Raw genomic sequence first — 72,089 nt, forward strand, 5'->3', positions numbered from 1 at the left:
GAGAGAAAGTCTTTCCATATGCCTGGAGATGAGGCAGGAACCAGTCAAGAGGGCCTTTGTGGCTTGTTTATAGAGTCTGTACCTTATTCTGAAAGCTTTTGGCGGGGGGCTACTGAGTGATTTAATCAGGGTGTGGCATGATCAGATTTGTACTCTAGAAAGATCACTTTGATTGAATTATGATGAATTAACAGGATGGTGGACTGCAGGTAAGCAGACTGGTTGGGACACTATTGCAGAAACCTGCCAAGGATAACCTGGGCCAAGGTCATGGTGGGGATGAAGAGGAGGAGTGCCACCCTTAGACCCAGGCAGAGGGACTCCTGCCATAGCCCAGCACCTTAGAGGACCCCTTCAGGCCTTCCTCTGGCTATGCCTCCCTCCACTGGGTGAAGAGCCGTGGGGCCAAGGAAACGAACCTCTCAGGGGCCCATGCATCCCCCAGAATTTCCTTCTCCAAGACTTTCTGGAGATCTGTCCTCCTGAGAACAGATCGTGCTGTTGGTATGTACCCTCAGGTCTGAGCATGGGCAGAGGGGCCGCTGTTTGTAGGAGGTATGGATGGGAGGTGACCAGCAAGCTGGAGTGACTACCCCATGTGAGTCCAAGAGAGAAGATACCAGAGGCTGCAGGGGCTGCAGGCTGGCTCTTCTCATGCTGCCGTGTCCTGGCAGAGCCCTCAAGAAGTCAGAGAACTGTATATTAAAACCTGGCCTTCCACGCTGTTACAAAGTTATGTTTGTCAAGTTAGGAGACTAGAACATATTTCACTTAAATGGTTTTTAGCTTGATTTATAACTTTTAAATCTTTATACACCTGGTATATGGGTCTCCAATTATACTCTTACCCCAGGATCTATAAATGTTAGGGACAGGCCTGGAGAAGAAGGAATGGAATGAGGATTAGGAGGTGGACTGGCCAGTACCTGGAAGCCAGCTGGATGCCAAAAGGTGTCCCAGGTTTCCGATCCAAGGAGCCCTTTCTTTTCAGAGAAGCAGGTTTTGTGCACTGAAGAAAGAAGAGTGGGTCCACCATCGAATCATAGGACTAGCAGGAGAGAACAGAGTCAGGCAGGGCAGGAACATCAGAGGGTGTCTCCAAGACAGAGATGGAACCTGAGTAACGGGCAAGTGGGTGGTTGGGGCGAGGGTGACTGGAGTGACAGAGAGATAGACTCACAGTCGAGTCGCCCAGTGTGATACATGCTGTTGTGGATTCCAGATAGAAGACATGGAAATCAGCCTGCCAAACATTCACTACTTCAACATAGACATGTCCAAAATGGGACTGATCAACAAGGAAGAGGTAAGAGAACTTTCAAAATATTTAAAGCACATCTCTGCACCACCCCCTTAGGCCTCTTTATAAACTTGGGATGATAATATCCCTGACTAAAACTCTTAACAGCTGTTACTTTGGGGAATATTTATAGTTGCCACTGATTAGAGCCCTCCTAGACTCTGGGCCTTTCAATGCCTGAGGCTGGAGTGCACTAGAAGTGGATGAAGGATTACAGAGGGTTGCAGGTTGCAGAGGAAAAGACAAAGAAGGAACAGAGTGTGCCCAACGAAACAGCTCTGAGATCTACTTCTCTGAAAAGTGCCACACAAGGTCACAGCTTCATTATTCTTCCATCGTGAGGCAAGGAGGAGAAAAAAAAAGATTCTATTTTCATTTTCTTCCATCATCTCTACCTTTTGATTAAATAGTCAATTCAGTAGCATATAATACACACAAGAAAAGATGAAAGAGTATTTGTGTTTCTAATCGCAATTGTAGAAGGCAAGATGAGGAAATTCATTTTTTGAAAGGAAACCTTTGTCTTGGAAAAAGAGCACTTACCCTGACTCGTTTTTAGCCAGGGCAGAAGGTTAAACCACTCACTGTGTCTGACTCAACAGCCCAGAGTTCTGACTGGTAGCCTATTGTGATCAGTTCTTCGGAGATCAGAACTGTCCCTCCCTCTTGGACCACTTTCAAAATAATAGTATTTCTCAATTTGATCCATCCTCTCACAGGTTTCTAGAATTTGAAAAACAGCACTTTGGGTAACTTCTTTTAGTATGTGTAGGGGAGTGAGATAGGGAAGGGGCCATGTATAAGCATGGCTCTGCTCTCGTAGAATCACGTCCTTTGGTGGATAAAGGCTAATGAAGGGGTCTCCACAAGGTCCCACATTCTGGGCCTGCTGACCCAGGAGCCTCATGATCCCTCTGCCCAGGAACCTTGTTTTGGTTCTGCAAATGTTTCTGGACTCCACCAGGCTTTGCACCACCACTGGCTGCAGGTGGAGGCTGGTCGGGGGCGGGTGGTGGTGGTGTTGGGAACGAAAGGTTGTGCTTAGGTGCCTGGTATAGTCGTTCTAGGGTCCTGAGTTGCTGAGGAGAACAACCTGGTTCCCATGTGCTGCCCATTCAGCTGAAAGGAGAGGCAGCATTATTTACTTCAGAGGAAGGAAAGGATGGTGACTACCAGAATGCCATTAATTAGCATTAATTAATTAGAATATAAAGGCATTTTAAAGCCTTTTAAAGGGCAGGAGAGGGACCTGAAAGTAGTCCTGGCCATGTCGACTAGAGGCAAAACAAATCGGCCTTAAACAGAAAAAGGCTCAGGTGTCATGACTGCAGCAGTGCTTAGCTCAGAACGCCTGGCAGGAAGAGGAGGGTCTTCCTTAGGGCCCCTGATGCTTCAGGCCTACACTAATCCCAGCTCGAGCTGGTGGATTGAGGCCACAGTGTCCCTCCCTCTAAGAAGTCAGACTCACAGCTCCCTCCTGGAGTCCAGCTGGGGACCTGTAGGCAGGAAGGCTTGAATTCCTTTAGGTCAGGGCTCTCATAAAGGCACCTGAGTGGCTGAACAAGCTGTTCCTGTGTCTGTGTCTGCACTTTGTGGGTGGCTGGAGCTGCTCTTGGACTCTCACCGGCAGATGTGTACAAAGTGAATGTAACACATGAGAAGCAGGAAGTTGGACACATTGACAATAGCAGGGAAGTGACAAATGACAGAGTGGGAAGATGGAAGAACTCTAACACACAGCCGTCTGGAGCCATTTAACATTGAGCTAACAGCCCTGCGGGCCTCAGACGCTTCTAAGGGCATGGCGGTATTATAGCATAGGACAATGATTGATGTCCAAAGTGAGTCACCAGGGAAAGGTCAAATTTTGTTCACTACACTCTACTTAAAAAGCAGGGATATGTAATGCAATTTAGAAACATTTATATCTCAATGATTAAAATTTTTCAAAAACTCAAATTTTCTGGGAAATCAACTCATTTCTCAACTATTGCCAGAAAAATAAGGCATTACCATGCTTGCAGTAACTTTACTGTAGGGCACATGCATTTTTCTGTTTAACAAGTTGTTGTTTTTTCAATATTGATTCATTGAAGAAGAGAGCTATTTTAATGTTTCTGAAATTACCATGTGGGTTTTTCTATAGGTCTTGCTTCCATTAGACAATCCGTATGGCAGAATTACTGCCACAGTCAAGAGGAAGCTGTCTTCAAGGCTGTGACATTGTGGCCACCAATAGGAGTCTACTCTCATCTGAGGAATTCCTTAAAGACATTTTTGGTGCTGGAGATTATAGTGTGTAGCCATGCACATTTTCAACCTAGTGTATTCATTTATAGTGTTCACTTTCCTCCTGTATGAAATAATCTATTCCTTCTTCACCTAGCTCAGCAAGGCATTTTTTGGATTACCTTATTAGTAATTATAATATGCTTTTTGGCTATAGTTTATTTTAAAAATGCTGAGCAGTATTAGAACAGTCATAAATAAATATTTCTTTTTGGTTGTCTTGTGCCTTCCTGTCTTAGAGAAGCTTTAGAATCAATTCATTAATAAAATAATCATAATTAATGGGTGGGTCACATCAATTAATTTGTCACAAGTTTAAAAGCAAAATATTGTTTTCATCCTACTGATGTTTCTGGGTAATGCAGAAAATGTAATAAAATCATATTGAAAAATATCACCATTGTGACTTCAGTTAACTGACTATTTGAATTTTTTAGCTCAAGCATATGTACCATTGATAGTTTATTTCTACTCTGATAGCACTTTTGTGATTTAATGTGTTGATTTTATGACTTTTATAACACTTAGAGAATATTTAGTACATATTAGGGCACTGAAAAGAGTGTAAATTGCTTTTCTTTGAATAATGTATCCCTTATGTGCACAAAGAGCCACATTTAATAAATGTTGAGTCAATATACAGATGGATAAATATACATATAGAAACAAGACTAGAGCAAAGATGATTTCTGGATGATGGGATTATGAGTGATTTTTATTTTCCACCATGTACTTTCGTGAATCTTCTAAATATGAACATTCATTACTTTTATAATCGGAGAAATAAATATAACTGATGATTTAAGGATATATAGAGGTTTGAAGTGTGATTATATAAACTGATCAATTGAGTAACACTACCATTGTATATATACCATAAAGCTTCATAAATTACAATTTTAGAAACTTATGATGAAAACCTGTCCACATGAACATTCTAGATAACCTTCCATTTTTAAATGTTCATTTATTTTTTTAAATCTCCACTTTTTTAGAAATGCTTACATATAAGCCCTTAGTATGATTTGATAATGCTGCTTCATTCATCATTATAATATTGCTTCTTAAGGGAACATGGTGTAGTGGTTCATTGCACAAACTCATTGAAATCCTGGCTCCACCTCTCATTAGTTATATGAGTTTTTTCATCTGTAAAATGGAGGTGGAAATCTACCTCATAGGTCTTTCGAGGAGCAAATGGGTTAGTGTTTCTAAAGTGCTATGGTAGTATTTGTGCCTGACACCTAGGAATTTCTATGTGTTTGTCGAATGTAATAAATATCCTGCTTTCTTTTCATTTGTTATTAGACTCATGTAGAAAGTCATCATTGGCTTCTTTGGGACAGGTGGGATGGGAGGTCTTGAGAGCAGTGAGCCTCGCAGGGTGCTGGGGGTCACTCACAAGCTAGAGCTTTGGAAAGAACAGGAGAAAGAACAATGAAATATTTTGATAAAGAAAGTTTTGTGCTACATTGAATACTCACGTTACAAAATGTGCTTCTATATCATGTAACTTGCATGGCCTAATGACTGGTACATTTTATTCCTCTGCTAATTCGATAATTCTATTCCAAGAGGAAAGAGTCTAACATGACTTTTCCTAAAAACAACAAAAAACTTAATTAGGCCTTTCTTGTCAGGGGAGTGTGATAACCACTACACTGCAGAAACACAACGGCCTTTCTTACTTGATTTTCTCTGTTCATGTAAGTTTTAAAAACACTGTATTTGCTTCAGAGAAGAAACCCACGTTACAGCGGAATCCTTAGACAGAAATGCACTTTGCTTCTCCTGAGCTCTTAACACATTTACAGTAATGGACTGCAAATGAGTTATTGGATGTTATATCCCAGGTGTGTGGCAGGAAAGCCTGTATGTAGTCTGTGAAATTTTCAAGGCCCAGTTTGTTTTGTGAAGGATGTTTTCTTATGGTTAGAATTGTGAACTATGTGCTGAAAACCAGCTTTGTGTTTCACCTGCTCTTTTCAGAGCCGGCAGACGGGCAGGCAGACCTGAACTGTAAACACCTGTGAGGTCATTTGTGTTGAAACGCTTCGTGATTTTGCTACGAAGGCTATAGGGGTTCTGTTCCAATGTTCTGGGAAGCAGAGCTGCCTTCACAACCCTCTCTTCACAAGAGCCTAGCCCCATCTCAAGCACTCTCCTGGAGGAATAATGCAGGTGATTCCAAGCCCCTGTGCTTGGGGCAGTTTCCATGGTATTCAAAGGAGTAGGCTGTCATTTGGGGCTTGTGATTTTGGCAGCCAAGATTCTGGCTAAGGTTTGTTCCATATCCTCTAAATTTCATCTTATAACTTTCATAGCGACAGACTCAGAATATATATCCCATTCCGTTTCCTTTTTAGAGACAGACTTAAGTTCATATCATGCCTTATTTTTAGAAACTGATTTTTCTCCTTTTTTTCCTCCCTTGATATAGCAAAAGCCTTTTGAGACAGCATTTTACTTATTTGTCATTGAAACAGAATTTATCTTTTTCAATCACCGGCAGGTTTTAACCACAGACATTTGAAGTTTTTTCTCAGCTCTTTACACTTTGTCCAGAAAGAGATCTTCTTTTCCTTCTGACTTTGAGCTGTGTGGAGTTTGGCCATTGTAGTCTACGCTGTTAACTTCTGCTTCTTACCTGCCCTTCCGAGGAAGCCAGAGCTTGTGTCTAAGGACATGGATTTCAAGCCTCCTAACCAGACGTTCTTCCTGCATCCAAATACTTGGAACTTAATTTCTTTGTATTTTTCACAGTCTTTGTTAGCATTTCTCCAGAGCTCAGCTGCCACTCGTTCTTCCATTTGCACTGCTCCCTTTCAGAAACTCTTCAAGTTTTTTGGAGCCTATTGAGACTCTGTTGAGAATATGATGGCTACAGACCTTCTTCGCAGAAAAGTGCTCGTTCACGTCTCTACAGGTGCCTCAACCTCTACTAAGGAAGTAGGTTACACCCTATCCCTAAAGTATAAAGGATTCTAATAGAAATTTGCCACATGAGGAATATATTCAACTGATCTTAGAATGGTATACTGCTCACTTTTGCATGAGAAAGAGAAATAAGTGTATTTAGTTTGCTTAAGAAGTTTAGAGGGAGTCTATCCCAAGATTGAATTGGCAACTCAGTGACGGCATCAAGACTCAGGCTCATTCTGTCCTTTGCTCTGCGATTCTCAGTGTGTGGTAATGTTTTCCCTGCAGCCACAAAATGGAGATAAAGCTCCTGTCAAAGATGCTGTGGTGCATTACTCAGATGTCCCTTGGGGCCAAAGCATTCATTCCCCAGATGCCACAGGTGTTGGCCTCTGATGGCTCATAGTTGAGCCCTCTACAGGAATTGCCTTTGGCTGAGGGAAGCAGTCTCTCTCAAGTTTACACAGCTCCCTGGGAGCAGCTCACACCCAGTGTCTAGTCAATATGGGAGATATTAATACAAAGTCCTGACCCCTTTGCCTCAACTGGGACAGCTCTGCAGGGCCACTCTGGCTCCAGATCTCCTGACTGGCTGAGGCCTCTATTGCAACTGTTTAACTTTTCCTCTGCCCAAACCTATTTCCCTCACTCCACCCCCCTGACCCCCCAGTGAACCTCCTGCATGACAATCTCAGGGTCTCACTGTATTTTTCTTGGGGAAGCTGACTTGTGATAACAGGAGCAATTTGGGGAAGGAGTCTGTGCAACGGAATTCTGGAGCTGGGTCACCCACGGACTAGCTGGCAGTGAGCTCCTGGAGTGCCGTAGTTATGCAATTGTGAAAACTTTACCCAGAGGGAAATTGGGATGGGATACTGGAGAAAAGAAATACACTGGAAAGGGAAATATCTCTGATGCTTGAGAGGTTTTGGGGAAATAGTTATTAGTAAGACTATGGAATTTGGATGGGTGTTTCTGGGGACCATTAAAGCATCAAGAAAGACAATGGGAAGCTGAGGATGATTAATAACTAGTATAAAGCAAAGTGTGAAAGCCAGAGGGCCCCCCCTGGCAGCACATAAAGAGACTGTACATCCAGATGGCGGAAAAAGCTCAGGATAAAGCTCAGAATTTAATTATAAGAATTGCAGAGCTCCAAGGAAAATTGAATTCTCAGCCCTAACAGTTCTATCACACCAAGGTCAGGGTCCTGATTCATGCACTTGAGATCTTGAATCCTCAGCTTTCCCTGAACTCTCTGGGCCTGCAGAACTGGCCTCCTTCTCCCTGTTAAAAGCTAGCACTGCTCCTCTTGCTCGAAGACAATGCAGAGGCTTCTTCTCAAAGGAAACACATGCTCCCTTGGCATCTATCTCCACCTCCTGACCACCAGACCTAGAAAGAGGGTAAAGTCACATCATAAAACAGCCAGAGATATGCTGGGCTTGCTAAGGGAGGAGAGGGACCACAGGCCAAAACAGTAGCAAAGGCCCGACTAATAACATACAGGAGCTGGAAGATTATAAGTGGACGCTGGATAAAACCCATCAAATTTTTAAATCAAGAAGGAGGAAGAGAAGTAGTTTCCATTTCCATGGGATGAACATTTGCATACATTTATGATCTTGCCCCAAGACTACATTAACTCTTCTGGCCTTTGTATATAGGACCTGGACCACCTGGATATTCCACAGAACATCGCATTGGTCCATTGTATACATAATATCTTATGAATCAGACTGAATGATCAAGAAGTGACACTTGTACTCCAGAGAATAGTAGAGAAACCCATCAGGGGCTCATCACATTATTTAAGGTTTTAGGAGTCCAGTGGTCTAGGACAGGAATTGGCAAAGTCTGTCCTGCCACCCGTTTTTGTAAATAAAGTTTTATTGGGACAAACCATTCCCATTGCTTATGTATAATCTGTGGTTGCTTTCACATTATAATAGCAGAATTGGGTAGTTGCAACAGAAACTATTTGGTCCACAAAGCCTAAGATATATGATATCCAGCCCTTTACAGAAAAAGTTTGCTGATCCCTGGTCCGGGGTATTATAGTACATCCCTTCCAAAATAAAGGACAAATTAATGCATCTCAAACTTTCTATTACTAAGAAGAAAGCACACTGCCTCATAATTCTCTTCCAGTTTTGGAAGAATCATATTCCACACTTGAGAACTGCTCTAACCCACTTACTGGGTGACAAGGAAGGCTTCCAGCTTTGTGTGGGACCCAGAGCAGTAAAAGGCTTTACAGCAGGTCCAGACTGGGTACAAAAATTCCTTCTGCTTGAGCCATATGAATGAGCAGACTCTATGTTATTAGAGGTATCTCTGACTGAAAAAAATACTGTGTGGGGCTGCGAGTGAAAAAAAACACGGAAAAGTGTTTTTTAATTCTCTTAACATCAATAATCAACACAAAAGACTTCTGTGACCAAATGTGCAGGGATTTCTCCCCATCAACAAGCAATCCATCAATTCTGTAGCAGATATCAGCTGGGTGTCCTCTAATTCAGTTCTGTTCTGACACTATCTACCTGGAGATTGTGTCAGATTCCACAGGTTAAGGGCTCAGTCCCCAAGACTGCACCTCCCCCCCTTCAGATGCCAATCACAAGCTCCAGGTTGTTTTACCCATGCTTGTAAATTGGGGAACCCAAGACCCTCTCCTTTGGTTCAATTAATTTGCTAGAGCAGCTCCTAGAACTCACGGAAACTTACTTACCAGTTTATTATGAAGGATATTATAAAGGACACAGATGTATAAGGTGACATGTGGGAAATGATGCAGAGCTCCAGGAACCTCTGAGCCCTATTCAGCCATCCAGAAGCTCTCTGAGCTCCATCCTTTTGGGGTTTTATGGAGGCATCATTACACGGGCTTGATTGGTTACACGATTGACCATTGGTGATCAACTTAACCTTCAGCCTCTCTCCCCTCCCCGGAGGTTGGAGGTGAGCTGAAAGTCCCAACCCTCTAATCTTGCCTTGGTCCTTCTTGCCCCCATCCTGAAGCTATCTAGGAGATTCCTGCCATCAGTCAATCATTAGCAGACAAAACGACATCACTTTGGAGATTCTAAGGATTTTAGCAATTGTATGCCAGGAAACAAGTGGAAGACCAAATACATTTCTCACAATATCACAGGGATTTACACCAAAACCTAATAGGAAAATTACAATATAGAGTCCTGGGGTTCTGAAGCAAGGCTATGCTATCTGTAGTAGAGAATTATTCATCATTTGAAAAATAGCTCCTGGTGTTTTACTAGGTCTTGGTAAAGACAGATGTCTGATCACACAACATCAATAGATTTTGTGGCCAAAGCTGCCCAGTGTGAGTTGGGTTCTATCGAACCTGCCAAGTATCAGGGTCTGGCAGGCCCAGCAGCAATCCATTGAAAGATGGAAATGAGAGATACAGGATTAGGGACAAGTAGGGCTAGAGGGCACAAGACAGGCACATGAGCAGGTGGCCCAGACTCCCTTGTTGCCTATCAACGTTTCTCCAGCACTTCTCACACTTAAGGCCATAAGGGGAGGGCAGCTCTTATGACAATGGTGAAGGAACATCTTCCCAGTGAATATATCCTTAGGAAATACACCAAAGAGTCAGCCACTTTGTGTGTAATGTGTCCCTAGGCAAGGCTATATACAAACTCATGGGCAGTGGCAAATGGTTTGGTTGGTTTGTTAGGTATCTGCAATGAGAAAGATTAGGAGATTGGGCAGAAGGAAGAGGCTCATAAATGGACGTGTGGCAGTGGACAGAAAATGTGAGGACCTTTGCTTTGCATCTTAATGTTCACCAAAGAGCATTAATCATGGATGAGGCACTAAACAACCAAGCAGACAGAACAACTTGGCCAGTGGATGTCAGTCAGCCTCTGTCATTGGCAATCCCAGTGCTGCACGATGAACTCATGAATAGAATAGCCATGGTGGCCAGAGTGGAGGCCATACATAGGCTTAAAAGCATGGGATTTGGCTTTCCATTATTAATAATAACTGTTGCTAATAAATATCCAACCTTTCAGCAGTAGAGATCAATATTGAACGAGACCTTGATATGGCACCAACCTTTGAGAAGACTAGCCAGCTACTTGACAGCCAGTTAAATACATTGGGCTCCTTCTACTCTGAAAGGGGAAGTGATTCATCTTGATTAGAATGATACATATTCTGGGTATGGTTTGCCTTTCCTGCCCACAGGGACTCAGCTGGCACGACTATCCAAGGGCTTACAGAATTTCACATAATGTCACTCAGACCAAGGGACCAAGAGACCCACTTTAAAGTAAAGAAGATGTGACAGTCTGTAAATGACCATATAATCCACTGGTCCTATCACATACTGCACCATCCCAAAGCTGCTGGCCTGAGGGTGATGGAATGATCTCTTAAAGGCACACTGAGGTGCCAGCTTAGGGATGCTACCCTGAGATGATGGGGTATTGTCCTCAGGATGCAGTATATTCCCTAAATACTTGACTCTTACATGGTGCTATTTCCCCAATAGATAGAACACATTGGTCTGGTAACCAAGGGGTGGAAATAGGAATGGTCCCACTTACCATCATTCTTGGTGACCCACTTAGGAAATTTGTGCTTCCCTGTCACCTCAACTCTAGGCTCTGACTATGTCAACGTCCTATTCCTAGGGGGATACTTCCACCAGGGGACACAGTGAGAGTGATTTAAACCTAAAGCTATAGAGTTGTACAATCAGCAAACTTGACAATTCTCAAGAAAAACAGCTGTTCCCAGCCCACTGCACTGAGAACCATAATCAGACCAAAATCTTAGAACATTTATGAAAGGGAAATGACGTTGTAGAATGTGACAATATTGTGAGTTTTAATTGAACGGTGGAGGGGAGCAGTGACACATATAACTCAGATCATTGCATTTTTAGAAAATCATAGAAATTGAGTGCTGAAATAAACTTCTAGTTGGCCTTGTTTATTTTAGATGGGTGGCAATTGAAGCAAGAGAGGTTAAGAGGCTTGCACAAGATCTTGCAGAGAAGTCAGTAGCAGATCTGGGATCAGAACCCAGGTCTCTGACGCCTAGTCCAGTATTCCTTTCCTCCTCCAGTGTGGATTCATAGCACCAGTGTTCCTTTTTAACTATGTGTGAATTGGGTCAATGCTAACTTACTCTGCATTCTGCATACACACTACAGAGAAGACTGATGAATAACACACAGACGTTCGGGTGGCTAGGAGAAGTCACCTTAGCATTAAAAATTTATTGTAGAAATCTGCCCAAATAGACAATTAAGCAGGCTGGTGTCAACCTAATTGGCTCAAATTAATGAATGCAGCTCCACTCAGAGTCTTCTTAATTTTTTTTTAAATTTTTTGCTGTTTGTTATTGACCCTCATACACCTTCATTAAAATCGCAAAGGTATCATAAGTTTCCCTTTCATTAGTTTCACAAAACCATTTTGAATGTCATTGAACACTCATGTTGGATTAGGAACAAGATATATTTAGAATTCACCAATGTCTCAAACTAACTTCTCTAGGTCTTTGGGGACCAATAAAAACTTCTATGCATTTTGCTCAGCACATTTCCCTTAACTCAGCATAACAATTTTTCAAGGAGCTTAAATAATGCAAGCATTTTGTTGGTTTTTTTTGTTTTGGTTTTTGTGCCCTTATGAAGACAAAGCATCTAGAACCACTCAATATTCAAGGACCTATGGAAATGATTTTATTTTGTTTTTTAGCAATATTAGCATGCATCAGATGAACAGTATTTGGGATCAGCATACATCTATTAATTCTGTGACTGTACTAGGCTCGAAGTGGAGTGAGATCACAGTAATAAAACCATAACAAGTGCCCTTCCTTTCCTCTTCATCTCCTTGGCTGAAATGCAGTTGTGATAACTGAAGCCCAAGCAGCCATCTTGGACCAGGTTGGAAGCTGTGTGTTGAGGATGGTGAGACAACACACCAGGAGAAGACTGGGCTTCAGCCATACCTACCCAGAACTGCTTACCTTCAAACCTCCTGTACGTGGTAGAGAAATTCCATTTTGTTTAAGTTATTGTAAATTTGGGTTTTCAACTGAAACTAATCCTGAATGATACATTTGAGCTACACTGTCCTAATTGAGATGTGCTGTAAGTTTAAAATACACCCCGGATTTCAATGGCTAAGAGAAAAATAAGAGTGTTAAGTATATCACTGATAATTTTTTACATTGATTATATATTAAAACGATAACATTTTGTATATGTTGGCTTTAAAATCATGTTATTTAAATTATTGCTCCTGATTCTCTTTACTTTTTAAAATGTGACTACTCGAAAATTTTAAATTATGTACGTGGCTCACATTACATTTCTACTGGACAGTGCTGGGCGAGTGCTGCTGTGTTCCGCCTCTGTATCTGCACTAGAGAAGAGAGGAAGTACCTGAGGCTAAGAGAAGCCACATGACTTAGCCAAGTTCCCTTGTCACGTAAATGGTGGGGCTAGCTTCATGCTCAGGTCTACGTGGTGCAACCTCGGTGCCTTCACCCACTGCCTACCATGCCACTCGACTAGTGTCACTGAATCAGGCTCAGAAGAGAGAATACTATCCCAAACACTAATTACTGAAGGCAGGAGCTGCTGGCGGCTTGAAGAGTTTTACTGACTTTTCCTTCAAAATATGTCTATAATCTCATGAGTTCTGCAGTGTTATTTTCAAATCACACATTTCCCAGCATATAAAAATATAATGTAATCTATTGAAAAAGGAAATGAAACACAATTTTCTGAATGCTTCTGCTGCCTTCGATTCAGAAAGAAGACATTTAACTTGGGAAATTTTTCCATAGATTATCCACAGATGACAGAACTGGAGGCCCTTGTGGCAAAACTTTCCTTGGGTACGTTACCTCACTTTCCTGGAAGCTCAAGGCCTCTAACCTTTGTGAGCAAAGAGCCCGGTGGGTGGTGCCTGGGCAGCAGCACAAACGGTCTTGCGGCACATTCCCCCTTATTTGGTAGGTTGTAGATCTGGCTGCCTGGGCCACCGCATCGTCCTCAGGTAGTGAGTATGTTCAGCATTATTTACAACTTTACTCAATCAACTTTTTTTGTTTGTTTGTTTTTTGAGACAGAGTCTCACTGTGTTGCCCGGGCTAGAGTGCCGTGGCGTCAGCCTAGCTCACAGCAACCTCAAACTCCTGGGCTCAAGCAATCCTCCTGCCTCAGCCTCCCGAGTAGCTGGGACTACAGGCATGGGCCACCATGCCCGGCTAATTTTTTCTATATATTTTTAATTGTCCAATTAATTTCTTTCTATTTTTAGTACAGACGGGGTCTCGCTCTTGCTCAGGCTGGTTTCGAACTCCTGAGCTCAAAGAATCCGCCCGCCTCGGCCTCCCAGAGAGCTAGGATTACAGGCGTGAGCCACCGCGCCCAGCCTACTCAATCAACTTTTCCCACCTCTGCTATGGTAAAGGTGGCACTTTGGTTCATGTGCTTGTGTTGTGGAAGAGAGGTGCATTTTCTGTTGGAAGATGGCCTGGCATCTTCAGCTTTCCTGATTTTTCCCTAAAGACAATTAGGAACACCCTGACCTAACTGAGGTGAAAAGACATCAACTTAGCTACCTATTTGTGGGTAGCCAAAGATTTCTCTTGATTTACTCACAGGATCCTCCATTGTTCTCCTCCAGTGCTAGGCTAGACGCAACTCTTCTTTGAGGCTCACCACTTCCAAGTGATTCTAAGACATAAGACAGCCACAGTCACTGAATAAACTTGGATGCAATCCTTTTAATCTCTTTCTCATCTATAGTACTGTCATGACTGGCCAGAAATGGTACCCAGACTACTTAATTGCCTATGGAGCTACAGCGTGAAACTAACAAGCTGTTCATTAATGCACCCATTGATCGCTCTCTCCTTCCTGTGGCTTCTGTTCCTGGTTTAGAAGCAGAATTAACAAGTTTTCTCCTAAGAGGTATATCTGTGCTGCAGCAGTCAGCTCTTTGAACATTTAACTTCATCCTCCAAATCATTCCAGAAAACGCTAATGGCTCTGGGCCCAGACCTGACCCCTGCAGATCCCATTTACAAGGACCGTCAAAGGCAGATAAATCACCACCAGTAAGTACTTTTTGCATTTGGCTTCCAAATACAGGGGTGGCTGGGCAACTGTGGGTCATTAGACTTTTGCAAATTAAATTCCTCCAAAGATATATTTCACTAATACAATTGAAGGACAGTGTATGCCCCTGACAGCATATGCTAATCTCACAGGGACAAAAACCTGTATTCACGTAGGATATTTGTTGAGGACAGAATGAAGAGACTGTCACTGATTGGCTTCTTTTTCTTCATAGTCATCATGCCCACTAAGTATCAAAAATGATGCTCAAATCTGCTGCACATTTCAATGCAATATGCCAGCTTGTTTTCTTTTCAGCTGAATCTACTTGCAATCTCCATTTCCTGAATTCACTTACTCTAAGGAGGCTCTCTGTGTGTTTTTTTGTTTTAGAACCAGTAGAGGCACGGGGTGTCTAAAACTCAAAGGCCTTCAGGGTCCAGACAGTTAATGTAGAAGTGTGAAGTTGCTGGTGTAAGACATTAGGGAATGGAAGAGACTATGACAAATTGGAGCTTTCAGTCTCACTAGAAATGTGCCGATGTTTTAAAAACTCACACATACTGCATTGGCCAAAGGAGAACATGTCGGTTTAGATTCCAATGAAAAGTGGACAGTTTGTGAACTCGCCTTTAAATCCATTCATTCAGTCTCCTTTGCAGGGTCTGAATCAGAGGTTCGTATGTTGGGTGGGGTGGGGAGGGGAGGGAAGTTGGAGTGGCAATTACCATCTTAAATTCCTTGTGAGTCTAATATCCTGTCTGCCTCTCTGGTTGAGAAGAATCAAATTCAACATTAATAGGCTCTCATGTAAACCTCTGTCATAAAATATATTGCCATCAGGCCATGCTCATTCTCACATTCACGAAGTGCTTCCCCTCACAACGCATGTATTTGCTACTAGCTGCAGATCCAGATCATACTAATAGAAATCTAGTGTGATGTGAAAAGGAATCAGCCATCTCTCATTTTTACAGCTGTCTGGAGACAAAGGCTACCCACCCACTGAATTTCAAGTACTTCCAGCCTCTCTGTGTGGCCTAATTTGATCCCACTGCTTTTTCCCTGCAGGGAGGGGGATGAAAGCACCTTCAGTTATTGCCAAGGTGTGCAGGCCTGTCTGTCATAGGCCTTTATTCTGGGTGTAAGGAAGACAGACTATCTTTAATTTGCCAATTTTGCCTGAAAGCTGTCATCAGAGGCTGAGGGATGATTTTATACTTTTCTGTTTGCTTTTAAATTATTTTCTTCCCCCTTCCCTCACTATCCATCAAGTATATAGAACAGTCCAGGTCTGACGTTTAGCTGACTTAGTTGAGCCCAAGTTTAAATCTGGAGAAAAATACAGCTACAGACACACTTTTAATGTCATTTACTCTGAGTGTTTAGTGGTCAGCTAACAGTGGTAAGAACAAGTTGTCCCTCAATATCCCTTCTCCCTTATCTACAGGGACTTTGAATTTCAGCTGGGCCCATGGTTTCCAAGAAAAAAAAAAGGGAAATATTTCAAGCTCCCTTGCAGCTTAGGTGTGGCAATGTGACTGAATTCTGGTCAGTGACATATACAAGGAAGTATGGTATGTACAATTTCTTGGAAGTGTGCTTAGAGGAAGAAGGTCTGTTCCTTTCCTCTTTTCTTCTCCCTGCTGGTTGGAGATCAAATGGTAATGGGGAGGCTGAAGCAGCATTTTGGGCTATGACATGATTCTGGGAATGGATGTCATGCGTGATGGAACAAAACGATAGGAGGAATCTGTACCCCTAAGATCATGGAGGGCCATACCACCCCTGGCCCCCCTATCTGGAAATTTACATGGGAGGGAGGTGGGCATCTATCTTGCTTATATTACCTGGTGGGGGTCAGGAAGACAGTTACCATCACTCACAGCCAAAAGTAGTCCAAACTAATACAGAAGGTATGAGGTGGCTGCACAGAAGCAGGGCTCTGACATAGCTCACGCTGCCCCTCTGAGGTAGAGAGGGGTCAAGCATCATTACCACTCTACTACAAAGCATTACTTAAGTTTCAGATACTCCATAAGCTGTATAATTAAATTAATTTGGAATGTGTTTTTGAACCCCACCTACTATCTATACCATTTTCTGTTTTTTCACTCTCATCTTCATACCATCTATTCTTTACAGAAATTATCTCCACAGGGGACACTCTGTAAAACAGGGACTCTTAACTTGAGAGGCAACAGAGGGAAATTCAGAGAGTCTATCAATTCTCTGCAAAGTTTTGTATGTGGGAAGATGAGCTTTTGTCTGGAGGGAAGGTCAGCATCTTTCATTAGAATTTCAAAAAAAGTCATGACCCCCAACTGGCTGACAGCAAATGAAAAACCTTTGGCTAAAATGATACCTAAAATTGGTTGTTGGGTGAGGGTAAGAGAAGGAATGAGATCTACTTGGATGATTCACTTTATAAAGAAGGTAAATCCACATGTAGATCTATGTAATTTCTACATCTAAAGTTTTGGTTATTTTTAAAAGACTTAATTTTCTCTCCATGGTTTCCAGGGGACCTTAATCCTTAATTTTAACTGAAGAAGCAGCAGAAAAGATCAAAGATACAATGGGTATAAACTGAAGCAATGCTTTATTGCAACCACAAAGCACCAATTCAACAAGGCATAGACACATAGAGATTGAACAAATGTCTCTTTGAACAGAGATGCAGCAAGCCCACTTTCTCAAGTTCTTAAAAACAAGTACTCAGACCAGGAATCAAAGAAAGCATAGGACAATTAAAAAAATATTACACCATCATGAGGGAATATGTATAAAAATATTCTGTACTAGTAACAAGGCTTTTTGATCTATAACTCTTGGCAAATTTTTTCAGAAACAATTATAAATACAAACCATAAAGTAAAAAAAATGCTTTCTTCTGAAACAAAGAACCAATTTAAAAGCAAATCAATGCAGAAATACCATTACCCCTCGTGAAAGCGAGCTGAATGTGGATGGATATCCCCAGTACACAACAGAATTTCTCTTTTCAGAGCTACGATTCTGCTCCTGAAGGGGCCATGGTGCATGTTCATGTCAAACATTGCAGCATATCCCAATAAAACCTTAATAAGGTCAAGTGGAAGACCCTCTATAAAAAAGGGTGTCGGCAATTCCATCCAAGTAACACGAGCTCTAAGGAGCAGAGGAATTCAAGGGAGAAAGCATTCTCTTTCTCTTTTCTCCCCCTCCCCATGTTTTCTTATTTTTACTCTTCCTAAGCCTCAACAAAAAGATACTCATTTCATTACATTCTTTTTTATTTTTTTTAAGGATTTTGGGAAAGAAATCTATGAAGAAACAAAGAAAATTGTTATGATTTCAAAGCCTTTGTGGGGAGGAGGGCCTAAACACGTCAAAGAACATTCTGTTTGACAGCCTCCAAAAGAAAAACCATCCTGTGCACATCTTGTCCTTGCCCCTCCTGGCTGAATTCAGGTCAGCCGATGAATTGCCTAGTCTATCCAATAGGATAACGTTTCATTTGATTGAAAGTCTTTACATATACACATGTATGTATTCTGTTTACAAAGTTTCATCACATGAAACCAAATTATGTCGTTATGTATTTTTTGAGGTCTAAGACCCCAAGTGGATTGTACTATGAAGAGTTGTTCTTTAAATGCTTTGTCTGCAGAGGTTTTACATGATACTCGTAGATTTTCAGAGCAGGCCCCAATTTTAACTGAAGTCCTGTCAACACATCATTTCTCGTCATCAATAGCAGGGATTTCCCATCAATTTCCTGTAATGGAAGAGAGGGTAAAGCCAACATGTGAGCAAAAGCTTAAGGATAATGAAGAAAAAAGGAAGTTCAAAGGCAAAAGTCATACTAATTGTCCCCGAGCAAAAAACATTACTTTAGTAGTGCCAAATGGAAGAAAATGGAATATTCTATTTTTATCTTCCATCTTTTACTTAAATATTTTGGGATTAAACACAATCCATAGCTGATCTTTTCAAAATCTTATCATAAACATCACATCTTAAAAAACTGATGGCAAGCTTAAGGCACGTACCCTTAAGGATCAAAGATGTTGCTTCTGAAAGGAATAATGACTCTTTCCATGTATAAAGTATATTAACATTTATGCAGAATTTTCAGTGTACTTAGTTTCTAAAACAACTCTATAAATTAGAACAGGCAGAAATTATCATCTTTAGTTTACAGGCAAACCAAGGATCAAGCAAGAAGTTAACCTAAGATCAAGAAGTTAGGAAAGTGAGCATAGGATTTGAATTTTCATCTATCTACAGCCAAAGCCTGTGTTCTCTTATAATCCCCTTGTGCTTCTCTTGACATTTAAATATGTTTTTTAGATGGTCCAATGGGGACTAGAGTCTTAAGTTTCCTGGAGTCTTGTCTATCATAATGATGGCATTAGAAAAATGACTCACCCTCTCTGGGAGATTCTTTCCTGCCCTTTAAAAGGAGAACCATCCTGCCTCAACCTGAAAGTCAACCTCTCCATCCATGTTGACGGCCTCTACTACACTCACTCTCAATGGATCCTCAAAATTCCAAATAAGGAGGTGAGGACTAGGGCCCTTCCAGCTGCAAATCCCTTTCCTGTTCTGCTCAGAATCCATTCCCCACCCGCTTCAGGCACAAAATCAGGTATACTTCACTCCAGGTATTTTGGAGATTTCAAAGATTTGGGCTAAAATAAAATGGGCTTCAACAAAACAGATGAGGACCCCAAATAGGTACAGTGGCTCGAAACTTTTGGAAAGAAAGCCCTGAGAAGAATGTCGAATGCCACCTTATTTTTGTTATTGTTTATTGTGGGAACCTTATGTCTTTTAAGAATCTGAGCTGTTTCTTAGGAGACTTGGGTTCAAGGGATGGACCAGCTATGCATGGCTGGAGAATCTTAACATTTCTGTTCATGATCTTGCTCACTTCTGTACCTACTCATCCCCCACCCTATGTCCCCCACTGACCAACAGTCTAGGGGACACAGTGTGTAACAACAACTACATAAAACTGTGGCTGCCTCCTACACCATCCCCCAGGGGCTGTTCCTCCAAACTCTCTCATGATCCTTGCCAGGTTGTGAGGAGAAAGTGCTCTGCATGCCTGAGAGTGTAGATGAAACAGCACCAGGCTAGGGGCTGAAGAAACACCCATTTTGTGACCTCAGGCGAGAATCTTGCTCCTCTCTCTCCTTGCTTGATGGGGTCTCTAATGGAATTCCATGAGAAACCGCTCTTGCAAATGCTCCCTGAGCTATGAGTTATTCAATCAATTGTCATCATCCCTTCCATCATTCTCGACAGGACCATAGTCCTCATTTCACTTGTCAACCGCCTAACATGCAGCAGAGCAGCACAAGGAATTACTTCTAACTGCTCCACTGTGTTTTTGAGTTTTGGAAACCTTTATTTTGTCAGCTACTGGAAGAACTGTCTCACATTAATTTGTGAGAGATCACTATTCAAAACCGTAATACATAAAGAAGCAGTTGGTTGATAGGGCAAGAGCAGAAAATTACTTAAGGACCCAGGAATTGATTCTCTAATCCTGAAGTTGTGGGGTTTTTTTGGTTTTGTTTTGTTTTTTTCTATTTAGGCAACGAGTAATCCTAAAGATTGTAGTAAAACCTGTAAGTTTGAGAGTGGGCAGAGGAGCTTCTGGCACCTGGAAATCAGCTGGCGGTGCTGACGACATTCACTGCACTATCACAGGAGTGTGAATATCGGTCTCCTCGGGGCTCAGGCTCTGCTTTGCACAGGGAGAGGAATATGGACTGGCGGACTGGCAGCTTTACCAAATGGCGAAGCCCCTCCTGCTCTCCCTCTTTCCTCTGCTGCTGTTTGCTCACACCTAACTTGCTGCATAGTTTAAACAGGCATCAGAAAGAGAGAACACTGCTTTCATTTCTATAGGAGAAAACTTCCTAGACTAACTCAAAGTGAATTTTAAAAAAACCTTTGCTGGCAAAAAAGTCCTTCTACAACTCAGCATTTCTGTCAAAAGCCAAGTGTGTCTGTGAAAAATGCTGAAATTTGGATTTTACTTAAGACAAAATGGAAAAATCACGTTTCATGCTGTGATTTGATTTTCCCTTTGTTCAGTAGACATACTGCAGTTCACCTCGAACCAGGGTTAGTAAAAGAAAGCTCCATCTGGAAATCCTCATTTTAGAAATGTTGAAATGAATATACATCCATACAACAAAACTTTCCTCTTAAATCACAACTAGAGCAGCTCAAATGCTGAGGGTGGGCACAGTGTCACGGAAACCAAGCTTCAGGTCTGGCAAGTGGTCTGGATCCACAGCTCACTGTGTGACCCTGGGTAAGGGACTTAATCTCCCTGAGCCTCAGCTTCCTCACTTGTGAAATGGAAATAAACCCCTGGAGGTCTTCGAAGATTAGAAATGATTGATGAAAGGCACCTAGCACCGTGCCTGGCATGTAGGAGGTTCTCAGTGACTACTTAAGTGGAAATGTATAGGCTTTGAAAGAAACGGGATGTGTTCTGATTCCAAATCCACCTTCTGCTTCCTTTCTGCAAGTGTGTTACCCTTTGCCAGAGGGATGCAGGCATATTCTTGTTCAAGTTCAGAAAATTTACTGAGACTAAAAAGTTCAAAGACTACAAAAAACGTTTGTCTCATAAAAATTGCATACACAGGAAAGTTCCTTGATTAAGAAAGCTAATAATTGGTTATATAACTTCTATGTTTGCGATGCAAATGAAATCCAAATTTTGCCCATCAGCATGGTGTACCAGAATGAACTTGGGAGGAGAAACTGACAGACAGAGGTTCTAATGCAGACTCTACCAGTAAATTTCCATAAGGAACAGCTCCTTTGGATCCCAGTCTGTTTATTAATATAAATGAAGGGGCTGGACTGTGACCAGCTCCAGGTAAACAAACAAAACAAAACTCAAGATTTTGCATATACATCAAGATTAAAGCCAAAACAAAAAGATAATTCACATCTTGGAGATTCTGTGTTAACAGATAATCATTTGTTAGCTTCAGTGAAACTTTTTACATTGATTCAGTCTTCATGTAAATGTAACCTTCAAATTCCTTTTGGGCAATAAAATTCAAAATGTTTGCATACATAATAAGTTCCAGCAAGTACTCAAACATTGAAGTAAGGTTCAGTGATGATAGGTTTACATTTCCAAGGAGAGCAAGACCCTAGATTTAAAAACAAGTGAGTAGGATCCATAGATGTTATAGCTCAGTAGATAAGCATGTGCTTTAGACTAAGACGCTATTTTATGGTTTATTAGATGGGGCCTGGGGCATGTTACTCAATCTTTCTAAGCTTCATTTTCTTATCTATATGAGGGGGAAAAGTAGGTACTGCATTTCACTGCTGAAAAGATTATTGACATAGAATTCCTGATATCTACTGAGCACTCAGTAACTGCTAGCTATTTTGAAAAGCATATCAAACCTGGGTGTGGTAGCACGCACTTACAGTCCAGGCTACTTGGGAGGCTGAGGCAAGAGGACTGCTTGAGCCCAGGAGTTCAAGACCAGCCTGGGCAACATAGCAAGACCCTATCTCTAAAAACTAATAATTAAAAAAAAATAACAAAATAAATAAAAAAGCATATAAAGATTTTAACCAATTTACTTTTCACTCTTTCTCCCTGCTAGCATTAATCTATACCGAGGCAACTCTTTGAACTGACCTTAATTGTGATATGGTCCATGGGACATGTATAGGAAGAAAGAATATAAGGTGGGAAGAGAAGCATCAAAGAGAAAGAGGCTAGGAAGAGAAAAAGAGTAGCCATCAGGAAAGAGGCAACTTGGCAACTGCAGGGTAGGGCAGGAAGGAAGTCAATGGGATTTATGAAGGTAGGGGCTCTCAGCTGATTCAGATGGCCATATATGTGGTGGTCTCTACTGTCCTAGATAATGTGTTAGGGGAAGAAGGCTCAACTTAGAATGAGAAGACTCGGGATGGAAGCTCTGCTCTGCTGCTTAGTAGTTTCTTGTGCCAACATCTGGCCCGTGATCCCCCTTCTCTGTGAAATGAGAGCTTTGGACTAAGCTGTCCTCTGTCCATTCAAGTTCAACACACTCTTGGATTCCAATTCTTCTGTCTTTGGTAAGCGTCAAGACACCCTAGCCTCATATGAAAGTCTCCCTGTTAAAAGAACATAGCAGCAACTCCTTACCAATGACGTAGAGGAATCCGACAAAATAGTTTTTCTTTTTCCCGTTCAGTCTTCCCCCTCACATCTTCTATCACTTTCTTCGTAACAACTCTCTTGCCATTCACTATCTGGCTACAAGTGGTGACCAGTCTGAAGTTTCCCATTCCACTGCTGACAAAGGGTACAAATGTCTCAGAGGTAGGGGGACTCGATCTGGAGCCCAGAGACACAAAAGTGGAAAATCCTGTTTCCAAGATGGGAGTCACATCAAAGATGGAGTAGCAGAATCTCCTGGCCCTGTCCATGTGGCTGATGGAAAAATAATCTCCCGAGAAGAGGTCTTCATCTTCTAAGACATCCTGAAAGGCACGGTGTGGCCTCTCAAAGCACCATTCCTTCTCCGAATGTTTTTTGTCTTTGCCATCTTGTCTATTTTCCTTTTTGCTGTGGTTTCCTCTGGACTTGTCATAGTCGTTTCGTTTCTTGGCATCAGACAAGACTTCATAGGCCTTTGCTACTTGTTTGAATTTCTCCTCAGCCGCCTCCTTGTTCTCTGGGTTCTTGTCTGGATGTACCTGTAGAGCCAACTGGTGATAAGCCTTCTTAATATCAGATGAGGAAGCATTTTGAGGCACCCCTAGTACTTTGTAGTAATTCACCATGTTTCTTTAAATAGCCTTTCCCCACTGAGACAAGAGTTTATTTTCTGAAGAATTTCCATATAACGTTGGAAAGGAAGATGGTGAACTACTATATTCAGGTTACACCAAGACCCTTTGAATCTTATCACATGGCTCTTGGGATAAAGTCTCTTGGGGGGAAGAAATTCCTCTTTAGGGCATGGGCCCTCCACCCACTCCTCCCCAATGCTCTGCATCTACAGCTCATTGTGGGTGGAGTGATTATGAGCTCAACATTCTCAGCCAATGGCTTCGCTCGTCTCATCTTCCCTATTGGTGGAAAATTTGGGGTGGATCATATGCATATTGGAGAGGCTTCACCTTATTTAAAAATTAACACTGAGCAGTTGTTAACAGAGAGAAATTGTTTGTGTGGCTCTAAAATCTTGACCTCATTTGTTAAAGTACCAGTCACAAGTAAAATGGGTCTTGTATTTAAATCAAGCACAAAATCCATTTTGGCTCATTGTGTGGCTTCAGTGACTTACTTCATGGGTATCTCCTAGTGTTATTTAATGTTTGCTGCTGGTACAAGGTAGGTGACAAAGGGGCTATATTACCAAAAAAATTTGTATATTATATACATTTCTGATGAAGGAAAATGAATAAAATCCATTTCATCAAATGAGGAAACTGGGTCACAGAGATTATTAATCTAGGCAGATTTTAAAAAGGACAGACTTAGAATATAGAACCAGAAGTGAAGACCTCTCATGTATTGTCAGATAAATCTTCTTGAAATGATCTTTTAATCTTAGCCTTTTTGAAATTTATCTCTGGACTTAAGAACTAAACTAAGTAGCAGCATCAAAACAACAAATGCTTTAAAAAATGGCTTTAAAGTCCCAGTGTAGCAGGGGCTGCTGGTTGCTCTTCTTCCAGGATATACAACTACACATTTCTCAGGCTTCCTTGTAATTTGGTGTGGCTATGTGACTAAGCTCTGGCCAATAAGGTGTGAAGGGTTGAAGTTTACCTCTTTCAGGTCTGGCCCATAAAACCATCTACATGGACTCATGCTTGCTCTTCTTCCTTACACTAACCGGATGTCAATACCCAGATGATCTTGGAAGCTGTCTGTTGAAGATGACAAGGCCTCCATTTGCCTGTGTCTTTGAATTACCATGAAGCAGGACATCCCCACGAACCGCTGTGGAGTATTTATATGAGCAATAAATAAACTTCTGCTATCATTAATCTATTATACATGTTTTCATCTACTTGTGATGTCAGTTGTCTACTCTAATATACAAATCATTTCTACAATTTTACCTTCACTTTTTGAAACTACTCCTGTAATGTCATCAACCAGAAGAGACCTACCTCTGCAACACTGAAAGCCCAACATCCAATTCTATCTCTTACTCCTCACTCCTCACTCCCATTAAACCCACTTTTTCATTTCAACTCTACTTTCTCCAGGGTTATAAACCCCCTTTAGACTCCTCTTTTATACTAAGTCTGAACCCCATGGTTGACTATGGGAGCCATTCTTTTATTAGCCTCTAAAATAGTCCTCTTAAGAGGCTTAAGCTATTAGCCTTCCACTGTGTCCATCCCACAAACACCCCATCCAGGAGGAGTCCAGCAATCCAGCTTCTCTAACTCCTATACTTGGTGCAGCTGAAAAAAAATCAAGAAACTGTGAAGATGAAACACTATGCCTTTGCACTGTATCAGTCTCAGCTGGGTCAGTAGAATACTTAAACAGTTCTTTTATTTATCCTCAGTCATACCCCTCTCCATTTCCCTTGGTGGCCATTCTTAACCTTCACTGCTCTCCTCCAGTTCCTTATTAACCTCTACCTACCTCTGTCCACTTTAAGCAGAGGAACTTGCCTCTTGATTAGCAAAGAAAATGGAGGTTGTCAGGAACTCCCTTAATGTCCCTGAAGACAAGGTGTATTAGTCAGGGTTCTCTGGAGAAATAGTACCAATAGGATATTGGTTAGATATAACTGAGCTGCAAGCTGGGAAATCAGGGAAGCCAGTAGTGTAATTCAGCCCAAGTCCAAAGACCTGGGAAGGGGAGGGTGAGTAGCGCTAATGGTGTAAGTTCTGGTCAGAGTGGGAAGACCCAAGAACCAGGAGCTCCAATGTCCAAGAGCAGAAGAAGATGGATGTCCCAGCTTAAACAGAGAGAGGGGATTCACCTTTCCTCCACCTTTTTGTTCTATTAGGGCAATCATGGGATTGGACGATGCCCACCCACGCTGGTGATAGTGGATCTTCTTTACTCTGTCCACTGATTCAAACACTAATCTTCTTCATAAACAACCTCACAGACACACCTAGAAACAATGTTCTACCAGCTATCTGGGCATTCCTTAGCCCAGTCAAGTTAACACATAAAATTAACTATCACATAAGGGCAATCTTAGTTACATCTGCACACATCTCACCTATGCCTCCGATTCAGAGGAAGAGATCTTTGTCTTGCTCAGTACTAATTCCTTCTTATTTTTTAAAAATAAAATACTTGAATATTTTATTGACTAAATTGATCTATGATGTGTATTATGGCTGACATTACATTTTTAAAGTTTTATTGTTATAAAATGCATATAGCATGAAATATGCCATTTTAACCATTTTAAATATACAATAGCATTGATTACATTTACAGTGTTACACAAACATTGCCACTATTTTTAAAAATCTTCCATTGCCCCAAACAGAAACTCTATAGTGATTAATTAATAACTCTGCCCTCCCCCTAGCCTCTGTATAAGCCTCTGGCTTATTTAACTTAGCATAATGTTTTCAAGGTTCATCCATGTTGTAGCATGTATCAGAACTTCATTTCTTTTTATGGTTGATTCATATTCCATTATATGTATATACCACATTTTGTTATCTATTCATCTGTTCATGGACACTTGGACTGTTTCCACTTTGGGTTATTGTGAATAATGCTGCAATGACCATCACACAAGTACAAGTATCTGTTTGAATCCCTCTTTTGAATTCTTTTGGGTGGAATTGTAGGTCATATAGGAATTCAATGCTTATTAACTTTTTGAAGAATTGCCAAATTTTTTTCAATGGCAGCTGTACCATTTTTAGTCCCACTAGCAATGTACAAAGGTTCCGATTCCTCCATATCCTCACCCCTCTGTACTCCTTTGATTTCATCCCTTTCTATATCCTCAGGGAGTTTGCTTCATCTAACTGTCCTCAATTTCTTGAGGTTTTAACCTGGCCAATTCTTTCGACAATGTTCCTGCATGTAAGTCAGTCTGGATGTCTCCTCTTCTAGAAAGAGCCCTGGTGCTCATATGACATTCCAGCTGCTGTCTCTCCCCTCACTGGCCTGCCTCTCACTTACTCCCCAGCTTGGAGGAAAGGGTCTTCCACATTCCTGCCCACCGACTCCACTGAAATCCCACTGGCAAACTTCACCATCACTCCCAGACCCCAATGGACTTCATCATTTTGAGGTATGTGATCTTGTTGATCGTTTCATTTTTCTTGAAGCTTAGAACACAGGGTTCAGTCCTGTGGCCATGGCAGAGAATGAGACTTGACAAATCTTCAACCTCCATTGGCAAAGACTGACTAGATTCTTTTGACCTTCTTCCCCATACTGTCTCATCAGTCACTTCCTCTCCTTGCCCAGTGGGACTGTTCAGCAGCTCTCTTGCTTTTGGTCTCCTTGTCCTCCAAGCCACTCTCCTCACTGCCACTAGGTGCATCTTTCAGAAGCACAAATCTCATCATGGTGCTCCCCAGTTAGCCTTCAGCAGCTCCCCAATGCCTCTTGAGAGAGGTCTCTCTTCTGCCAGGCAATCCAGCCTCTGTTATCTAGCCCCCTGTTACCTTCCAGTCCTATCCCTTGGCATTCCTTGCCCCACACCTCCATTCCAAGGTACTTGAAGTTGTAGAGATAAACCATGTTGCTTCACGTCACCATGCCTTCGTATTTGATCCTTCCTCTGCCTGCAATCGTCTGTGCTGTCCTCAGATGGTTCTCATACCTGTCATGATTTCAGGTGGCTTTATTAAGGGAAAATTATGCTCATAATAATAAGCATTATTTTACTTTAAAAGTTTGATGTTTATTTTAATGAGTGTTAGAAAAAGCTGTAACAACTATGAAAATAACTGAACGAGTAAATAAGCCAAAGAAGCACCACATACCTGGCTGTCTTATAATGTCTTATAATTGTTCTAATTTCAAATGAATTATTTAAACAACCATCTGGGTACTTTAGTTTATAGAAATCTATTGTTTCAATAAAAAATTCAAAAGTTTCCTTCCTTATTAGTTTTGCTTTCAATTCTCTCGGCTACTTTCTCATTGTTAGCATTACTCATTTGCTTGTTATTTAAACTCTTTTCTAAGTTTAAATAAAGGACTCTTCAGCAGAATATGAGTTGCCACTTCCCCTGTTTATTATGCTATAAAATATTTTAACCATTTCAATAGCCTTCAATTGTTAAGAAATACCAGATGTCAAAGCACCTTGAATATTTTCAGTATTTGGTACTATTAAATGCTGACAAACTAATTAAAATTATTTCCAATGTGTGGGGCTTTAATTGGTCTAATTCAGAGTTGGATTTGCCATGAAGCTGGTGAAGCTTAAGTTTTGCCTTGGCAATTTTGTATTCATAATTTTGTAATTTTTTCCCCCAAGGAAGGCTCTTAGAATTGTATAAATTTTAGGCTCCACGAAACCTGGATTTGTCCCTGGTCTACTTAGAAATATACATCTAGAATCACCACAGTTGAATTCAACCTCACTGTGATTTAGGACACTGTGCTCTGGGTCGCTCTGATTCTCCTCCCCATTTTACTACTCCATTTCGAGGTATGTTACTTGGCAATTTGTAGCAATAAGGAATTTTATGCAGTGACTTCAGAAACTTATGAAAAGTTAGCAATAAAGCAACTAAAAAGAAAGGCTAATCTTCGTGTTTCAAATGTATGACTTAAATGACCAATTGGGCATCTCAAAGTAAAATACTGGCTTGGGGAAAGTGAGGAGAAAATAGAGTAAACTTAATTTGTCTCCTTGAGTTGCATATTATTTTGTCACTATATTCTAAGAAAAAAATTATCTCAGAGATACATATTGTTCTAGAAATAAAATCACTGATTTCATTCACTCATAAGTTTGAGAAATCTGAAAAATATGGACTATGTGATATTGATTGAATGGCAGATCTGTCTTCCATCTTCTTCATATATATTATGAGAACGTGAGTCAAATAGATAAAGACACAGAAATGAAGTGACTACAACACAACATGCAGAACTGTCTTTGTGACTTGAAATTAGGGTCCAATTTGAGTGGTGGTTACTGTACTAGACCATCAGAGTTCCTGAACTGACAGCTAAAAGCACTGTTTATAGAGGTGGCTTTATACCAGAGAATGTTGCTCATTTAGCATTCGGAGTTTGACAAAGTAAACCTTAGCCTCTGTTCTCTGTGAGAAAGGTAGAGATGCTTTTGAATGAGATTAGTCAAAATCGTCTCTCTTAAAAACCAAAGCTCTTAGAAAAGTACAGTTCCTGAGGTACCTTTGACTCTTGAAAACCAGGCAATCCATATCCATGGGAAAGTGACAATTTTTTATCATCTATTCAAAAAAACCCAACTGTGTCTCAAGTGGTTTTGTGCTCTATGTTGTGCACTGAAAGCATACTTCATAAAGACCAGTAGTTCCAACATTATACCTTTTGACTCTTAAAGCAGAACTTGAGCAATATTCTGTTTAACTCAACATTCACTTTATAGAAATTCTAGAAAGTCCTTTAGAAGTCCTAGAAAGGCAAATTTTGCAGGATCATCCAGTGGCCTTGACTCAATTAGTAGAAAATAAATCAGGAGTTGTTTCTCCCACTCATGCCCTACACCACAGCTTGAAAAGTTTGTCTGCTAGAAGGCATCTGGGAAAATAGCCACCACCCTATGGTGTCTGTGGGAAAGAGAGATGGCACCAACGGTGCTATAATCACTGCCTTCTCTGTGAAGGTCTCCCAGTGCCTCCTGCTCTGAGGGGCCAGTGAACCCTTGGGAGCACTGGGTTAATGAGTCCAGTGGGACAGACTCCCCAAATGGTGACAGCTGCAGCCATGACAACACAAACCACAAGCCAAGCCGAGGGGCCGCAACACCACTGACTGTAAATGGGGACTGGCCAGAACAGCAGTATAGCCCAAGACACACATACTATTGACACTGGCTCATTGGTGGTGGGCTAGGCAGGGATTCAGGCCTTCCATCAAGAGTTTTTTTGGTTTGTAATTGTGGCTAACACAGAAAGCTCAAAAGAGGTTACCAGAAGAAAATTTGATGAAGATAACTGTTAAGTGGCAGCAGGTTGCCAACACAGGGAAAAGGAGGTTAGGCAAAGGTCACCAGCTTAATCTGGCTGCCTCACCATGCCACAGGAACACAACACACCATTCCGCCCTTGGACAAATCTTGCTCAATGGCTTGACATTTTCCAAGGGGGCATGCTGCTACAAAGCCACATCTGAGTCTGGTTGCTACAGCAACACAGTATCCAGTAATGCACTGTGAGTCCATAACACGAAGACAGATACTCTCTTGAAAGTCAGCCCATCCAATGGTGGACATGTTTGGCATCAATATCAGTAACTTATTCAGCTTGGGCTGCAATAACAAGATACCATAGACTGGGTGGCATAAACAACAGAATTTATTCCCCACAGTTCTGAAGGCTGAAAGTCCAAGATCAGGTGTCAGGATGGTTAGGTCTTGGTGGGGGCTCTCTTCCTGGCTTGCAAAAGGCCACCTTCTTGCTGTATTCTGGGAGATCGAGCTCCTGGGTGTCTCTTCCTCATCTTATAAGGACACTAATCCCATTGTGGGGTCTCTACCCCCATGACCCCATCTTAACCTAATTATATCCCAAAGGCCCTACTTCCTATTAATAATGTCCTCACATTGGGGGTTAGGTTTTCAGCATATGAGTTTTGGGGGAACACAAACATTCAGCTCACAATAGTCAGCCATGAAATGAGAAGCTCCCCACGTCACTGGTAACCCTGCTGCCCTTTCTGGACCTGCCCTTCTCCAAAGTGGTTTAGGGGATACTCTCCATCCCTGCCCTGCTTCCATCAAATGGCAGGGAAAAGCCTTCCCAAAGGAGACTTATGGATGCAGCTGTTCTATTGTTTCTCAGCTGCTGTGACCTAAAGATGTGCCCGGAAGGGCTGCATGTTGGGCTGGAGGTAGCCTGTAGTCTTCCCGTCAGGATGTACTTGGTGAGTGAGTGCTGACTGCTTGAGGTTCATTGCCAGGAATGAGGTGAAATGCTGATGACCTCTGCAGCAGGTTGATGGAAAGAGGCGGGTTAACATGCCAGAGGATCCAATCCTCAGTTCTCAAGAAAATCACAGTGGCTACTTGTCTTGCCAGCTTCAGCCCGGCCAGTGATTCCCTCCCTGCCCTCCACCTCCGTTAATGGGAAGAAGAAAAACAAGAATTTCAGAGCAGAAGAAAGATTTGGATCATTGCCAGATAATAATTCAAGGCAGACTCCCCCCCAGCCAGTCACCCTTCCATGAGAATGAAGGAACTCGAGCTTCTGGACCATGCTTGCAAAACTCCAGTCCTCTGAGAATTCATTTCTCAGGCTCCCAGGTTGGCAGGCTCAACGCAGTAGCAAGATGATGCTCATTTCTCCCTTGAAGGATTTTTGAATGAAACTCTTTAGGAGAGTTTGTTCCCTTTTGCTTTCCAGTGTCGCTGGTGCCAGAATGAGGTCATCCGTGGAGATAGGGCTTGCTCCTGGGCTAAGCTCAGAGATGGCCAGTCCCATTTCTGAGGTCCTACCTAGAATCTGGAAGGCCCAGAGAGCACTGTACCCCCATTCCCCCACCAACCTGGGATGTCTGCCTCGAGGAGTCTGAGCAAAAGCTTAACATCAAAAGGGCTTTTGGCCAGCTGGGAATCTGGCCAAGAGACCTTTTAGCTAAGTACTTTTTTTGTTAACCTTTTACAATATTGTTTAAATTTAATTTTAGAATTAAACTGTAACTGCAATGACACAAATGGACATTATACCATTAAAAACCAAAATAAAATATGTTTCAGCTGATCAACTGCCTTCTACTTTCTAACCTGAGCTGTTATTTTCTACCACGATTTTACTATAAAAATTTTCAAACATAAAGTTGTCAGAGTTTTATAGTGAACACCCATATTCCTACCACCTAGGTTCTATAGTCAACATTTTCTATACTTACTTTATCATATATCTTTCCATCTAGTCATCGCTCTACTTAATTGTCAATTCATAATTTTTGATGTATTTCAAAGGAAGTTGTGTTCATCAGTATACTCCCCACCCAGTACTTCTGTTTGCATATCATTGTTTAATATTTTTTTATAGTTCTTTTCTTTTTGAGGTAAAATTTATATGCTATATAACGCACAAATCTAAATCATTTGCATAGGCCTTATCAAGACAGAGAATGCTACCATCACCCAGAAATTTCCCTCATACCCCTTCTTAGTCATTCTCCACCCCTACCTAGCCAGAGGCAACCACTCTTTTCTAATTGTTTTCTACCATTGATTCATTTTCCTGTTCTGAAACTTTATCTAAATGGAACCATTCAGTTGTGTAAGGCTTTTCTCACTCAGCATAATGTTTCTGAGGCTCATCCAAACTGTTGTGTAGATTAGTAGTTCATTCCTTTTGATCACTGTGGAGTATTCCATTGTGTAAATATACCACAGCTTACATATTCATTCTGCTATCGATGTACACCTAGCCTTCCAATTTTTGACCATTATGACAAAAGCTACTGAGAACAATTTTGTACAAATCTTTTTTATGGACATATGTTTTCATTAACCCTGGGTAAGTACCCAGGAGTGAAATTGCTAGATTATGGGGTAGATGTGTGAATATTTATTCTACATTCCCATCAATAGTGGAAGAGAGTTCCAGTTGCTCCATATTCTCATGAACATTTGGTGTTATCAGTGTTTCTAATGTTAGCTCTTCTGATGGGTGTGAAGTGATTTAAGCTGCTATTTTGGCAAATTTTCCAAACTAGAAAAAAATACGTATGTACAAGGATCAAGTCTGAAGGAAATACTATTTGAAAGAAGTCTAGAGATTGGCAGACGTGACATTAGAAAAGTGTACCTTATCCAAACTCAGGCCATACAATCAACAGCTTGAGGGAATAAGCAATAGTTGAGGGGATGTGGAACAGGCAGCCAAATGTATTCCTCAGTTTCTAATTCTCCCAACTATATTATAGTATTAGAAAGGTAAATGTAATGTTTAGAAAGCTGTAGCCTTCACTGACTGAGAAAAAGGAACTTTGTGTTTCCCTGCAGACCTGGCCCAGCCTGCAAAATGGAGTCACGGATCACCCAGATGATTGGGAGAGACCCTGCTTCTCCTGCCCTCTTTCTGATACCAACCCTGGACCTGAGGGCAGGGAATTAACAATTTTAGAACATCAGTATTGATATTGTCAGGTCCTGATAACATCACGACCTATCCTGGCACTCTGCATATACTGCCCTTTAATCTTCACACAACATTCCTATACAGTTAGGTACTGATAGCCTCGTGCTATAGGTGTGAAACCAAGATCCAGAGAGACACAGTAACTTGCCTAGAGATAGAAGAACCAGGATTTGACTCTAAATCCTGTGTTCTTTCCACTCTACCTTGCAAAGTACTTGGAAAGCAAGTCGCAGGGGGCTTAATAGTTTAGTGGGTGCTGAGGCCAGTAGTAGAAGGTGTGTGTCTCTTAGTCAGATTTGTCCTTCCTTTTTCTTTCTTTCCTGCTTTCTGCTTTCTGGTGTGTTTGCATTGAAGGCAGGGTGGATCCACTTCCCCCACCCACCTGCCCCAAACACGATCAGTCTTTCCAAAGAGGCTGAGGTAAAGGAGCTTCGGCCATCCTCTCTGCAGCTGCCACTGCGTCTCAGGCCTTGGGTTTTCCTCTTGCAGGAAGGAATCATTAGCCTGTCACTTTCACCTTGGTGTCTTAGAGCCTCATGGTCTCTCACTGCTCCTTGGTCCTTTTCCTCCTCACTCCTTTCTGCCCACTATGAGGAAGAGACATGATTGTGTCCATGATGTTTCCCCAGACTGAGTTACCTGTTCCTGAAAAGCACTAGCTTGCTCCTCAAATCCCGCTGTCCGGAAATAATTGACGACATCCATCACAGCCCAGTCTGCAGGATCAGGTGGTCTCCCATTTTCCATGGAACTACAAAACAAAAATCCAGACAGTTGTCATGGCAGTGCCTGCACAACGGTGTGGCCAGGCTCACTCCTCGGTCAGACCTGGGCCAGCTCACTGGGAACAAGGCCCTCTCTTCCCTCCGAGGCCCACATCTCAGTTTACCTCCCACAGGGCCATAATCCTTCTCACATTTCTTGGGTTAAGACGAACATTACTCCCATTGGCTTAGTCACTGCTTCCCTAATAAATCATTTGATCTTTTTTTTTGTTTCTGCATATTATGGGGGTACAAATATTTAGGTTACGTTGCCCTTGCCCCCCACTCCAGTCAGAGCTTCAAGTATGTCCATCCCCTAGATGGTGTGCATCACATTCATTAAATCATTTGATCTTTAATTTAAATTATTCCCACACATACTGTTTTTTAATTCAGAGACATTGAGAATGGGCCAGTGCCTTCCGGTGGCCCACAGTAAGAGATTCATACTCCTGAGTTAAGGACACCAGAGCCTTTACAATACGACCCCGACACAGCTCTCTCTTCCCATCTTCCTACGACCTTCCTCACCCCCATCCCCACGCATCGAGGGATAAAGCCATTCCTCAACAGGCCACGCCCTTTCACAGATCTGGGCCTTTGCACATTTGTCCCACCACTTACAATGCCCTCATCTGTCTCTACCTCACAAAACTCTAGCATTCCTATCAGTTCAAAGGCCAGCCCTTCTATGAGGCATTCTCTAGCTCTGCTAGAGAAGTGTTTTAGTTATAAACTCCTCTGAGTTCTAGAACTCCATTCAAATTCCCACTGGAGCACCTTCCACACTCCCTGTTTATTGGGCAGTGTCTCTGACTACAGCGGGAGATGTGGGCTAGAGATACACATCTGCGTCTGGGACCATGTCTCACATTATTACTCCTAGTGTCAAGCACGTAAGGAACTCAATATTGTCCAAATGAATAAAACGATGACCATCAAGCATTTGCCTGAGAAGGTAAATGGGTAACCCTTGTCATTGGATTTAGAGAGGAGGGATAGAAAAAGTGGATTAGAGAAAGAACGGCAACGACCTGCAGCACTGTGACTCTGCTTAATGTCTATGTTTTGGGACTATTTATCTGGATTCCTCAATACCTCACCCAAGGTGATTCTCCCAGAATGTACATCTAAACACATTGTTCCTCTGCTTAAAATCCCTCAAATGCCTCCTATTGTTCTTAGGATAAATTCCAAATAGCTTAACTTGGCTTAGGAGGTCCTTCAAGATAAAGCCCCTCCCCCCCTCCAGCCATCAGTCAGGAAGTGAAACAGACACAGTCCTTGTTCTTCTGTGCCATAGTCCTGTGGGGCGTGGACATGATCAATAATCCTACAAGTAAAGGTATAGCTGCAAGTTGTGCTAAATGCTAGGATGGACAGGTACATGGAACCATGACAGTTTAAGGGGTAGGGGAGGCTTTCCTGTGGAAGTTTCTTTTGAGGTAAGGTCTAAAAAGCAGCTGGAAGTTAATCATTTGAAGAAGTCAGGTGAGGATTACACCAGGCTCTGTGGCAGGGATAACTTCAGCCAAAGGAGCCATGCAGATCTCGGAGGCCTCACTGAAGATTCTGGATTTTTGTTGAGAGCAATGGGAAATTGTTGGATGGTCTTATGTAAAGGGGGTGACCTGAGAAGATTCACATTTTGAAAAATGAGGGTATTGGAGAAGAGCCAGAGGGAAAGAGGGGGTACCAATGAGAGGTCTATTATAGACATCCAAGCAGGAGATCATGGTGACTCAGACTAGGGTGGTGGACTAGACATAGAGAATGAAGGGGATGGAAGTGTCATGGAATTGGACGGATGGTGGTCACTTCATGAGATGGCATGCCTATGATTAGTTAGAAATGCTGTATTTGGGGTACGATCTATACTCAAGTGGAGATTTAATGTGGGATATAAGCCTAGAGCTTAAATCAGAAGTGTGGGCTAGAGATACACATTTGGGAGACAGAGGCATTTAGATGGTAATCGAAACCTCAAAAGAGGATGGGAAGAGAATCGGGCCTAGGACTAAGCTTGAGAGGTTCAACATTTAGTGAAAGTTGAAAAGATTCATGTTACTTTTAAGTGAGATGAAACTGCCTAGATTGGGGGATTACTGAAAATCTTTACACACCTAAAAGTCAAGGGTCTAGTTGTCTCACCACTGGCATAATGTTTTGTTCACAGCAGGAACCTGAAATATCTGACAGTTAGGGATGCTCACCACTATACTGACAATGACAGTGGGGAACCTAAAATATCTGATTAAAAAAAAAATCAAACCAACTTCTGTGCTAGTTAAAGAAAAGGGAGTCACTGTGGATCCACAGCACATGTGATCACTCATTTTTCACCAGCACTTAATTTAAAAACATTTAGAGCCAAGGCTTACTAGTTAGAAGTGTTTTCCCTTTTGGGCTTAGAAATTGTGAATCTATACATACTGTATGCTTTTACACACCCATGCGTGCACATACACCCCACACCACGTACCACACACACACACACATACACACGCCCCTTCCTACCATTTAACGTGCAATATTCATTGGGACTTTTTTTACCCTAACATTGTCAAACATTAACTATGTATTTTAAAATTGATGCTAAATATATTTAGCATTTTATTTATCCATTTGCTGGGATTTCCTGTCATACCATTAACATAAGCAATCATGAACTAACACTGGGGACCCTCTTCAAGGTACCAGTTTCCTTCCCTCTCTTGCTTAAGGTGGGCTTAAAGAATGGAAAGGAGTTCATTATCCTAGCAAATCTTTTAAGTTTTCTAGTGAGCTCACTTCTAGCAGAGAGGACAGAGTCCCACTGAACATAATTTTAAGTGTCCCAGAAAACATCTGAATTTACTCTCCCTGTGGTTGACTTCAATTAGCTGCCTCTACTCAGAAAGAATAGTTATTCGATTATAAAAACAAAGTATGCTACATTCATTTTTAGGACGGAAGGCTTTCCTGATTCTTATTCTGGTGGGATGTAATCATCACTTTCACAATTCTGAAATATTCTTGAGTACCAGCAATGCCGCGGAGAATAAAGAGTTTGTAAAACTGCTGCAGTGTACCATGAAGAACAGGAGCAATGTGGAACTGGGCACTCTCTCATACACAGGGTGAAGGAACCCACCCAAAGAAACAGGGGTTAGAAATGAATCAATACATTTAATGACTGATCTACCTAAGTGTAAGTCTGATAGTCCCCAAAAAACAAAATAACTTGGAAAAAAATCACAACATTGGATTACTCGTATCTTGAGAAGAAAAACTTGTCTATCTTCATCTAGACAGCAACTAGCACAGTCTGACGGGTGCATAGTTGATACACAGCAAAGATCTGTTATGTTAAATGTACTAACAACCAGAGAGCACTTACAGTCTACAATACATTTTTCACACGTTACCTAATGTCAGTCTCCTGCCTTCTTGTGAACTGGCTACTGTAACCCTCTTTTAGGAAACTAAGGCTCAGAAAGTTGAGAAACTCACCCAAAATCACACAGTAAAGCCAGGATTGGACTCCAGATATGCTCAACTCCAAACCTACACTTTTCCCACTGTACTTATTCATTGATACAACAGATACTTACTAAAGGCTTACTGTCTTCTCAGTACTGTGCTAGATGCAGGGTTACGGGACAGAGAATGAGCAGCCCTGTTCAGAAGAAGCTGGCAATCTGGTGAGGGGAAGCAGGTAGGGAAACAGCTAACTCTAAGTAACACTAGAATTTGAGGGAGGAACAAAGGCTCATTTGAGGCCTCATGCAAGGGAGGGCCTGGTTAGTTTGGCCTGCCTAGAATACTTGAGGATTTTCAATGGCAATTTAAAAAGGATTTATTGCTCCAAACACACCCTAAGCTGAGCCCCGAAGGAGGAATGGCTTGCAGAGGCACGTAGGTGCAGACGCACCTCATCTCTTCCAGGCCGCTTATGTGACTGCACGATGGATGATTTCACTGGGCCCTTCCCGTGGTTTCAGTGACGGTTTTAAGGAGAAAGCTGGAGATGATCCAAGGTAACATAAAGGGTTGGGGTAGGGTTGAAGGGGAGAAGCCAGAGTGCCAAGGGTGAATAATATCTGACATGAGAACACTTTGGAAGATACATATAAGTGGCACCTTTCCCTCCTGGGAATGCAATACATGTCCTCAAGGACTGATGTTTGTGGCCAAACTGAGACACTTAACTTTATTTCCTTATAAATGGACCATCCTCTCCACATCTTCTCTTTTAACATGTGTGTGTCAAATTCCAGAAGAAATTTAACCAATGCTGTTTAAAACACCTCCTAGATGGTGGTTCCATTGTGGCTGCTAATTTTGCACTGATGAAATGAGATGGCAGATATAAAAGTGCCATTGTCATCTGCTATTTATTATTCACTACCACCATAGCAAAATGTTTCTCAGAAAATAATACATATTAAGATGATAAATTTATGAGTATTTTTCCAGTCACAGAGTTTTTAAAAGAAAAAAATATATATATATTTGCCTTATTACAAAAAATTAGCAAGAAATCCCATCACTTAATCAAATTGATGTTTCCATTTAACCCAGTCACCTTTTAGTTCTTGTGTATATGGTTAGGTACATCAAGTGTTGATAAAAATTATATCATGCGTCAATAACTCACATTAGGAAATGATCATCCCTTAATTAAACAATCACCTTACTTTTAAAGAAAACTAGAGAGACACAATCATAGGGACAGAAATGCAATAAATAATAAATTTGGCAGATATATGCAGATTAAGCTGAGTCCTTATCATGAGCTTTTTCATGTTGGCAGATCATATTAAAATAATTTTAAGTGTTGGCAGCAGAAGTCTCCATTTCCATTTATATGAAGGCAGGTGGAAAATAGTTGAAACTTTTTCTGAATCTAGCATATATACATTTTATGGAACTTACGATATTATAGGCTCTGAGGGTTGGTCAGGCCAAAAAGGATCCTCTGGATAAATACAATCTATATGTGATTTCACAACTCCATTATATTCATCAATTGCATTTCTAATTCAAAGTTCAGACCAAAAGTTACTTTAGACAACGGTTAACATATTATTATAACATATTTGTCACATTGCTCCTTTTATAAATCTAATTCTGTATGTTACTTATTATTACACCCAGAAATGCATTCTAATTTTGTACTTCCTTGATATTTATAACTTACTTTAAAAATTAAATGAACCTACTCTTCGCTCATGTATTAAAAAAGTCTTTGGCTAAAAGCAATTTAATTCTGATTCTAATAAATTAATATTGATTTCTCTGCCTATGACATATCTAAGAATGAAGCAACTACATGAACTTTAGTTTTATCTCTATTCCTTTCTCCCTTCATGCCAACAAACAGGGATCTAGCTAAATGGTAGGCCCAAAAAGAAAATAGGATGATTCAAAGATTCTTGACAGGATATTTTTTATTTTTTAGTATTCATATAAATAAGAGTTGACTGCATTTAGTTGCAGCATACCAAGCAATGAAAACATTGAAAAAGCGAATAATTCATCAAGCTTTCCCTATATTCCAAATTCTTTAGCTTAGCGTTCAGAGGCCTCATTCAAACATAACTTTCTAGTTTGTACTGAGACCTAACTGGGCAACATCCTGGACTTATCCATATCCAGGGCTTTTGCTTATGTAACTCAAATCCTTTCTGTTCAACTTCTAGGGGTTTGAGTCAACTCATTCTTTTTTTTTTTTTAAAGTACCCATTAAATTTCTCCTTCTAAATATCTCCAACAAAAATTTTATTTCAATCATTAATTAATTTTAACTTGCCTATTAAGGGCCAGGCCCTCAATAAGCATTGGAAACTCACGGTCTAATCAAGAGGATAATCTCAAGTCATGTGTGGGTCATGTTTGTTCTCTGCCTTATTCCAAAAAGTCGTTAAGGAACTGGGTGAATGGATGGATGGAGGAAGGATGGAAAGTCAACATGGCAACATAAGTCAGGCTGTGCCAGGTATGTGGATGAGAGGCTGTGGAACCATGGATCAGCAGCAAGACCAGGAGCATGCAGCCCAGACAGATGGAGCTCCTTCCTGCATAATTTCTTTCCTCTGTAATATGTATCTTCCCTCAGGCTAATAGCTTTCCTCTGAAATCACACAGTGCTCTGTCCTTGGCATAACTCTGCCTGGAATATCTCCCCAGTCCATCTTCTGGAAAACAAAGGATCCTATAAACAGCCTCTCTTCCTACCTCTTCTTAACTTTCCAGTACAAATAAAATCCTCTGGACTAGTGTAAATAAGGATACTCCTTTAAAGGGGACTCAATGAACATTTTTTTACTCACTATCAGATACAATTCATGCCAAACACAAACATACGAATGTTTCATATCCTAATCGTTAAAACCAAAGGCAACAGCCTAGAGACTGCTTGAAGAACTTTCCCTCCCTTACTCTGAGCCACAGCACAGTGGTCACTATTCCAGAGGACTTAGGTGTGGTTTTATCATGTAGACAAACTTAGGTTTCCTTCTATAGGGATCTCAGTAGCAAGACAGAAATTATGTAGAAAGCAGCGGCCCTTCAGGGCAGCTAAGGCATAAAAGATACATAGTGAATGTCTGTGAATTCTGCTAGCCTTGATTAAAACTCCTGTTGTTCTCACATTTAAAATGTGATGTTTCAATGTGCTTAGCTGACTCTTTAGCTTTGTGCATTTTACTCTTTTGAAATGTACACTTCTTTATGGTAGTTGTTTCCAATGGATAAAATGGTATAAATCAAAATAATAAATAGACCCAATTCTTAACCCAAGTTATCATTTAATTAAAGGGAATAATCAAACATTTATCATAAGACCATATATCAGAATGAACTATAAAATATTAAGGAACGAATATTAGCTTCTGTAAGAAAAATAAAACTGTAACAGTTACAAGTACCACTATTAAATCCCATATATTATCCATATTCAAGAAACCATTCAACAAAGAAACAGTGGACTTGAACAATACCATAGACCAAATGGACCTAAAAGACATATAAAGAATATTCAACCCAACAACTGCAGAATATACACTCTTCTCAAGCACACATGGGACATTCTTCAGGATAGATCAGGTTAGGTCACAAAACAAATGTTAACAAATTTAGGAAGACTGAAATCATACCGAATATATTTTTTGAAGGTAGCAGAACGAAACTAGAAATCAACAGCAGTAGGAAAACTGAAAAATTTGTAAATATGTAGAAATTAAACAATATACTTTTGAACCATCAATGGGTTCAAGAGGAAATCAAAAGTGAAATTAGAAAATATCTTGGGACAAATGAAAATAAAAACACAACATACCAAAACTTATGGAATGCAACAAAAGCAGTACTAAGAAGTTTATTATCATAAACACCTATATTAAAAAAGAAGAAATATATCAAATAAGCAACCTAACTTTATACTTCAAAAAACTAGGCAAAGAATGCACTAAACCCAAAGTCAGCAGAAGGAAGGAAATAATAAAGATTAGGCCATAGATAAACAAAATAGGGGATAGAAAAACAATAGAAAAAAACCAACAAAATTATGATTTGTTTTTTTGAAAAGATAAAATTGACAAACCTTTAACTAAACTTAACTAAGAAAAAAAGAGTGAAAACTCAAATAAAATAACAAATGAAAAAGACACTGCAACTGATGTTACAGAAATAAAAAGGATCGTAAGAGACTACTATAAACAATTATAGGTCAAAAACCTCCCCAAAAATAAAAACCCAGGACCAGATGGATTTACTGGAGAATTTTAACCAACACTTAAGGAAGAATTAATGCCAATCCTTCTCAAACTCTTCCAAAAAATTGAAGAGGAGGGAACACTTCTCAACTCATTTTATGAGACCAGCGTTACCCTTATACCAAAGCCAGATAAAGACACTGCAAGAAAAGAAAATTACAGTAGAGGGAAATTACCTTAACACAATAAAGGCAACATATGAAAATGCTATAGCTAACATCATACTCAGTGATGAAAAACTGAAAGCTTTTCCATTAAGATCAGGAAAAAGGCAAGGATGCCCATTCTTGCCACTTCTATTCCACATAGTAATAGAAGTCCTAGCCAGAGCAATTAGGCAAGAAAAAGAAACAAAAGGCATCCAAATTGGAAAGGAAGACATATAACTGTCCCTATTTACAGATGATATGATCTTATATATAGAAACCCTAAAGACTCCACAAAAAAAACTGTTAGAACTAATATATAAATTCAGTAAAGTTACAGGATACAAAATCAACATACAAAAATCAGTTGCATTTCTATATGCTAATATGAACTATCTGAAAAGGAAACTAGGAAAACAATCCCATTTACAACAGCATCAAAAAGCGTAAAATACATAGGAATAATCTTAACTAAGGAAGTGAAAGGCTTGTATACTAAAAACTGTAAAAAATTATGAAAGGAATTAAACAAGACACAAACAAATGGAAAGACACCCCAAGTTCATGGATAGAAGACTTAACATTGTTAAAGTGTGTATAGTACCCCAAACAATCTACAGATTCAATGTAATCCCTATCAAAATACCAATTGCATTTTTTGTAGAAATAGAAAAAAAGTTGTAGTATTCATATGGAACTGGAAAGGACCCTGATTAGGTAAAATAATTTTGAAAAAAACAACAAAGCTGGTGGCATCACACTTCCTGATTTCAAAATATATTACAAAGCTACAGTAATTTAAACAGTATGGCACTGGCATAAAGACAGACATATAGAAAGAACAATGGCAGAGAATAGAGAGTTCCCCAAAAATGTATGTGCACAAGGTCAAGTGATCTTTGACAAGTGTGCCAATAATAAAAAATGGGGAAAGAATAGTCTCTTCAATTAATGGTGCTGAGAAAACTGGATATCCATGTGCAAAAGAATGAAATTGGATCTTTATCTTATACTAAATATAAAAATCAACTCAAATTGGATTAAAGACTTAAATATAAGGCTTGAAACTGTAAAATTCCCGAAGAAAACTTAGGGGAAAAGCTTCAAGACATTGGTTTTGGCAATAATTTCATGAATATGGCCCAAAAGCACAAACAAAAGCTAAAACAGACAAGTGGGACTACATAAAACTAAAAAGCTTCTGTACAGCAAAAGAAACAATCAATGGACTGAAAAGGTAATCTATGGAATGGGAGAAAGTGTTTGCAAACTATATATCTGATAAGAGGTTAATTTCCAAAATATATGAGGATCTCCTGGCAAAAAAGCCCTAATAACCCAATGAAAGACTAGTGTAAGGACCTGGATAGATATCTCTCAAAAGAAGACACACGAATGGCCAATAGGTATATGAAAAGAGGGTCAAAGTCACTAATCATCAGAGAAATGCAAATCATAGCTACAATGAGATAGTATCTTATACCTGTTAGGATGCTATTATCAAAACAACAAAGACGCGTTGGCAAGGATATAGATAAATTGGAAGCTTTGTACATTGTTGGTGGAAATGCAGAATGCTGCAGCCAGCATGGAAAACAGTATATGGGTTACGCAGAAAATTAAAAATAGAACTACTTTGTGGTCTAGTAATCTCACTTCAAAGTATTTATCCAGAAGAGTTGAAAGCAGCATCTCAAAGAGATATTAGCACTCTCGTGTTCATTGCAGTCCTATTCACAATAGACAAGATGGGGAAACAGCTGAATGTCTATTCACAGATGAATGGTTAAAAAAAAATACAGTGCACACATACAATGGAATATTATTCATCCTTAAAAAGGAAAGAAATCTTTTCATTTGTGACGGAATGGATGAACCTTGAGGACATTATGTTACATGAAATAAGCCAGTCACAGGACAAATACTACATGACTCCACTCATATAAGGTTATCTAAAATAATCAAACTCATACAAGCAAAGAATAGAATGGTGGTTGGCAGAGGCTAAGGGAAGTGGGAAAGGGAAAGTTAATAAACAATAGGTTTAAAATTTCAGCTTGCAAGGTAAGTTTTAGAGATCTGCTGTAATTGTGCCTACAGATAACAATATTGTATTGTACACTTAAAAATCTGTTAAGAGTGAAGATCTCATATTAAATGTTCTTACCACATTAAAAAAGAAAGAAAGAAAGAAAGAAAGAAAGAAAGAACAGAAAGAAAGAAACCATATCATACTCTAACTTATCCCTTATACACATCTGCAGAAAAGTTACAACATCAGATACTGTTTATAGAAAGGTAACTTTTACGTTTGAATTATTGGCTCAGTTTGCTTCTTTCTTTTTCTTTTCCTAAAAGACTATCTGTTAAGAGGTACTTAATGTTTAGTAATTTAAAATGTCTTGGAAGTTTTATTTTACTTTCCCTGGCTTTTAGGATACATCTTACCGTGATGATCACCCTCCATTCCAGATTGCTCTTCCCTGGGAAGAAGAGCATCTCAGGGACCACAACATCATTGCGTTCAGGTACAGGCAGGGCAGTGTGATTGTAAAGGTGGACAGAACAGATCAGAGTGGGCATGATAGAGAGAGAGTGCTCAGGAACTACCCAGCAAGCTGGATAAAACCCTCTCATTGCTTCCAAAGAACACACATCTAAGTCCTGATGACTATTTACGTGATGCTGCAGGAAGACAGGATTGGGAGTAAATAAACAAAAGCTGAAGCCAGTAATCAGGCTCACAATTACTTCTATCAGTTTCCCATATCTCCTTCTCTGAGAGGCCAGACCAGGCTTTAAGTGTCCAAAGAAACACTTTAAAGTGATTTAAAGCACAGTCTGAGCTTTCAACTTTGTTTAGCTATAAATGGCTTGCATTCGTGCACAAAAAAGAAAACAATTTTTCAATGGACATATGGCTATTTCAGTTACAGAAGTTTTGTTAGAATATTATGAGAAAAGACTAAAAAGGTACTTCACAAAAAGTGAAAGATTTTCCAATTAAACCACCAAACAATTGCCTGAAAAATACAAGGTCTTTCCAATAAAACCTAAGACCAACTAATTCAAAATTTGAAAAACCACAAGAAGTTTTTTTTAGTTTTAGATGAAAGTACAACATAAAAGACACTGCCCAATTAATACCTGAGGTATGTTTTATCTCAAAAGACTTCAGATCTATGAAGAAACATCAACGTATGGCCTGAAAAACTAAACTCATGGTTTAGATATTTTTAAACCTTTTATCTCTGTCAAAGAAGAATTTCAGCTAGATATAAAAAAATTAAATTTTATCTAGATAGACGGTGCTTCAGCAATGTTAGTTTTTTAAAAAACCTACATTTATTACAATTTTAAAATAAGAGACCATGTTTCCCTATTGCTTTATTCCACGGTATGATGTCTATGTTCAGTTTTCTGAAGCAGACTCTCGAAAAGTGTCACAGATACTCATTGTCAAATTGTTCAGTATATATTTCCAAATATTCTGGATCAATACCAGTTAATGCAACTGTTAAAAGAAAGAGAAAACAATGAATTTCCAATAAAAATTTTGTGTCTGAATTGATATATGTGTGAAATACACAACAGATTCTTAAAATTTAGTACAAAAACGTAAAATCTCATTAATAATGTTATGCTGATTACATGTAAAAACAACTTGTAGGATATTAAGTTAAATAAAATATGTTATTAAAATTTCACTTGTTTCAATACTAGAAAATTTTAAATTATGTATGTGGCTCAGGTTTTATTTCTATTGGGCAATAATGATATATATCCAGAAATGGAATTGCTAAGTTATAAAATATTTGATTGCTTGACACTAGAAAATAATGCTAAACTGTTTTGCAAAGCTGCCATATGCATTAACACCCCCACTAATACTATATCTTAAAAATTCGAACCCTCTCTAATGATTGGTATTGTCATATTTTAAAATTTTTGCCAAGTGAATGGGTATGTCACTGTGATCTTCATTTGCATTTTCTTGGTCACTAATGGTACCGAACATCTCTTCATATGTTAACTGGCCATATGTATTTCCCTTTCTATGGAATGTCTGCTCATGTTTCGGCCATTTCTTTATGGGATTTTTCTGTTTGTGTTTTTCTTATTGATTTTTTGGTTATTACTATTGAAGACCCTGAACATAAAATTAAATATAAAATTCAACTACTTTTGCATTTCAGAATGAGTTCAAGTAGAATCTAAGTCTTGGTGATTGTCGTGCCAAAACCATATTGACTCATAATATACAGAATAATAGAGACCTGAATAAGAATCCACATTAGACATCTAAGAGTTTTGTTGGTCAAGACTGAGAGATTTTAGTAGGAATATATGAATGAAGGGAAAAAGGCAGGAAGGGAAGTCCAGCACGATGTTTTTTTAAAATTGTCAAGGTAGCATTTATCCTGTCACTGTCATTTAGGTCAACAAGTTCGATAAATCAGAAGGCCTGAAAAATGGGTTTCAATCATGCTTTTCTTCCTCTTGCAGCAATGAATGACACAAGAATCCAGGGTCCAGACTTGGAATAAGCCTGCCCCAAGACTGTCTAAAATCAGACCCACTTCAGTTTATGGGACTGAGTGAGGACAGTTACAGGACAAAACTTACATGGAGAAAAAAAGAATTATCTTGGAGTCAGAACAGCTGGGTTCAAACCTCAGACTTGTCACTTTCTCATGTGATTGTTAAATAGTCACTTCTCTGAGTTCCAGTTTACTTATTTTTTTTAAAAAAAGGCTGAAATATAGTCACCATATCAAATGTCACAATGATTAAATGAGATAACATTTGTGAAGACAATTAGCACAATGCACGGTTCACAGTAAGCACTTTGATGCTTTTTAAATTGGAAAATAAAGACTATGACTGCTGTATAACTACAGTTTAGAAGTGCTTTCTTTCAAATCCCATAACAACTCTCCATTTTTATACCAAGGCAGAGAGAAATTAAGTGATTTATTTAGTAAATATTCTTCTGCTAGTTAAGAAATGAAAGCAAAGTCAAACTCAAGTCTTCTGAATCTAAGACTTGACAAAGTCAAAAGCTTTTTCCATTGCAAGGCCATGCTTAACTGCCCCCTGGTCTCCAAATCCAAGGTAGGAGTATTGCTTCTTTCCTTAAGGAAGAAAAATTTTCTCTCCCCACTAATAAACTGGCTTTATTTTTTAAAATTAAAAAAAAATCTCAGACTTACAGAAAGTTTGCAAGAATAGTACAAAAATCCCATATGCCCAGATTCCCCAAAATGTTAATATTTTACCACATTTGCTTTATTCTTCCTCTCTCCCCCCTCCTCGCTTCTATGATATATAAAGCAAGAGGCAGAAGAAGGAAGGCAGAGGAAGCTCCAGATTGAAATATTTAAAAATTCATGGTCTTTTTAGAGTTTTAAGCAGAAAGAACCAGTACAAATATGTAAACTAGTTTCTGATACTGAGAAGCCACCCTGTTACACATTCCTCCTGTAAAAGTTAGTGTAGAGCAATGGTTCTCAACTGAGGATGATTTTGCCCCTCAGGGAACATTTGGCAATATCTGGAGACATTTTTGATTGCCAAGACTGGAGAGGGATACCACTGGCTTCTAGTTTAAAAGCCAGAGATGCTTCTAAACTATGACAATGCATAGAACAGCCCCTTCCACAACACATCCTTAAGACCCTATGTTTTATGCCCTTAGGGGTTCTGCATTGTAATCTAACTCTGACCTGTCCAACATGTTGTTAGCCACTAGCCACTTGTGGCTGTATAAACTAACTGGAACTTCTACTTCTAGTTAAGATAGAGTAATGGGAGCTGTATTTACCCTGTTGCCTAAAACAACTGAAAAAAAATACACAATATAGGAAACAATGGCACTGAAGACATTGGTCATAGGCAGTAAAGGACAGCAATTTCTGAGAGATGGGAAACAAGCAAGGCAAGCCCTGAGGAAGGTTTTTAGGCTGTGCACAGGGCAGTCCTGGAGAGGAGAGAGCTACACAAAGAGAGAACTCTGGAGGTCTGCAGAGAGTTCCCCTTGAGTGTTCAGCAGAGTCCTGACCAGCAACTGCATGTGAGGAAACTACCTGAGGGGGGAACGAACCTTGGAGGTTTAGAGGGAACAATCCTTGGAGATCATTCAGGGATGGAAATAGTACCTTTTCCCACCTGCCATAGTGCAAAATCTCTTAATTCAGGAGCATTGGTTAAAGTACATCTCAGTAAAAGAGGGAAAAAAAATACCCTTATACTAAATGCAGCTGCAGTCCTGCCTAACAAAACTTAAAAGCAAGACTTAAAAGGATGAAACTGTTTCCAAGTAACCTAACAGCATCCCAGTATAAATACCAAGCATATTTATAGAAGTACAAAAATATCTCCCACCCAACAAGGTAAAATTCACAATGTCTGACATTCAGTCAAAAATTACCAGCCACGCAAAGAAGCAGGAAAATACAACCCGTAATGAGAAGAAAAATCAATCAATTGAAACCAACCAAGAACTGATACAAATGACAGAATTAGTAAACGAGGACACTGAGAAAGTTATTATGCCATATTCTGTATGTTCAACAAGCCAGAGGAAATAACGAATACATTAAGTAGAGACAGGGAAGATATAAAAAAAGACCCAATATTTGAAACTCGGACTTGGGGGGGGGCAAGGGCAACATACGTAACCTAAACATCTGTACCCCCATAATATGCTGAAATAAAAAAAAAAAAAGACCCAAGTTGAACTTTTAGAGAGGAAAACTACATTGTCTGAAATGAAAAATATAATGGGTGGGATTAACAACAGATTAGATATTTTAGAAGAAAAGATCAGTGAACTGGAATGCAAAGCTACAAAAGCTATCCAAAATGAAACACAGAGAAAAAAATTTTTAAAAGGAACAGAGCATCAGCGAATTATGGAACAACTTCAAATGATGAAATACACATATAACTGTAGTTCTCAAAGGAGAATAGGGAGGAACCAAAAATATCTTGAAAAAAATGGTTGACAATTTTCCGAACTTGATGAAAACTAGGTCCACACATAGATCCAAGAAACAAAACCAACTCCAACCACAAGAAACATGAAGAAAACCACATCACGTTTCACAATCAAATTGCTTAAAATACCAATGATAAAGAGAAAATCTTAAAAGCATACAAAAAAAAGTGACACATATATACAGAAGAACAAAGATAAGGAAAATACTAAACGGAGGAACAAAACAAGGATGCCTGCTCTCACCACTTTTTTCAGCTTTTCACTGGGGATTCTACTCAGTGAAATAAGAAAGCAGAAAGAAATAAAGGGCACCCAGATTGGGAAGGACGAAGTAAAACTATCTTTATTCATAAGATATAATTGTGTGTATTAAAAAACATGACAGAAGTAATAGACCTACTGGAAGTAATAGGTGAGTTTAGGAAGGTTGTGGCATACAAGATCAAGATACAAAAATCAACTGTATTTCTATACAGTAAAATAAACAATTGGAAATTCAAGTTAAAAAAGCAATACCACTTAAAATAGCATCAAAAACATGAAACACGTAGAGATGCATTTGACAAGAATATGCAAGACCTACACACTGAAAACTACACATCATTGCTGAAAGAAATTAAAGACCTAATCAAATTGAGAAAAATACTGCGTTCATTTGTTGGAAGACATGATATTGTTAAAATGTCAACTCTCTCCAAATTGATTTATAATTCAATGAATGCAATGCCAACTGAAATGCCAGCAGCTTTGGCGATTTTTTTTTGGTGGAAATTAACAAGCTGATTTTAAGATTTATGTAGACGTGCAAAGAATCAAAACAATCTTGAACAAGAAGATCAAAGTTGGATAGCTAACACTACCTGATTTCAAGTTACAGTTATCAACAGTGTTATACTTGCATATAAATATATGAAAAAAGATCAATGGCATAGAATAGAGAGTCCAAAAATAGACCCACAGATATGTGATCAATTATTTTTCAACAAAGTTGCAGACGTGTTTGAACAAATGATGCTGGAAAAATTGAATATCCATAGGCAAAAAACCAAAACCACTACCACCAACACCAACGAACACTTCAACCCTTATCTCACACTGCAAGCAAAACTTAACTCAAAAATCATAATCCTAAGTCCTGAAACCCGAAAGTATAAAACTTCTAGAAGAAAACATAGGAGAAAATTATGGAGACCTTGGGTTAGGCAAAGATTTCTTAAATATGATACCAAGAGCACTATCTACTAAAGAAAAAATTGATAAATGGGACTTCATAAAAACTCAAAAACTTTTTCACTTTGAAAGACATTACAGAAAGAATGAAAAGACAAGCCACATACTGGGAAAAAATATATCCAAATCATATATATGATAAAGAACTTATATTCACAATATATCAAAACTCTCCAACAAATATGAAAAAAAACTAACCAATAAAAATATGGGCAAAATATTTGAACAATGCTTCACTTAAGACGATACATGGATGGTAAATAAGCACAGGAAAAGATGCTTAACACATTGGTCATTAGGGAAATGAAAATTAAAACCACATCTAACATAATATCTAATATAAAAAATTGATCATACCAAGTTAGTGAGAACATAGAACAACTAGAACACTCACACACTCTCACACACTGGTTGTAGGAATGTAAAAGAGACAACCAGTTTGGAAAATAGTTTGGCAGTTTCTTAAAAAGTTAAACATACACATATCATACAGCCCAGCCAATCCCATTCCTAGGTATTTATGGAAGAGAAATGAAGGCATATGTCCACACAGAGACTTGTACACAATGATCCAAGCAACTTTATTTGTAATATCTAAAAAATGGAAACAATCCAAATGTCTATCATCATGTGAATGATAAACAGTAAATAATTTGTATATCCATACAATGAAATATTACTCAGTAATAAAAAATAATGAGACATTGATACACACAACATGGATAAATCTCAAATTACTTAAACTGAGTAGAAGAAACCATACATACACACACACACACACACACACACACATTCATTTCTACAAAATTCTAGAAAAAGCAAACTAATTTATAGTGACAGCATATCAATGGTTGCCTGGGGATAAGGAGACAGCAAAGGACAGAAGGGAGAAATTACAAAAGGTTATAAGGAAACTGGGGGTGATGGATATATTCATTATCTTAACTGTGGCAATAGTTTCACGGGCGTACACAAATATCAAAAGTTACCAAATTTTATACTTTAAACATGAGATTTATTATATGTCAATTATACTTCAATAAAGATGTTAATTTTAAAATTGATTAAAATTAAGTAAAAGTTCAGTTCATCAGTTACACTAGTCACATTTCAAGTTCTTAAGAGCCTTATGTGGCTAGTGGCTACCATCTTAGACAGCACAAATGTAGAACATTTCCATCATTGCTGAAAATACTGTCAGACAGCACTGATCCAACTCATACATAAAAAAGCATCTGTTTCTTTCATTCCTCCTTACATCTACCTACCCCAAACTTCAAGAATGGTAATAAGCATGACAGTATAGCACTGATATATAAATTACTTGAGAATTTTAAAAAAGAGATTTTATTAAGTTAATTTTAATGTAACTTTGCTGTGAAGCAAAATATATCTTCTGTTCATAAACATATAGCACACTGTCTCCTCATTTAGATATCACAGCTTCTATGGATTACATTTAATTAGTTTCCTCCAAAGCTCAAGTTGATGGCAATTTTAAACTAAATGACATGGAAAGAAACACCCTCTTAGTACTTCCTTTCTCCTTATAATCAAAGTGGTTATTGCTTCGATATAATTCTGAAATGAGAATATTCATTTTTTTCTTATAGTCACAGATTTTTGTTTTATTTCAGAATATTATGCTACATAACGCAACTGAATTTCCTACTTAAAAGAATCAAACATATAACTCTTACACAACACATATAATCAGAAGTTTCAAATGCGACAACAGACATTAAAATAGAACACCATGGTATGCACTGAAATGTTTCACATTCAATGAACAGTTCATAAAATTAGGATAGAGAAGTTGTTCAACTTAGTATTCCTGCTGAAGCTTTTCCCTTCCTGTACTATAGCTCTTAGTTTTAGAGTTAGAGGTTATTTTATTAAAACAAACAAACTCAAACTCTATTTTCTGCCCCCACCCTTGTAACCTATAGACTTGGAAGGCACAGGCTATGCTTGCTCGGAGTTTTTGTTTCAATATACAGAATGCAGGGCTGAAATCCTCAACCGTCCTTGTTCCAAAGCCTGATACACAAACCTTTCATGCGCATTTTGATGTCTCAGTCATCTCTGTCTTAAAAATGGAATACAGAAAAAGGTAATTGGGGTTGGGTTAGAAGGGAACTTGTGGCCAGTGTAGACAAACCAAGACAACCCCCCAACTGTGGTATTGTAGTATATAAGCAAGAAGTATAAAAATAGAAACCAAGTCCCTCTGTTGTTTGCAGAAGCAGAACTCAGAAGCCAGCTTCACTTACTTTTTTACACCGACAGAGCCATTTTCCTTGTTTTCCATGTCAACAGATAGCATGGGAAGGCTGCAGGGTTCCTTTACTTCAGCAACTAATCAATAAGGGAGAAAAGCTTGTGTTTAATTCTTAGAAAGTGAGAGAAGAATATATATTCTGAATCGGAAACATAATGGTCCCTTTTACAGCTTCACACCAGTTCACGTATGTTTGTTTAAATCTCCAGTTCCCTCAGCGATTGGAGAGATGTGATTAAACCTAAAGAACTGGAGGAGACGGAGACGGATTGGGGTGCTTTCATCTGTACTGGCACTCCCTGCCTTGACAATAAGCATTTGCAAATGAAATTGAATCCGCGTTCAAAACAAGTGCTGTGTGAACTGGCACAGCTTCCTCTGGGTGCCAAGCTCTCACTTAAGACATTGCAACTCATAAATGAGTCAAAGTAGAGAAAAACAATCCCCCTTTTCCTGCCCCCCCCCACTATGGGCTGTGATTTTTTTTTTCTTATTGCATTTGTTTTTTTGTCCATTCCCCCTGTTCCTAGATTTTTTTCATTGCAATGCAGAAGGGCACTTAAAGCTTTTGTCAGCAAGTATTCCCCTACCTCACATATTCTCAATGAAAGCCTCAAAAACCCGTCTGTGAGATGGCCATGCTGTGGTAAAGCAGGAAGCTCACAAAAATGCCAGATAGCCCGTAAGCAAAGAAAGGTGGTGCTTGTGTGTGTGTGTGTGTGTGTGTGTGTGTGTGTGTAAGAGAGAGTAGCAACTCATTAGATTTATGAAAAATCATCAAAACATTTAAGGAGATATAGTAGCATCCATCACTATGTCTTTTTGTTTAGTAGGATGAGGACTGTAAAAAAATAAAAACCCTCCACAATTAATATGCAATTAGCAAGATGAAAAAGCTATGAACAAAACTGCTTTAAGAAAAAAAGAAAAAAAAAAAACAGTCCTGAAACATGTTTGCTCTTATTCAGCTGAAGCCATAAATTAAATACATTTCCTCTCAAATCACTTTATACTTCGGCACTCCTTCTCTAGGGATTACTCTGACATGGCAAGTGCATCAGTATATTCACAAGATTTTATCACTGTTAGAGAAGTAGATGATTAACAAATAACACTGTAAGTGTGGGATAATCTTCACTCTTGACACACACACACACATACACACACACACGCAAACTTCCAGTTGCTAAACCACTTAGATCATTGCTAGAGAAATCCAACATTTAATATACATATAGATATTAGCATACATTCACACACCGTTACAGAGTAGACAGGAAGATAGTGCTGCTGCTTCATGCTAAAAGAATGATTTCACTTCAGTTGGAAACTGTTACACATTCACCATTTTCTAAGCATCTCAGAAAACAAAACAAAACAAAACAAAACACTCACAATGATACTCTGCAACATCATACTACATTATTATTATTACTATTATTTTCTTTTTTTTGTGGAAGAGTAAAAAGAAAACCTACCTATAAGCAACTAAAACATATCATTTTTTATAGGCTTATCAAGAACAGCCAAAGAAACCCCAATGTTTTCTTTCACAAAGTAGGCTGGCAAAGGAATTCAATAAGGAGGTACAATTTGACACAGTGAAATAAAACCAGGCTGGCTCTCAGCCAACATGACGTTAGGAATCACACACAAGCTGCACCAACTGCCTTCTGGTTCATGGCTGACTTTTTAAAGCTACAGTGTGCCTGTTCACTTTTGCTAACTACCTTCAGCACAATTAAGTGGAAGTGAATGAATCACGAGTCAAAAACCTGCAGAATTCTCCCTACCCCTGTCTTGTACAAAGAAAAACAAGCTGTCTCAATAGCCTCTTATTTTCTCCCTCCCCTTCATTGTTGCTGCATGATATGGCTTTGCTGTTGTTTTGAACACGGATGTCATGTTTCAAACTATTTCTTTTTCTCCCCTGTGGGAAAAATAAGAAAAAGAACCCAGTGCTTATGGGTTATAACCAGTGAACACTCAGAAGCTGCAGTCCTGTGTCATTCTTTTTCCCTAATAGAGATTCGTGGACAAAGTTCCCAGGGCTGGCTTTTAAGTAATCTCTTTGTGAGAATAAGGAAAGCTCTGGCCAGCAGCAAATCCTTTTACTTCATTATGCAGGAAGTAACATATTTCAGAGAGGATGCAAAATAGATGACCAGATCTTCTGAAAACACCCACATTCTTTTATTTTGGCATTCGTCCTACCAAATGAAGCCAGCAAAAATCTCAACCGAAACAAACAAAACTTTATTCTACAAAATGAAAACAATTAGTTCTGAGAGGTTTAATTTTAACTGTTTATCCCAGTTGCACAAAAAGCATAATTCAACAAATTCAACCAACACTTATAACCTATGAGTATCTGGTACTATATTAGTTACATAAAAATAAGAAGATAATTCAGTCTTTCCCACCACCACCCTAAATCTCAATTCAGAAAATTGGGAAGTGGAGTAGAGAGACTGGGAAATAAAATCTCTTCATTAAGTTATCACTGGACAATCTCAGTTCCCTTGCTTGGCTGGGAACCCACTGCGCCAGGGGAACAATCCCATCCCATAAACGTTATGCACATACACAGAAAACCTACATGGTTGCCTCTTCATTGAAATAAACACCAGTCAACATTTGGATACTTTTAGGTCAAGATGTCAACAAAACCATTCAAGACAGTGCAGAAGATACAGTTTGCCCAGAAAGATCCTGGGAAAAGTTATCTGTTGCTATAATATGAGCAGATTCAGACCATTGAGAAAGCTGCCTGCCTCCGTTTTCTTCAGTAATTCTTAAGGGCACTAGATCAGCAACTAAGATCTAAATTTGGAACCTGAAATCCAAGGTCAACTTTTTTTCCCCTTATTTCCAAATGATTATTAGAAATCTTCAACTTTTTGAAAGATCATGACTAACAAAGATTTCAAGTGTTCTCTCTACCTATCTTTATCATTGCCCCCTTGAAAAAGTAAACAATAATCTAGGAACCAATTCCAAGTGTTCAAATATTTTCGAGTGCCATTTTTTGAGGTGGGTCAGGAATGTGGACCTTTTACCACTGCTGATCAAAATGGTGGACTCTTAATGGAGATAAAGAGCTCTTCCACCAACAGATTCCATAAAGCTTTTGGACTTCATCTGAAATTCCTGAACTATTCTCCAACCAAATCCAAATAGAAGAGTGCTGGACTGTGAGTCCTGTCCACAGGGCAGGGGGAAGAGGGTCTCTTGACAGCACTTTTCAGAACAAAAGCATGTTCACTTCACATGGGAAAGAGGAAAAGAAAATGTAGTCACACCCAACTCTTCCTTAGGCACATTCACAGGAGAAAGGATTCTGTGAAGTTTTTCCAAGCATTTCTTCCTACATGTAAAGGACATCCCCTCCCATCTTGCCTGTTGTGATCGAAAGTCTGCCAGTTAGACAAGTATAAGGTTTCAGAAGGTGGTGTAGGAAATCAATTCCATTTTATAAAAAATGAACCACAAAGACATTCTAAATTATGACAACAGGTTTCACTTACCAGCTAGTTTCTAACTTTGGTAATAAACTGACATTTGTGGATATAAATATATATATGAGCACTCACCCACGCCCTCCAACAAACTGACATTAACCCTCTACTCTGTTGACCAAATGATGCGCATGTAGTGTGTAGCATAAATGAAGTGTGTAATGTGTGTGTGGTATGTGTATTATGTGGTGTATTATGTGGCGTGTGTCTGTGGTGTAGTGTATGGTGTGTGTGGTTGTAGAACGTGTGCAGTGTGCCCGGTGTGTGTGTGGAAAGACGGGAGGTTGTGGGGGAAAGGCCAAAAAACCTTCTTATCCAGCACATTATGGGATGTGCTAAAATAATTTTGGAGACCCTCGTACAGGATTCTGGAGCAGAACTTTAGGACACACTTGGAAGTGGGCTCAGATGGGGGAGGGGAGGCGGGTCAGTTAGGGCGGGAAACTGGTGCCTCCGATTGGCTTCTTTTATTGATCAGTACTCATCCACCAGGCAGAGCAGACCCGCCCAGAGAGCTAGCGCTGTCCCAAAGGACCCGCCACCAGGCACCACCAGCCCAAAGTCGCCGGAGGGCAGGGCCGCGCTCCACGCTTCCCAAAGGTTGTCCCACGGGAGAGCGAGGAGCAGCAGGGAGAGGGGACCGTGAGGACAAGACCGAGCACGCCAGGCTGCCTCTGGGACAAGCAGCGCCGGCCGAGAGCCAAACGACTCGCTGCGGCACCGGTGGCAGAGATGGGAAAGTTTCTGTCTAAAACTTTCGAGGAGAAACAGTTCGCTGGTCTTTAGTTTGGGGGCTCCCAGAGGAAGCCCGTCTTTGGAAAAGGGTGTGTGGGGGTGTGGCGCTCCCGGTGCGCCTTGCCGAGCCATGCCACCACCCCGGCCCGGCCCGCGAGCTCTGTCCCGCAGCCCCGGGCGCGCCCCGGCTCTCCGCAGGGCTGGGCGCGCTTCTGCCCTCAGTTCCACTCCAGGGTGACAGAGTCCGCGCCCGTGGGTGCAACAAGCTGCAGGAGCACCGGACACACGGCAGAGACGAGGGAGGGCAGAGCGGTTCTCATTGTGGCATTCTTCGTTTCCTTCCATCCTGGAGAGGGGCCGGGGCGGGCGCGCTCCCACGCCCCGCACGAGCGGATCACTTACCTCCCCGCATGGCCGCGCCGGGGGCTTGCCCCGCACGGAGCTGGGCGGCCGCCACGCGCGGAGCCAGAGCCCCGGCCGGACGCGCGCGGCACGCCGGGAGTTGTAGTCCGCTGCGCGCCGGCGGGGGCCGGGAGGCGGGGACCCTGTGGAAGGGGGAGGCCAAAGGAGACCCGGCGCGACCGGGCAGGGCCTTGAGAGTGGAAGGGAGGACGTTTGCAAAAACGTAAAACTTCCGGGGAGCTGCGGGGAGGAGAGCCCTCCTAGAGAGACTTTTAAAGGGGGGGTTTTCAGGTTTATCCCATTTTCTTCCTGTCTTTCTCGCTCTTGACAACCCCGAAGGAGTTTTAAGCGGGACTTTGGCAGTAATGGTAAGTAGAGATTTCCCGGGCCAAGTTCCGGTTATCCAGGGCTATACTCTCCCTTCACCCAGAACACACATGCGGCATTCTCTGTGTGGAGCACCTATTCTGTTTCTCACAGAAGAATTCAGTTGAAGCCCTGCGCAAGTATAATAAAAAGAGGTTGAGTGATTGCACCTGACATGTGTAGGGGCGCTCTACAGCACTCTTTACAAAGCACTTTTTGCTTAATTGGTTCATTATATTAGAACCATAAAGGAACACTTTATTAGGCTTTAACTAGGGAGTTAGGCAGAGTAAAGCTAGAGATGCAGAGAGTTTTGAGTATCTGCATCTGCAGGGGTTGGAGCCACCCGGCACAAATAACTCATTTCTTTCTCCAACCCTTCTCTTAGCAGCTGGAAAGAGAGAGGAGGGAGAAGGAGGACTGGGGACAGATGTGGACACAGTGAAAGAAGAGGAGCCTGCTGCGAAGGACTTCCTTGAAATGGCTGAGTGAATCCTTGCTAAATAAGGAGATAAGTAAAACCGAAAGAAAGACCTATGGATTGGAAGAATGGAAGGGGAAGGAAGGCAGATGGGATGGAGATGGATGGAGACCAAACACAAGACTTGTGAAGCTAGCAGCAGAGAAAGCAAAAATGAGCAGGGTTTTTAGAAGCCAGATAGACCTGGATTCCTGGTGTTGTCACTTCTGAGCTAGCTCTGTGGCCTTTGGTAAGTTATGTAACCTCCCCAAACTTCTTTTGCCTCATCTTTAAAATTTAAATAATAATAGATCCGACTTTATGATGTGGCTGTGCACATTAAAAGAGATGGGAAGCACTTGGTATAGTGCCTGGCATATGAGGAGCAATTAATGTTAGCTACTATTATTATCTGTGGAAATTCCTTTTGTGGAAGTATTAAAAGATAAATTAGAGTGGAAGTACTAGTTAGGAGGCTGTGACAATACTCTAAGCTACAGGTAATGTTAGCTTTAACTATGGTGATAGAAAGGAAGCAGATAGGAGACATTGGAGGGAAAATGGACAGAGCAGTGCAATCAATTGGATGTAGGAAGAGAAGAACAGGAATCAAATTGGTTGTGATTTCTGGATTAAGTAGATGAAACATAAATAGTTACAATTGATGGAATAACAGGTTTTGGAGGAAGATGACTACTGGCATTCCTCATTTTATTGCACTCTGCTTTATTGTGCTTTGCAAATATTGTGTTTTTTACAAATTGAAGATTTGTGATGACCCTTCATTGAGCAACTCTCTTGGTGCTATTTTTCTAACAGCATGTGCCCACTTTGCGTCTCCTTACCACATTTTGGTCATTCTCCCAATATTGCAAACTTTTTCATTATTATTATATCTGTTATGGTGATCTGTGATCAGTGATCTTTGATGTTACTATTGTAATTGTTTTGGAGTTTCATGAACCACTCCCATTAATTGATAAATATTCTGTGTGTTCTAAATGCCCCACCAACTAGCTGTTCCCCTGTCCCCTTCTCCTCGGCCCTCCCTATTACTGGAGAAACAATGGTATTGAATTAGGCCAATTAACTAACCCACAATGACCTTTACGTGTTCAAGTGAAAGGAACACTCACATTTCTCTCACTTAAATCAAAAGCTAGAAATGATTAAGCTTAGTGAGGAAGGCATGTTGAAAGCCCAGATAGGCCGAAAGCTAGCCTCTTGCACCAAATAGTTAGCCAAGTTGTGAATACAAAGGAAAATAGTTCTTGAAGGAAATTAAAAGTGCTACTCCCTTGAACACATGTATAACAAGAAACCAAAACAGTCTTCTTGCTGATATGGAGAAAGTTTCAGTGCTCTAAATAGAAGATCAAACCAGCCACGATATTCCCTTAAGCCAAAGCCTAATCCAGAGCTTTAATTCTGTGAAGGCTAAGAGAAGTGAAGAAGCTGCAGAAGAAAAGTTGGAAGCTATTAGAGGTTGGTTTATGAGGTTTAAGGGAATAAACCATCTCCATAACATAAAAGTGCAAGGTGAAGTGGCAAGTGCTGATGTGGAAGCTGCAACAAGTTATCCAGAAGACCTAGCTGAAAATATTAATGAAGGTAGATACACTAAACAACAGTTTCAATGTGGACAAAACAACCTTCTATTGGAAGAGAATGACATGTAGGACTTTCCTAGCTAGAAAGGAGAAGTCAATGCCTGGCTTCAGAGCTTCAAAGGACAGGCTGACTTTCTCGTTAGGGGATAATGAAACTGATGACTTTAAATTGAAGCCAGTGTTCATTTACCATTCCAAAAATCTTAGGGCCCTTAAGAACTATGCTAAATCAACTTTGCCTATTCACATCTGTTTACAGCATGGTTTACTGAGTATTTCAGGCCCACTGTTGAAACCTACTGCTCAGAAAAAGAGATTTTTTTTCAAAATATTACTCCTCATTGACAGTGCACCTGGTCACCCAAGAGCTCTGATAGAAAAGTAGAAAGAGATGAATGTTTCATGGTGGCTAACACAACATCCATTCTGCAGCCCATGGATCAATCAAGGAGTAATTTCAACTTCCAAGTCTTAAGAAATACACTTTTTAAGCCTACGGCTGCCATAACTAGTGATTCTTCTGATGGATATGAGCAAAGTAAATTGAAAACCTTTTGGAAAGGATTCACCAGCCTAGATACCATTAAGAACATTTGTGATTTGTTGAAGGAGGTAAAATAAAAACATTAAAAGGAGTTTGGAAGAAGTTGATTCCAACACTCATGGATGACTTTGAGGAGTTTAAGACTTTAGTGGAGGAAGTAACTGCAGAAGTGGTGAAAATAGCAAGAGAACTAGAGTTAGAAGTGGAGCCTGAAAATGGGACTGAATTGCTACGATCTCATGATAAAACTTGAATGGATGAGGAGTTACTTTTTATGGATGAGCAAAAAAGGGGTGTCTTGAGATGGAATCTACTCCTGGTGAAGAGTCTGTGAACATTGTTGAAATGATAACAAAGGAGTTAGAATATTATATAGACTTAGTTGATAAAGCAGTGGCAGGATTTGAGAGAATTGACTTCTGTTTTGAAAGAACTTGTACTGTGGGTAAACTGGCTATCAAACAGCATCACATGCTACAGGAAAATCTTTCATGAAAAGAAAAGTCAGTCTATTTTAAGAAATTGCCACAGCCACCCTAACCTTTAATAACCACCACCCTGATCAGTCAGCAGTCATCAACATTGAGGCGATGCCCTCCAGGAGCAAACAGGTTATGATTCATTGAAGGTTCAGATTATTGTTAGCATTTTTTAGCAATAAAGCATTTCTTAATTAAGGTATATATATTTTTTAGACTCAATGCTATTGCACGCTTAGACTACAGCATAGTGTAAACATAATTTTATATGCACTGGGAAACCAAAAAATGTGTGTGGCTAACTTTATTGTGATATTAGCCTTATTGCAGTGGTCTAGAGCCAAACCCACAATATCTCTGAGATATGCCTGCAGTTTGATTTCGGACATGTGTAACTTACGGCTTTCTGTGTGTGAATGACCACATGGCAGTTGGAAATGTGGATTTGGATTTTATGTGTAGAAATAGAACTTTGAGAGTTGATTACTTAAGGGAGGTAGTTGAGGAGCATTTGGAGAGGAAAAAGGATAGGCAGCAGGAGGTGAGGAATCAAATGACAATGATACCAGGCAGGAATTGGCGAAGGCAGAAAGGAAAGTTGCCGGGGTTCATTGACATGGGACCCAGGGAGGACGGAGAGATGAGGAGCCCCTCCTCAACAGGTCCGATGCTCTAGAGAGATAGCCACGCTGGATTTATAGATCAGGAGTCTATTGGGATAGAACTGCCTGCACAGTTCAGATATATTGAATTTTCCTAGAATGCTGTAAATTTAATGGCAGTATCATTCATGGAATTTGAATCATCAATACAGTTCATTTTGTACCTGTCCTTTCCATGGTGCTTTCACAAATGGACGCAAGTATCTGACTACTTCATTGTGTCTTTTAGTTTAGGGATGTCTGAGCAATTTCGTATTGGGTCATGCTTTATTTTATTGTATATTACTTTCTTTACTTTTTCCTTCATATTATAATTAAGGCATTGCTTTAATTTTTAAAAATTACATACATAGGTAGCTTATGGCTTTCACTACATAATAGTAAAGAGGATATTATCCTGTATTTGTTATGAAAAGGGAGTATTAGGTTTGACAAGGTTGAGAACTATTTATTCATTCAGTCAATGAATATCTCTTGAGTGTCTACTCATTCTAGGTACTTGAGATACATCAACATATAAAACAAAGTTTATTGCCCTTATGGAGCTAATATTCTAATGTGAGGAATGTGGGGGAGGCAGGTAATAAATACTAAACAGAAGCTTAATAAGTAGTTTCTATAGTATTATTAGAACGTGATAAGTGCTATGAAAAATAAAAGCAGGATAAAGGGAGTTGGGAGTGCAGGAGAGGATACGGGTTGAAATGTTAAACATAGGGATCAGGGTAAACTTCACTGAGGAGGCGACATTCAAGGAAAGATCTGGACTTGGTAAGAGCACACCTTGTAGATTTCTGAGAGAAGAAACAGCAAGGAAACCAGTGTGCCTGGATTGGAGAGAGTTGGGGTGAGTAGTAGGACCGAGGATAAACCCTGGGCTGGGACAGGTGATACAGGGCTTGTGGGCATTGCAGAGCCTTTGGCTTTCACTCTGAATGAAATGGGCAGCTGCTGGAGTTTTGAGGAGAGGAGTGACACAGGCATAATTTTAAAGGATTCTGGCTGCTCTATCAAGGATAGATCTTAGGGAGCAATGATGGAAGCAGACTAGGCAAGAAGCTAATGCACTAGTCCAGACAGGAAGTAATAGTGGCTTGAACCGGAGTGGTAGCAATGGTAAGTGATGAACTGGATGTGGAAGAGGAATCAAGACATATGGAGGGCACAGTGGAAAAGTTTCAGGGGTTTGGGAGGGATGGAAGATGGAGACAAAGTATGTGTGGGGCCTTGTGGGAATGAGACTTTGGGAATGACTTGGGAGTCTGGGACTTCTTGTGGTGACTGACATAAACAGGGATAGCGGGCGTAATGAAATCAGTGCCAGAGGAGTAAAGAAGTAAGATGGTGGGGGGACTGTAAGTGTGAGGAGTATGGATGAATGTTTGGGATCCCTGACTCTGTGGATGGAGGCAAAGAAGTCTGAGAATCAGATGGACTCCTGACCCATGTTGATGGAATGTTGAAGGCTTGGGGAGGGGAGGACTCAGTCCTAAGGGCAATGCTTATTCATGACTCCTGCAAGAGGTGGGGCAGACTTGTTTGGAGTGCATAGTCCTCTCTCCCTCTATCCTTGATCCTTTTGGACTTAGCCCTTCTGATGGAGTTGAGGATTGGGGCAAGCTGGTAATTACTCTAAGCACAAAGGCCCATAAACAATGATGTTTCAATAAGGTATATGTCTAGAATATAGATTGAAGCAGATTTGCAATATTGGAAATGGAAGAATTTTGAGAATTTTGGCAAATATAAAATTTTGGCAAAGAAGGGTAAGAGGAAGTTGGGTCCTTAATGGGAAGGGATGCTCTAGGATTGGGGACGAGAGATAACTATGTTCGTATGGTGAAGTGAAGAAGCCATTAGAAACAGAAATGTGAAAATTCGGGACAGAGGGGATAATTGATATAACATCTTAGAGAAGAAGGAACTATGAATTGTTTATCCTTGGAAGGAAAGTAGAAAGGAAAGAAAGAAAGTGGAATGATTCAGGAATATTCAGGAAAATTCTAAAGAGATAAGGGGTGGAACATTTAAAAAATCTTATTTATTATGAAAATAAACTAAGTGTATAGTAAAAAATTAAAATAATCAGAAATTATAATAGAAAGTGAAAATTCCTGATATACTCATTTCTAAAATAATCCCTGTTAAATGGTATACATTGTCTAAATTTTTATTCTGTACCTGTGATTTCTTTTTGTAGATGTTACACGGGTACCTAAAATATTAGTCTTTTTTCTTTGCAAGCTCTAAAGTTTAAATAGTAAATAAAAATTTATTGAGCATTATATAGCAGATGTTATTACATCAATATTTTTATCATGTTATTCATATCCTTTTTATCATATTTTTTTCTCTTCTTGATTTTTCAAGAATCAAAAGAAATTTGTTAAGGTCTCCTAACATTTCTCTTAATTTTTTCTCTTCTTGAAGTTTTATGTATTTTAGTGCTGTATTATTTGGTACATAAAGATTCATAGTAGTAATAACTTTATTGTGACTTGTGTCCTTTGCCACTGTAACATGACTCTCTGTGTTCCATTTAATGCTTTTTTAGTTTATTCTATCCCATTTGAAATTATTTTAATTGGATATATTTAATCTTATCTTCATCATGTCTATTTATTTTTTGAATCCTTATTGTTTCTTTGTTCTCTCTTTCATTTTATGATCTGTGTTTTCTTTTTTTTTTTTGGTCTTGTTTCTATTTTTGTCTTTCTCTATGCATTAGTATCAAAGATAAACAAAGCTGGACCCTAGTTAAAATGGTAAGGACAGATTTTAATCAGTAGTAACTATTACAATGGAAAAAGAGTCTGGCATGAGCCGAACTCAACTTTGATTTGCACAGAGATAACTGGCTAAAAGAGAAGTAGGTGCCTCACTCCTGTAATCCTAGCACTCTGGGAGGCCAGGGTGGGAGGATTGCTTGAGGTCAAGAGTTTGAGACCAGCCTAAGCAACAGTGAGACCCCATCTTTATTAAAAATAGAAAAAATTAGTCAGGTATCATGGCACCCACCTGTAGTCCCAGCTACTTGGGAGGCTGAGGCAGGGGGATGGCTTGAGCCCAGGAGTTTGAGGTTGGAGTGAGCTATGATGATGCCACTGCACTCTACCCAGGGTGACAGAGTAGGATTCTGTCTCAAAAAAAAAAAAAAGAAAGAAAGAAAGAAAAAAAAACCCAGAAGTAGGGAGCGGGTGCGGAGTGCTTGGTAGAGTCCAGGAAGTGAAAGATTACGAAGACTTGGTTAGCATGAAGTGATGATGCCAGCTGTGTCTGCTAGATGGCAATTATCAAAGTTAGGATTCTATCCTCCACAGAGAGTGGGAGACAGAGGCCCTCTCCTTCCTGATGTTAAATTTCAAAGGAATGGCTTTCAGGTCCTCAAGAAGACCCTCCTGAGTTGTAGGAGATACATCTCAACAAGACAGGAAGGATTCACAGTTGCAATCCTTTTTTAGTAAATGTTCTAAGAAAGCTTGGTTAGGGGCCTATTGTCAGGTGTTAGCTAAAACAAACAGTAAACTCTCTTGGCAGCCTTGAGCTTTTCCAGGGAGGCACTTTTAAGGGGGGCTAGTGTCAACCTATGGATGTGGCCTGGAGTTATTAGAAACTATGTTAGTGTTTGTTCAGGTCTATATAGGCCAAGGTTGAGGCATGTCCAAGAAGAGGGCTTAGGGAAGCTTGGCTAGAGTTTGGTCCAGGAGAAAATCTTTGTCATTAGTAATCTATTGCTGTGTAACAATCCCAAAATTTAGTAGCTTAAAACACACACACATTCCTTCTCTCACTCTTTCTGTGGGTTAGGAGTCCGGGTGTGGCTTAGCTGAATCCTCGACTTCAAGGTTTCTCACATGGCTGTAATCAAGCTAATGGACAGGGCTTGTTGCAGCAAAGGCTAGACTTGGAGAGGATCCTCTTTTAAGCTCACCCATGTGGTGGTTGGCTGGATTTGGTTCCTTGTGGGTTGTTCAACTGAGAGCCTCAGGTTTTTGCCACATGAGCTTCTCCATAGGTTGGCTTACAACATGGCAGCTGGCTTTATCAAAGCAAGTAGTATGTGAGAAGAGTCAGAGTGTAAGCAAGACACTTTTATAGCCTGATTTCAGAAGTGAAATCCAATCACTACTGCCGCATTCTCTTTGTTCAAGGTAAGTCATTTAGTTCTACTCCACATAGGAATACCAGGAGGCAGGGCCCACGGGGAGCTATGTTAGAAGACTACTGACCACTACCACGCTCTGGCAGTCTGGGAGGGATAATAAAGTCTGTTTTAAATAATATACTTACATTTATATTTCTCAATTAATTTTAGAAATGAAATAATAATGAAAGATGGTGAAATCAGTCTACTTAGTTTCTCTTTCTTCTCTTTCCACCTCTCTGTTTGGAGAGCAAATATGATTCTTGTTCCAGTCTATTATCATCAAAATATTATTATTTCTATGATGTAATTTTTCCTTTAATAAATAATAATTGTATTTAATTTTTATGACTGAAAACGCCAATTATTTAAATATAATTTTGATTTTATAGCTCATGGCCTAACCTTTTGTACCTCATGACTTTCTCATTCATAAATGTATTATTGTTACTCATCTGTTCATTGTCTTGATTTTTTTTCTGACAGATTTTTCTGAAGTATATAAATGCTAGGTTTTGTGAGTTCTTGCATATTTGAGAATTTCTTTCTGTTACTATTACACATGAAAGGTGGTTGGACCAGGTACACAATATTTTTCCCTTCTATAGTCATTAGCCACTGTTCCATTTTCTTCTGGCATCTAACGTTGCTTGGAATATATTGGATTTTTCTGTTTATGAAGATGACCTTTTTCCCTCTGCCTAGATGACTATAGGATTCTTTCTTTCTTTATCCTTAAAACCCTAGAAAAAGGCTTTTATTAAGTTTTTTTTGGAATTTGATAAACCTTTTCAAAATGCACGATTAAGACCCACTTTAGTTCATAAAATTCTTCTATTATGTAAACTTTTTCATTTCCATTTGTTCATTTACATCATCAAAGATGGCAGTTACTCGTATGTCACCCATTGACCCTGGGCCACATCTTTCATCTCCTTTCTGATCACCTTCATTCCATGTCATTTTCCGCTAAATTCTGTGATTTTTTTACCCAATAGCTTGCCCTCCATATGCAATTTTCTGCAGTTAAATTTTACTCCTTGGTGCTTTTCATGTGATTTCCAGCGATTTAATTTCTTCTCATTTATTTCCTCTGATTTTCTAGATTTATTTTATTTTTACTGTTCCATTGGTTCCATGCTATTTTTTTCCAGCTTTTATTTTTGATCTGTGAAGGAAGTCAGTGAAATCCAATTGATTTGCTCAAGAATAAAGTGAGTGATTTTCTTGCCTCCCTTTTCCTATTTACCTGAGTACTGTTTGAATCATCTAGTTAGAATGTAAACTGGAGGACTAATGTTGATGGCTCATGATCTTTGGTCAGTCATTCAGTGATGAATAAGTTGGGCAGGAAGGAAGTTTGCTGTAAATGAGGAAGAGAGGCAGAGATTTACTTTTTTCCCCCTATTTATTATTTCTTTATTTTTTTTTTCACAAAGTACTGGGAGGGACTTGTAATACTCTAAGAAGCAATTTTAAAAACTATTTGATATCAGAAATGAAAATAAAATATCAACACCAGGAGAAGTAAAACAATGCAAATATATAACTGTAGCATCCTACAATGTTATTAAAATTAACTTTTGGCTAAACTTTTAAGCTTCCTGGCAATCAAAACAAGGAGAAAAACATAATTAGATATATGATTCCCATTGACTCTAAAAGAAAACCTATCAGTTTTCTTCAGGCGAAAAAAATGTAACATTTAGCTCTGAAAAAAAAGACAAAACATCAAATAGGGTGGAGTTTTTAATGAATTGGTTTAGTAAATTCAATACTGACATTGACTAAGCTATTTCTTATAATTCTGCTTAATGAAAGCTGAAAACATGGCATTGAAACACAGTCCAGAGAAAGTCAATTCCATTGTTTCTAAGACAGTATGATCCAAGACTATTTGGAAGATAAAATTTTCTTTCTGGAGGAATAGATAGTGTTATGGGTTGAATTGTGTCCCTTAGAAAGATATGTTGAAGTACTGACCCTCACTAAGATGAGGTTGTACTGGAGTAGGATGGATCCTAATCCAGTATGACTGGTGTCCTTGTAAGAGGAGAGGTACTGAGAGGAGAAGGCTATGTGCAGATGAGGAGAAACAGAGGGAAGACAGAAGTGGAGATTAAAGTTATGCTGCCACAAACCAAGGAACACCAGGGGCTACAAGAAGCTGGAAGAGGCAAGGAAGGTTCCCTAAATCTTCAGAGGGAGCTTGGCCCTGCCAATACTTTGATTTCAGTTTTCTGGCCTTCATACTGTGAGAGAATAAATTTTTGTTGTTTTTAAAAAGGCACCCAATTTGTGGTCCTCTATTACACAGCCTTAGGAAACTAATGCAGATAAACTGCATTTCATTCAACAATGTTTTATAAATGTTAGTTTTCGTAATCAAGATTTGGTATGTGTTGGACAGTAGAAAGTTTGATAAAAGACTAACATAGGTTTAGATGTTGATATTGAGGATGGATCTATATGCTTTAAATTAAAAATCTGCATATATTGATAAGGTTGACATCCGTGTAATATTGTGACACCTGAGGTTAGCACTTGGGATGCTAGCCAACACACTACATGTGGGGAAGGGCCAAGTGTATACTTTAAAACAAATCCAGGGTCGGTGGTGGTGGTTTTTCTTTTGTTTTCTTTTCTCTTTTTCTTTTTTCTTTTCTTTTCTTTTCTTTTTTTTCTTTTCTTTTCCCTCCCCTTCCCTTTCCTTTCCTTTCCTTTTCTTTTTCTTCTTTTCTTTCTCTTTCAACAGTGTGGGATCTATCATATGAAATAAATGAACATTACTGAGATGATTTAGTCTAGAAAGTTTATAAAACAGGTGATACCTGTGCCTTATTGTATGACTTGAAATGATGTATGCTGATGAGCCATAAATCAGTTAGAAATGCAGGATAATTTAAGGATAGCTGATATGCTGGGATTTATAGCAATGAATGGATGACACACTGAATTCTTTTTTGAAATCACCCCTAGTCATTGAAAACTCATCATTGGAATATGGGATACCTACTCTCATGTTCTCTATTGTATGAAGAATATATATATATAAATTTTCCAAAAATTATCTTCCTTCCTTCCTTTCTTTATTTCTTCCTGTCCAGAGATTTTTATTCCTGGGCAGATGGTAGTAAGAAAAAGTTTTTACAGTGTCATCCTCTTATCCAAAGGTCAAACTTTTGGACATTCTCCAAAACACAGCAGCAGTCTAGAAATATGGAAAGGAGGAGGTAGGCCTCTGAGAGTTAGACATAACCATAAACCTTCCAAATCAAAATCAGGAAGTTTGTAGTAGAAGGATGACCAATTTAAAGATAGGCTCAGTGACAGGAGAAAGACACACCAAAGAGCAGACATGGGGTCATGTTGGTTTACCTATGATAGTGGGTATTCTATAGTGAACCAGATCCAGACATCTAGGGACAGGGAAGGGCCTGGGGTAAGTTCCTTATATCCTAAGGTATAAGCAATCTGAAATCATGAAAATACAAGTGACAATATAGAGAGAAAAATTCTCCTACTCTGAAACACTTAACATGAGTAATAAAATATAAAAATCATCTTTTAAGTGCAAGGATAAGTTGAAAACTAAAGTGTGTATGTTTAATATATTAAAATAAGTTATAAAGGAAATAAAAATGTAAGGAAGGAGAAAGATTATAAATATGTCTATCATATTTGAAAAAGAACAAAGTAGAACTTCTAGAAATGAAAAAATAAAAAAATTGGAATTAAAAACTCAGTGGAAGAATCAATAGCAGAAAAAAACATGGCTAAAGAGAGAATTGGGGAGCATAAATAGAGACTGGAAGACCTTACACAGAATGCAGCACGGGGAGACAAGTGCTGGAAAATATAGCAGAAAGGTTAAGAGTCTTGGAGGAGAGAGTGAGAAGGTTCAATGCCTCTAACTAGATTTAAAGAGGAGATAACAGAGGAGAGAATAATGCAACATTTGAAGACACAATGGATGAAACATTTTGAGAATTGATGAAAGGTAGCAACCTCAGATTCCAGTGAGATAAATTGAAACTTACGCGCGCGCGTGCGCGCACACACACACACTCCTAAACACATTGCCGTAAAACTTCAGAATGCCAAAGATAAAGAGAAGATAAATTAGCTAAAGAGAAAATATGCATTACGAACAAGGGAATGGCAATTAGATAGTTGAATTCTCAGCAACAAATATGGAAGGCACGAGATTGATTGTGGGAAAATATTTTTAATGTGTTGAGAGATAGTAACTCTTAAATAGAATTATTTACCCGTTAAAATATTGGTCAGAATAAGTTAGATTATTCTGTGGTAACAAATTAACTCTGAAACCTCTTTGACTTAATATAACAAAAGTTTATTTATCTCTCACATTGCACATCCAGGTTAGGTTATAGGGAGCTCTGCTCCACACAGTTGCTCAGGGACTTAGGTTGACAGAAGCTCTGCTCTCTGTAGCTGTGTCAGCCAGAGCTACAGGGCTTGTGGGATCACTGCAGAAGGAACATGGGTGCTAACTGCCTCTGTCTGGTAGTGAAACTTGTCACTTCTAGTCACAGTGCTTTGGCCAGAATGAGTCAAAACATCTCCAACTAACTGTTAGAGGGATTGGGAAATGTAGAAAATCACATGGATATTTAGTAATACTAACTTTCTCTGCCATAACTATTTTTCAACATGAGGATGAAATACAGACAGTTTAGATAAACACTAGAAAAAATTAACATCAAAAAACTTCTAACAAAGGAATTTCTAAACATATCTTCAAGAAGAAGACAAATGATCTGAGAAGGAAAATCTGAGATACAAAAAAGAATGTCAGATAAAGTAAAAGGCAAACTTTTGGGTAAATCTGAACAATTATTGATGGCAAAAAATTTCCAAATAATTAAGTGCAATTCGTGGAGTCAAAAAAGAATAGTTTGTAAACTGGAAGTGATGATAAGAGTTAAGATATTCTTAGCTCTTTGGATATTTGGGAAGGTTATAAATATATTAAATGTAGACTTTATTAGGTAAAGTAAGCATGTTCTGATTTCAAAGGAACTATTTAAAAAACAGAAATAAAGCTCTAGTTCCAAAACTAGGGAAGGGGGGAGTTTGGAATTAAAAAGTCTAATCAATTGAAAAGAGGTAAAAAGGAGAAAAAGGAGAAGTCAGAAAAAATAGAAAGTTAAAGAATTGATGATAGGAATAAATTTAAATATATCAATAAAATAAACATACTAAACTTTCAGTTGAAAGAAAGGTTGTGAGATTGGATCAAAAAATCAGAATCTATGTATGTGTTTTTTATAAGAGACATACTTAAGGCATTAATAAAGAATAATTGAAAGTAAAAGAATAGAAAGTGATATTTTAGGCAAATATTAACTAAAGAGCTGGAATATACGTATCATGTAAAATAGATTTTAGAGCAAAAAACCTTGTGATAGACAAAAGAGATCATTTAATAATGATAAGAAATTTAATTCACCGGGTGGAAAAAGTTCTAAATTTTTACGATCTGATAACATAGCTTCAATAACATAAAAGAAATTTGACATAATTACAAAGAGATATTGTCAAATTCTCCATAAGAGTGAAACATTAAATATATCTCTCTCAGTAATTTATAGATAAAGTAGAACAGAAAGCATCAAGGATATGATTAATTTCAATAATACAAAAAAGCTTAATCTACTGAATACATTTAAGGTATATAAATTAGTTTCAGCCATGCATGGAAAACTAGAATAATTGATCATGAATTAGACCACAAAGCAAATCTCAACCAATTTTAAGGAACTGGTTTTAAACGGTTTATATTTTCTGACCACAATTCAATTAATAAAGATATTATTAACTGCAAGATAATGTTAAAAAATTATTTAGAAAACTGGAAAACACTTCCAAATAACTCATCAATTAAGGAGTAAATCATAATGGAAAAGAGAAAATTTTTAGAAATGAATAAAGATAAAAACCAAAAACTTTACCAACTTACCAAAACAAGTGCAGTTAAAAAAGGCTTATAGGAAATTTGAGCCCTAAACACTTATATTAGAAACTAAGAAAGGCTGAATATTGCTAAGCTAAGCATCCATGAGAAATAATAAAAAAAAAAAACAATAGAATTAATTTAAAGAGAACAGAAGAAAGGAAATAATAAGGATAAGCCCAGAAATTACTGTAATAGAAAAACTAGAATATAATGAGGAAGATCAGCAATGCCAAAAATTAGGCTTTCAAAGAGATGAATAAAATAAAAAAAAGATGTTGCCTGATTGAGCTAAAAAACTGGTAAACTACTACAAACGACTTGGTGTCACAACTGAAGACTTAGACAAAAAAGTCAAATTACTAGAAAAAATGCAATTTACCAAAATTAACTCATGAAGAAATAGAAACTCTGAGTAGTTTTAAAGCCCTTAAAGAAATTGGTGCAGCAATTGGAAGTCTGACACAAGGAAAAGACTGGGCCCAGATGACTTTATAGGTGAATATTACTACACATCCAAGGAACATAATTCCAATCTAAGGTATACTCTGTCAAAGAATTGAAAAAGAGAAAAAAAACCCAATAAAGAATATACTGGCCTCATTCTATGGAAAAAATGATATATTTTATATAACAAACTGTATAAGGATAATGTGAGAGATAAAAAATTAAAAACCAACTTTACTCATAAACATAGTACAAAGCTCTGCAAAAAAAAAAGTTTAAAAATGTAATTCAGCAATGAATAGAAGTAATACATTATGAGTTTATTTAAACAAATTGAGTTTATTCTCAGAACACAGGATGGCTTAATTTTAGAAAATCAAAATCAAATCAATTTATCAAATTACAGATTAATGGAGAATAAACACATGCTCATATGAATAATTTCAGATAAATTGTTCTATAAAATTTAATATTTATTCATGTTGAAACAAACAAGCAAACAAACAAAAATTCTTAGCCACTTAGGTGTAGAAGTTAACATCCTTAAGTTGGTAAAGAATATTTACCAAAAACTTGTAATAATTTTACTCTCTACTGAAAGGTTGGAAGCATTCCTTTGGAAATCAGTAAGAAGTCAAGG

At 39.2% G+C, this 72,089-nt stretch overlaps 2 protein-coding genes across 6 annotated transcripts in view; one reads left to right on the forward strand and one right to left on the reverse strand.

Annotated features, from left to right (window-relative positions):
- The window catches only part of LOC105823900 (uricase), a 34,334-nt gene extending 30,232 nt beyond the window's left edge, over positions 1-4,102 (forward strand). Inside the window, exons 8-9 of one of the 3 annotated variants that reach the window (XM_012661197.1) lie at positions 1,223-1,306; positions 3,447-4,102. In XM_012661197.1, the coding sequence (XP_012516651.1) occupies positions 1,223-1,306; positions 3,447-3,521 (159 nt within the window). In that variant the 3' untranslated portion in view covers positions 3,522-4,102. Of the gene's footprint in view, positions 1-239; positions 724-1,222; positions 1,307-3,446 lie in introns of those variants that run through there. The other 2 variants (XM_012661196.1, XM_012661198.1) reach the window with 2 other exon arrangements.
- A 13,110-nt stretch (positions 4,103-17,212) lies between these two features.
- SAMD13 (sterile alpha motif domain containing 13) lies at positions 17,213-56,913 on the reverse strand. 3 transcript variants are annotated; one of them, XM_012661069.1, is made up of 4 exons: positions 56,758-56,913; positions 52,095-52,179; positions 33,564-33,675; positions 17,213-18,387 (listed from the first exon to the last, which is right to left on the reverse strand). In XM_012661069.1, exons 1-4 carry the CDS (start codon positions 56,765-56,767, stop codon positions 18,244-18,246), a joined length of 351 nt encoding a protein of 116 aa, XP_012516523.1. In that variant the 5' UTR covers positions 56,768-56,913; the 3' UTR covers positions 17,213-18,243. The 3 variants fall into 3 exon arrangements, with proteins under 3 accessions (XP_012516523.1, XP_012516525.1, XP_012516524.1); XM_012661071.1 differs by lacking the exon at positions 56,758-56,913 and adding an exon at positions 53,581-53,776; XM_012661070.1 differs by lacking the exon at positions 56,758-56,913 and adding an exon at positions 52,693-52,734.
- Between the last annotated feature and the right edge of the window lie 15,176 nt (positions 56,914-72,089).

This window comes from Propithecus coquereli, unplaced genomic scaffold, assembly GCF_000956105.1.
Source record: "Propithecus coquereli isolate 6110/MARCELLA unplaced genomic scaffold, Pcoq_1.0 Scaffold7, whole genome shotgun sequence".
In the NCBI taxonomy this organism is placed as follows: domain Eukaryota; kingdom Metazoa; phylum Chordata; class Mammalia; order Primates; family Indriidae; genus Propithecus; species Propithecus coquereli.

Excerpts from the sequence above, each read along its gene's own strand:
- SAMD13 (XM_012661069.1), bottom strand. Across the intron at positions 33,676-52,094 it reads GGCTCTGTCGGTGTAAAAAA|TTCCATGGAAAATGGGAGAC; the intron begins GTAAGTGAAGCT and ends TTTGTTTTGTAG. Across the intron at positions 18,388-33,563 it reads CTAGTGCTTTTCAGGAACAG|GAAATTGATGGGAAATCCCT; the intron begins GTAACTCAGTCT and ends CTTCCATTACAG.